Source organism: Oncorhynchus clarkii, chromosome 25 (genome assembly GCF_045791955.1).
Source record: "Oncorhynchus clarkii lewisi isolate Uvic-CL-2024 chromosome 25, UVic_Ocla_1.0, whole genome shotgun sequence".
Lineage (NCBI taxonomy): Eukaryota > Metazoa > Chordata > Actinopteri > Salmoniformes > Salmonidae > Oncorhynchus > Oncorhynchus clarkii.
Window position 1 is genome coordinate 142435 of NC_092171.1, and position 72089 is coordinate 214523.

At 41.1% G+C, this 72089-nt stretch overlaps 2 pseudogenes; one reads left to right on the forward strand and one right to left on the reverse strand.

The window, feature by feature from the left end:
• Window positions 1-1136: 1136 nt before the first annotated feature.
• On the reverse strand, window positions 1137-18035 carry LOC139383257 (DNA polymerase epsilon subunit 2-like; annotated as a pseudogene).
• A 3127-nt stretch (window positions 18036-21162) lies between these two features.
• On the forward strand, window positions 21163-30965 carry LOC139383258 (kelch domain-containing protein 1-like; annotated as a pseudogene).
• The last annotated feature ends 41124 nt before the right edge of the window (window positions 30966-72089 follow it).

The window sequence follows — 72089 nt, forward strand, 5'->3', positions numbered from 1 at the left end:
ATTACCTCCAACAAGGTTAAGAACCACTGTTTTAGAGGATGCCATGAACATTGAGCTGTTTTAAGGAACTCTCAACCAGGCTGGATTTTCCTCTTCCTCAACCATCCTGTGACATTGATCCTGTTGACTATTATTTTGTGCCTTTATTGGATGACATATTTTCGCATTTTGAAGGGAGATTTCAATTTGTTTTGCTTTTTGATTGACTTTAGGACCATTTTTAGTTGGACTTACATCCTGAACTTTATTTGGGGTCTAATTTCATTGGTTTTGTGAATTTATACACTGACAATATGCATTTTTTTGCATACTTTGTACAATTTGTCTGTTTTGCTTTGGTCACAGTATAGGAGCAGTATTTCTTTGAACTTTTATATGGTAACATAGTTTGTGATCCAAGCTGAATGTTACAGTATGTACAAATAAAATACAAAGGGCTTTTACAAAAGTATTTTTTAAGACAAAAAACATGTTACACAACCATTACAGCCGATCCAAGTCCAGAATTATCATTATGGTCCTCAGAGACTTTGAAGTTTGCTGTGGTGAACAAAATAATATTTAGATCAGAAATAAGAATTAAGACATCAAAACCAAATTGATTCTCAATACTCCAGTGACCGTATTGCCAGTAAAGAGCAATGCTAATAAAAATAATGAGTAACGTTAAGTGTAGATCCTGCATAAACAAAGACAAAATAACATTACTACAGGACCTGTATTCACGAAGCATCTCAGAGTAGGAGTGCTGATCTAGGATCAGTTTGGCCTTTTAGATCTTAATTTTATGGACGATTCTAGAGCATCACCCCTACCCTGAAATGCTTTGTGAATACAGGCCATGGTTACTAGCCAAGTTAGATGCTATAGGCAGTAGTAGTAGTAGAGGTTGACTGTGTCATAACTGAGGAGCTAAATCTCACATGGTTTGGAATGCGGCGATTGCTGGTAGGCAGCCGGACACAATTTCTACACATCTTATTCACCAGGTCTTCTCAAATGACAACAATCTCCTGGCTGCAGTACTGGAAAAAGTTAAAAAAAAAAAAAAAAAAAAAAGTATATTCACATGTTATATGTCAAAGATGACATTTACAAAATGCCACTGCAGAGGCAAAACAAAGACAACAAACCATCTAGTAACCTGTGAAAACAAGATTGGTAAAATGCTATAATGAGCAAATGTAGCCTTATGCAGACAAATGTATTGGACAATGCTAAAGATTAGCTATTATGTGAACAAAAATCATAAGAACTTTGCTAATAAAGTTCAAGAAAACAAATTATGGAAAAGTTAACAAATCAAGCAACTATAATATTTCAGTCACCTGGATGGGTTCGTAGTGAACACAGAGAATGGCACCCTCTGTCTGAACTCCTCAGTGATGTGGTCTGCCAACGTGGCCTGAGGACATAAGCATTTATATAAAGTAGAGTACCTCATGGTTAGTACAGAACAGAAAAAACCCTATAGAAAGTGTCTATTGAGAAACATTGAAATATCAGAGGATTATAGTCAAATCATGAGCAATACAACAGAGGAATAACTTGTCTCAGTTTTTCCACTCTCACCTGGGTAGGATTGTGCTGGGACCAGGGTCTTCAGGACCAGGGACAAACACAAAGCGATTCTGCAGTTGAAAGGGTCGATTCTATCAGGAAAGTAAACCAACAACCGAGAAAAACTATTACCTGTAGAATTTCTGACCAGACCTCAATGAATCTTGAGGATGAAAAAATAATACTTCGGTTGTGTCTACTTCGACGTGTTAATGCTTCGGTCATAACTAATTTGCTAGGTCAGAATGATACCTTCACAAGCAGGGCATTAAACTTTTTTTTTTTTACTTAAAATCATTTTTTACCTTTGAGTGATTTGTGTTTTTCCATAGGGGGCCGGGGAGAAGTTTCTGCAGAAGATGAAGCAGGTGGGAGGCATATCTGCGTATCCTACAATGGACACATGAGAAGGTTGTTTCAGACCATACTATTGAGCAGTAGAACTAGATATTAATCAAATGGCCACCGGACTATTTACATTGACCCCCTCCCCATTGGTTTTGTACACTGCTGCTACTCGCTGTTTATTATTGATGCATACCCACACCCACATGTACAAATTACTTCAACTAACGTGTACCCCCGCACACTGACTCGGTACCGGTACCCCCTGTAAATAGCCTCATTATTGTTATTTTATTGTGTCACTTTTTATAATTTTTAACTTTCGTTTATTTGGTCAATCTTTTCTTAACTCTTCTTGAACTGCACTGTTGGTTAAGGGCTTGTAAGTAAGCGTTTCACGGTAAGGTCTACACCTGTATTCGGCGCATGTGACAAATAAAGTTTGATTTGATATTGAGCAGATGTATGGAGACTGCAAAATCTCTGAGATGGAAATGTAGGACAAACACATGAAAATGACCAACGTCAACATTAACCATACAATTTTAATAAATGCTTCAATCAATCAATACAATTTGATTTATATAGCCCTTCTTACAGAAACAGTTGTCAAAGTGCTTTACAGTAACCTGGTAAAGACCCCCATATGAATTCTTATTCTGTGAGTGAGAAGTTATCGGACAAACCTGAGAACATGAGGTGGATTTTCTCCAGCACCTCCACACTATCCAGCCGAGACCATCACAAACCAGACTTCATTCTCATTGTTTTTTTATTTGAAATATTTATAAAAGGGGATTTATTAGTAATGCCAACTGTACAGTTCAAAACATTTTAAAAGAACTTGCACCCAACTCAGTAGGCCTACTGATTTTCAGACGAGGAGACATTATGTAGGCTATGTCGAATTATTAGTCAAGAAGACGATACTTATACAGTTGAAGTCGAAAGTTTACATACACTTAGGTTGGAGTCATTAAAACTCGTTCTTCAACCACTCCACAAATGTCTTGGCAAGTCGGTTTGGACATCTACTTTGTGCATGACACAAGTAATTTTTCCAACAGTTGTTTACAGACATTATTTCACGGTATCACAATTCCAGTGGGTCAGAAGTTTACATACAGTAAGTTGACTTTGCCTTTAAACAGCTTGGAAAATTCCAGAAAATGATGTCATGGCTTTAGAAGATTCTGATAAATGATGTCAATTAGCCTGAGTCAATTGGAGGTGTACCTGTGGATGTATTTCAAGGCCTACCTTCCAACCGAGTACCTCTTTGCTTGACATCATGGGAAAAATCAAAAGAAATCAGTCTTTTTTTTTTTTTTTGTAGAACTCCACAAGTCTGGTTCATCCTTGGGAGCAATTTCCAAACGCCTGAAGGTACCACGTTCACCTGTACAAACAATAGTACGCAATTATAAACACCATGGGACCACACAGCCACCATACCGCTCAGGAAGGAGACGCGTTCTATCTCCTAGAGATGAATGTACTTTGTTGCGAAAAGTGCAAATCATTCCCAAAACAACAGCAAAGGAGCTTGTTAAGATGCTGGAGGAAACAGGTACAAAAGTATCTATATCCACAGCAAAACAAGTCCTATATGGACACAACCTGAAAGGCCGCTCAGCAAGGAAGAAGCCACTGCTCCAAAACCGCCATAAAAAAGTACCAGACTACGGTTTTCAACTGCACATGGGGACAAAGATTGTACTTTTTGGAGAAATGTACTCTGGTCTGATAAAACAAAAAATTGAACTGTTTGGCCATAATGACCATCGTTATGTTAGGAGGAAAAAGGGGGACGCTTGTAAGCGGAAGAAAACCATCCCAACCGTGAAGCACGGAGGTGGCAGCATCATGTTGTGGGGGTGCTTTGCTGCAGGAGGGACTGGTGCACTTCACAAAATAGATGGCATCATGAGGAAGAAAAATTATGTGGATATATTGAAGCAACATCTCAAGACATTAGTCAGGAAGCTAAAGTTTGGTCGCAAATGAGTCTTCCAAACGGACAATGACCCCAAGCATAATTCCAAAGTTGTGGCAAAATGGCTTAAGGACATTTTGAACTGAAAAAGCGTGTGCGAGCAAGGAGGCCTACAAACCTGACTCAGTTACAACCAGCTCTGTCAGGAGGAATGGGCAAAAATTCACCCAACTTATTGTGGGAAGCTTGTGGAAGGCTACCTGAAATGTATGACCCAAGTTAAACCATTTTGAGTCAATGCTACCAAATACTAATTGAGTGTTTGTAAAACTTCTGACACACTGGAAATGTGATGAAAGAAATAAAAGCTGAAATAAATCATTCTCTCTACTATTATTCTGACATTTCACATTCTTAAAATAAAGTGGTGATTCCAACTGGCCTAAGACAGGGAATTTTTACTAGGATTAAATGTCAGGAATTGTGAAAAACAGTTTAAATATATGTACATTTTCAACTTCAACTGTAGGTCCACAATTAGCAACATTCTGCAATCTAATCTACTGACCGTGTGGTGGATGATGGCTCCGTCGGTGGTTGCTAATTGTTAGGATGCTAAGATGAACAGACTATTAACTCACTACATAACACAATGATGTAATAGTAAATAGTACATCTCCTGTCTGATGTCCATTCCTGTGGATGAAGATGATCATTTATTTTACCTTCTGCCAAAACAAATCAAGACTCGGTGTAAAGTCTACTGTGGAACTGGTGAGGACAAGGTTAAGGAAAACATACATGCTTTGAAATACAATAAACTGACTATATTCCAGACTTGAATTGGCCATGTTCCACAATGTAAACAAACACTTTTGTCATTATCCTTTCATCACCACAATAATGAAATGATATTGCCTTTGAGAGGTTCAGCTGTACTGTACCACTGGGGTTTTCCAGATATAATTTCCCCAGAAAAAAATATTTTTAAAAACTTAACATGATGCAAATATTACTACCTATCACCATTTGTATTTGATTTTATTATGGATCCCCATTAGCTGGTGCTCTTCCTGAGGTCCAACAAAATTAAGGCAGTTTATACAATTTCAAACATTACAATACATTCACAGATTTCACAACACACTGTGTTCCCTCAGGCCCCTACTCCACCACATATCTACATGACTAAATCCATGTGTACGTACAGTGAGTATGTTATCATATGTGTGTGTGTGTGTGTCTGTGCCAATGTTTGTGTTGCTTCAATCATATCAATCAAATTTATTTATAAAGCCCTTCTTACATCAGCTGATGTCACAAAGTACTGTACAGAAACTCAGCCTAAAACCCCAAACAGCAAGCAATGCAGGTGTAGAAGCACGGTGGCTAGGAAAAACTCCCTAGAAAGGCCAGAACCTAGGAAGAAACCTAGAGAGGAACCAGGCTATGAGGGGTGGCCAGTTCTCTTCTGGCTGTGCCGGGTGGAGATTATAACAGAACATGGCCAAGATGTTCAAATGTTCATAGATAACCAGCGGGGTCAAATGATAATAATTACAGTGGTTGTCGAGGGTGCAACAGGTCAGCACCTCAGGGATAAATGTCAGTTGGCTTTTCATAGCCGATCATTCAGAGTATCTCTACTGCTCCTACCGTCTCTAGAGAGTTGAAAACAGCAGGTCTGGGATAGGTAGCATGTCCGGTGAACAGGTCAGGGTTCCATAGCTGCAGGCAGAACAGTTGAAACTGGAGCAGCAGCACGGCCAGGTGGACTAGGGACAGCAAGGAGTCATCAGGCCAGATAGTCCTGAGGCATGGTCCTAGGGCTCAGGTCCCCCAAGAGAAAGAGAGAGAAAGAGAAACAAAGAAAGAGAGAGAAAGGGAGAGAGAGAGAGAGAATACTTCAATTCACACAGGACACCGGATAAGACCGGAGAAATACTCCAGATATAACAGACCTAGTCCCCCGACACAAACTACTGCAGCATAAATACTGGAGGCTGAGACAGGAGGGGTCGGGAGACACTGCGGCCCAGTCCGTCACAGTCCCCGCTGTTACATAAAGGTGTTTTTTTTATATCTAATTTTACTGCTTGCGTCAGTTATTTGATGTGTAATAGAGTTCCATGTAGTCATGGCTCTATGTAGTACTGTGTGTCTCCCATAGTCTGTTCTGGACTTGGGGACTGTGAAGAGACCTCGTGGCATGTCTTGTGGGGTATGCATGGGTGTCCGAGCTATGTGCCAGTAGTTTAGACAGACAGCTCGGTGCATTCAACATGTTAATACCTCTCTTAAATAAAAGTAGTGATGAAGTGAATCTCTCCTCCACTTTCAGCCTGGACAGATTGACATGCATATTGTTAATATTAGCTCTCTGTGTACCTCCAAGGGCCAACTGTGCTGCCTTGTTCTGAGCCAATTGCAATTTTCCCACGTCCTTTTTTGTGGCACCTGACCACACGACTGAACAGTAGTCAAGGTGTGACAAGACCTGTAGGACCTGCCTTGTTGAGCATCACATTATTATAGACAGACTTCTCCCTAATCTTAGCTACTACTGCATCAATATGTTTTGACCATGACAGGTTACAATCTAGGGTTACTTCAAGCAGTTTAGTCATCTCAACTTGCTCTATTTCCACATTATTTATTACAAGATTTAGATGAGGTTTAGGGTTTAGTGAGTGTTTTGTTCCAAATACAATGCTTTTAGTTTTAGAAATATTTAGGGCTAACTTATTCCTTGCCACCCACTCTGAAACTAACTGCAGAACTTTGTTGAGTGTTGCAGTCATTTCAGTCGCTGCAGTAGCTGACATGTATAGTGTTGAGTCATCCTCATACATAGAAACTCTGGCTTTACTCAAAGTCAGTGGCATGACGTTAGCAAAAAGTTTAAAAAGCAAGGGGCCTAAACAGCTATCCTGGGGAATTCCTGATTCTAACTGGATTATATTTGAGATGCTTCCATTGAAGAACACACTCTGTTCTGTTAGACAAGTAACTCTTTATCCACAATATATCAGGGGTATAAAGCCATAACACATACGTTTTACCATCAGCAGACTATGATGATGTCAAAAGCTGCACTGAAGTCTATCAAGACAGCCCCCACAATCATTTTATCATCAATTTCTCTCAGCAAATCATCAGTCATTTGTGTAAGTGCTGTGTTTGTTGAGTGTCCTTCCTTATAAGCATGCTGAAATTCTGTTGTCAAATTATTTACTGTAAAATAACATTGTATCTGGTCAAACACAATTTTTCCAGAAGTTTACTAAGGGTTGGTAAAAGGCTGATTGGTCGGCTATTTGAGGCAGTAAAGGGGGCTTAAATATTATTGAGTAGCGGAGTGCCTTTAGCTTCCCTCCAGGCCTGAGGGGGCATGCTCTCTAGTAGGCTTAAACTGAAGATGTGGCAAATAGGAGTGGCAATATCGTCTGCCATTATCCTCAGTAATTTTCCATCCAGATTGTCAGACCCTGGTGGCTTGTCATTGTTGATAGACAATAACAAAAAATGTTTCACCTCTTCCACACTGACTTAACAGAATTCAAAAGTACAATTCATGTCTTTCATAATTTGGTGCGATATACTTGGATGTGTTGTGTCAGTGTTCGTTCGTGTGTTGTGTCAGTGTTCGTTGCTTATCTTGCCAATGACAAAGTCATTAACCTGTTGCGTCGACCAAACCCGGATCCGGGATTCTATTTACAGACCTAAGCTCATTACCATAACGCAACGTTAACTATTCATGAAAATCGCAAATGAAATGAAATAAATATGCCATCTCTCAAGCTTAGCCTTTTGTAAACAACACTGTCAACTCAGATTTTCAAAATATGCTTCTCAACCATAGGAAAACAATCATTTGTGTAAAAGTGGCTAGCTAGCGTAGCATTTAGCGTTAGTATTAGCGTTAGCATCCAGCACGCAAGATTTCAACAAAAACATAAAAGCCTTCAAATAAAATCATTTACCTTTGAAGAACTTCGGATGTTTTCAATGAGGAGACTCTCAGTTAGATAGCAGATGCTCAGTTTTTCCAAAAAAGATTCTTTGTGTATTAGAAATAGCTCCGTTTTGTACATCACATTTGGCTACCAAAAAAAAAAACGAAAATTCAGTCTTCAAAACGCGAACTTTTTTCCAAATTAACTCCATAATATCGACTGAAAACATGGCAAACGTTGTTTAGAATCAATCCTCAAGGTGTTTTTCACATATCTCTTCAATGATATATCGTTCGTGGAAGCATGGTTTCTCCCCTCAATCAAATGGAAAAGTACAAGCAGCTGGCGTTTGCGCACCGAATTCCACGCAGGACACCAGGCGGACACTTGGAAAATGTAGTCTCTTATGGTCAATCTTCCAATGATATGCCTACAAATACGTCACAATGCTGTAAACACCTTGGGGAAACGACAGAAAGTGTAGGCTCATTCCTTGCGCAATCACAGCCATATAAGGAGACAATGGAAAACAGAGCTTCAGAGATTCTGCTCATTTCCTGCTTGACGCATCATCTTGGTTTTGCCTGTAGAATGAGTTCTGGGGCACTTACAGACAATATCTTTGCAGATTCTGAAACTTCAGAGTGTTTTCTTTCAAAAACTGTCAATAATATGCATAGTCGAGCATCTTTTCGTGACAAAATATCGCGCTTAAAACGGGAACGTTTTTTATCCAAAAATGAAATAGCGCCCCTAGAGATCCAACAGGTTAAAGTAGTTTGCGATATCAGTGGGCTTTGTGATGAATCTGATTCAAAGAATGAAGGAGCCGAGTTGGCTTTTTCCCCAAAATGTGTATTTAAAGTACCGCAAAGCTTTTTACTATCATTCATCTTCGTTTCATGGTGTAGTTTATTTTTCTTTTAATTTATTTTAGTCACATGATTTCTTAATTTGCAGTATGTTTGCCAATCAGTTGGGCTGCAAATCAAATCAAATGTATTTATATAGCCCTTCGTACATCAATTGCCATACCTTTTGCCTCATCCCTCTCAACCATACACTCTTTCTATTCCTCATCTATCCAAGGGGATTTAACAGTTTTTACAGTCATTTTCTTAATGGGTGCATGCTTATTAGTAACTGGAATAAGTAGTTTCATAAATTCGTCAAGTGCAGCGTCTGGTTGCTTCTCATTACACTCATTACACACAGACCAGCAAATATTCTTTACATCATCAACATAGGAATCACTACAAAACTTCTTGATTGACCTCTTATACACTATATTAGGCCCAGCCTTTGGCACTTTGGTTTTCCTAGATATGGCTATTATATTGTGATCACTACATCCTACGGATTTGGATACTGCTTTAAAGCAAATATCTGCAGCGTCAGTAAAAATGTGATCAATGCATGTTGATGATTTAATTCCTGTGCTGTTTGTAACTACCCTGGTAGGTTGACTGACAACCTGACTGACAATATTTTAAATATTGGCTGGCCATCATCAAGCTACCCACTCAGGAAAAAGCTTCAAACTGTAATCAGTGCGATTACAGTTTGAAGCTTTTTCCTGAGTGGGTAGCTTGATGATGGCCAGCCAATATTTAAAATCACCCAGAAAATATACTTCACTGTTGATATCGCATCCATTATCAAGCATTTCACACATATTATCCAGATACTGACTGTTAGCACTTGGTGGTCTGTAGCAGCTTCCCACAAGAATGGGCTTTAGGTGAGGCAGATGAACCTGTAGCCATATTACTTCAACAGTATTTAACCGATCGTCTCTAAGCTTTACAGGAATGTGGTTCTGAATATAGACCGCAACACCGCCTCCGTTGGCATTTGTCTTTTCAGTAGATGTTATAACCATGTATTGCTACCACTGTATCATCAAAGGTATGATCTAAGTGAGTTTCAGAATATGAATGTCATCTGTTACAAGCAAGTTATTGACTTCATAGACCTTGTTTCTTAGGCTACATATGTTAATATGGGCTATTTTTAGCACTTTTCTGGATTGCTTGACTGTTTTTAATGCTTTACTGGGAAGCTTATCCTGTTATGGATGATGCAAATTTTCGCAGCTTTTTGTAAAAAATCGCGCAACATTTCAAAGTCCTGCTACTCATGCCAGGAATATAGTATATGCATATGATAAGTATGTGTGTATAGAAAACACTCTGAAGTCTCTAAAACTGGTTAAATCGGGTCTGTGGCTATAACAGAACGTTTTTAGGAGTAAAAGTCCCTGGTAAAACTGTTTACCAAAAACACCCCAAAAAATTTTGTCCGCCATTCAATGTATTATTTAAGGCGACAGAAAATATATGTAAACGCCTACAGCTTCCACACGATGTCGCCATTGCTGTCAATTTCTGACTCATTTGTCCTTGGTTACAACACGAATAGACCCCTCCTTTCTTGAGGCGCACCACAGTATGTTGTGAAACTGAAAAAATGGACGATGATTTCCAGACTTGCTGCTATCGAATACAGATCGCCCCGTGATCAATTTGATACATCATTAACGTTTATTAATACCTAAAGTTGGTTTAGAAAAGTCGTTTGAAGTGATTTGTAAAAGTTTATAGGCGACTTTTGTAATTTTAAAAAGTGACGTTGCGTCTTGTAAATGGGCTTTTTGCAGCATCAGACTGGCCTTCAGCAAATGACATTTTGGGTATACAATGACGGATTTAATCGGGAAAAAGACCCAATTGTGATGTTTATGGGACATATAGGAGTGCCAACAAAGAAGCTCGTCCAAGGTAATGAATGTTTTATATTTTATTTCTGCGTTTTGGGTAGCGCCGGCTACCGCAAAATCTGTTGTTTACGTGTCGTGCTGGTATTTTGGGGGGGTGCATGCTATCAGATAATAGCTTCTCATGCTTTCGCCGAAAAGCATTTTACAAATCTGACTTGGTGGCTAGATTCACAACGAGTGTAGCTTTAATTCAGTACCTTGCATGTGTATTTTTATGAAAGTTTGAGATTTATTGAGTACTATACTCGAGTACTTAGGTGGCGCTCTGAAATTTCCGCTGAGCTGTCCCTGTGCAGGGACCACCTCCGTAAGTCGTTATCAGAGGTAGACTTACTCATGTTATTTACATTGGAGCTGATAGTGCAGGATGAGCAGCATAAAGTGGTCTTACTACTATTGCACACCGCCTCAGTGCTAACAGTGTAACTCTGGATTATAGGCTCATGATTACGGCTTACAATAGCTATAGGATAAACAGATGTATTCGGTGCAATTAGGGGTATAATTAAATTACTTACATTGTGTTTGTCAATGCCCCTAAGATCATGTACATTTGATGCAGCATTATGGCGACTCATTGTCACAATGGTAGGGATTAACTGAGCTGGTCTTGGATAATTTACCAGTCACTGTTTCAAAGCAGCCTTGAAATGAGTTTCACACCCACGGCCCAACGATGGTACTGGACCTGAAATTATTGGCTGTTTTTTTTTTGTCTTTTAATGCTAAAATCAGTTCTTTAAAATCAATTTTCAAATGTTCCGAGCTAGTCCTCCTAATGTCGTTTGAGCAACACATGGACTACGACAGTGTCAGCTCCCGGCATCTGTGGTAGAACAGTCGGAAGCAGCCTTGTTATGTCCTGTACTCGTGCTCCTGGGTAGCACAGGGTTTTTGCCAAGGGGACCGAGATGTTTCTCACCATAGAGCTGCCTATGATGACAGCTGGTGATGTTGAATGGGCCGGTCTCTCAGCAGCCTCACGGTCTGGTGAACCCGAGGTAGAAGACACCGGAGAGGGAGACAGAGCCGAGGACGAAGACGCAGGTACCTCCGGATCTGATCTTGATTGGGAAGCCACCATGGACGAAGGCAAAGCCGTTTCTGGTCTGTGTCAGTTCCGGGCTCAACATCTCCATGGAGACCCCCGTTGCCAGAGGACGCCTTCTTCGATTTCCACGGCGAGTGACATACCTCCATGGCTGGTTGGTTGGGTCGAGATCAGCTCCGTTCTCCAGGGAAGGGGGAGACCCCTTCAGGGATGGCCCACTCCTTAGCACCGGTCAGTCGGCTGTGGAGAGCCGACACGGCGGTGAAACTTCCACCAGACCAGAGCGGTGTCCAGCTACTGGTGTGGAAGAAAAAAGGTGGCCGTGGGTTCCCCAGTAGCTTATGTAGGTTTGTAACTTGCTTGCTAAGAGTAGCTACTTCACTCTTGTAGTCCTCTGCAAGCAAGCAGTTACTACATTGAAAGTCAACATTTTCCCGGAACAAAACAAAGTAAACGCAGCTCCTGCAACGTTGGAAACGTTCAATGGCGGCCTCCATTTGAGACCGCCGAGCCAGCTAGGCTAGCTGGGATTTCACGTCTCTCCCCCTCTACAGAATCTGGGGCGGCAGGGTAGCCTAGTGGTTAGAGCGTTGGACTAGTAACCGGAAGGTTGCAAGTTCAAACCCCCGAGCTGACATGGTACAAATCTGTTGTTCTGCCCCTTAACCCACTGTTCCTAGGCCGTCATGGAAAATAAGAATTTGTCTTGCCTGGTTAAATAAAGGTTAAAAATAAATAAAAATCTGGCAGGATCCCAGCACTCACGGTGCTCACAATTTAGCCCAATTTAGCCCAAAAGTCACAGGATTCAAAATAAAACTGAAAGTATATAAAAATAGGAATAAGAAATAATTCTTAATAATAAGAAAATAGCATTCGACAGGTTTCAACAACAAACATAGCAACAAACGCTCTGATTGTGTGTAGTATTCAGACCTCTTGACTTTTTCCACACTTTGTTACGTTACAGCCTTATTCTAAAATGGAGTAAATATATTTTTTTCTCTCAATCTACAGACAATACCCCATAATTGGCTCCCGAGTGGCACAGCGGTCAAAGGCACTGCATCTCAGTGAAAGTGGCGTCACTACAGTCCTTGGTTCGATTCCAGTTCCTGGTTCGATGGCACACCTATATTTGGGGAGTTTCTCCCATTCTTCTCTGCAGATCCTCAAGCTCTGTCAGGTTGGATGGGGAGCGTCGCTGCACAGCTATTTTCAGGTCTCTCCAAAAATGTTCAATCGGGTTCAAGTCCGAGCTCTGGCTGGGCCACTCAAGGACATTCAGAGACATGTCCCGAAGCCACTCCTGCGTTGTCTTGGCTATGTGCCTAGGGTCATTGTCCTGTTGGAAGGTGAATCTTCGCCCCAGTCTGAGGTCCTGAGCGCTCTGGAGCATGTTTTTCATCAAGGATCTGTTTGTGTGTCTGCTCCATTAATCTTTCCCTCGATCCTGATTAGTCTCCCAGTCCCTGCCGCTGAAAAAGATCCCCACAGCCTCGAAGGCCAGCATGCAAGAGTCTCCTTTTCACTGTTGACGTTGAGACTGTTATTTTGCGGGTACTATTTAAATGAAGCTGCCAGTTGAGGACTTGAGGTGTCTGCTTCTCAATCTAGACACTAATGTACTTGTCCTTTTGCTCAGTTGTGCACTGGGGCCTCCTCTTTCTATTCTGGTTAGAGCCAGTTTGAGCTGTGAGGGGAGTAGTACACAGCGTTGTACGAGATCTTCAGTTTCTTGCCAATTTTTCGCATGGAATAACCTTCATTTCTCAGAACATGAATAGACTGACGAGTTTCAGAAGAAGATTCTTTGTTTCTGGCCATTTTGAGCCTGTAATCGAACCCTCAAATGCTAATGCTAAAGATACTCAACTAGTCTAAAGGCCCGTTTTATTGCTTCTTTAATCAGGACAACATTTTTCAGCTGTACTAACATAATTGCAAAAGGGTTTTCTAATGATCATTTATCCTTTTAAAATGATAAACTTGGATTAGTTAACACAACGTGCCATTGGAACACAGGAGTGATGGATGCTGATAAATGGGCCTCTGTACAATGGGGAGAACAAGTATTTGATACACTGCTGCAGCGTGCACAAACCTGGTCTACAGGAAACGTATGATCTCTGTAATTGCAAACAAAGGTTTCTGTACCAAATATTAAGTTCTGCTTTTCTGATGTATCAAATACATGCATGCAAAAAAATGCAAATGAATTACTTAAAATCATACAATGTGATTTTCTGGATTTTTGTTTTAGATTCCGTCTCTCACAGTTGAAGTATACCTATGATCAAAATTACAGACCTCTACATGCTTTGTAAGTAGGAAAACCGGCAGTGTATCAAATACTTGTTCTCCCCACTGTAGATATTCCATTCAAAGAAATCTGCTGTTTCCAGCTACAATAGTCATTTACTATTAACAATGTCTACACTGTATTTCTGATCAATTTGATGTTATTTTAATGGATACATTTTTTTGCTTTTCTTTCAAAAACAAGGACATTTCTAAGTGACCCCAAACTTTTGAACGGTAGTGTATATTCATTCATTTGTATTGCAGATATTACTATATTTTCCAATTCAAAGTCCTTAACATGATTTTAGCTGCTCACCTCTTTAGCGTGTGTGACCATCCCCAAGACAATGATCTCTCGTAGCTTAGCCGTACTACCTAAAAGTGCTTCAACAGTCTTAAGCTGAAAACAAGCACAGATCAAGATCAGGGCAATCCATTCACAACACTTGAGGAAAGTCTGGAAAATGTCCTCATAGCTTATGTAAAATCGATTAAACACGTAAAGTGTGTCTTTAAGTTATAACAGAGTTATTACCTGAAATGTGTTCCTGCTTTCTTCTGCAGCGGCCCTGCCTCTATTACAGGTGGGGTGAAGAGCTCATGCCGATGGCCTAAGTGTCAATGTGGATCATGGTACACATTTCACTATCATGTACTTACTTTACATTTATTTGGCAAGTGGATTTGGAACACATTCTCTTACAACAACCTCACAGAGAGCAGCGTGTCAGGGGACTTTTTTGTATATCAAAGACCAGCAATATAGGATTCATTCAAAGGCCAAAAAAATGGAGCGAACTGACCTGCTGTAGGAGTGTGTAGCGTTCCCTGAAGAACTCTGCCTTGTCCCTCGCTGAGCCACAGAGACATGGAGCAGAGTGGGTGGTCATGGTAAGGCTGGGGGAAGAACAAACAACAGCTTCACTGAGGGATGTCTTGATATGGTGGTTTCATTAGAAATAACATTTATTCTAGAGTGTATTTGGTATAATATTTGGACCATAGGACCATGACCCATGCAGACGAAGTCAACCCACACATTTATACTTACGGTACAAACTTCTTCCTCTCCGTACTCTAGATATATCTTGGCACATCAAAAGGGCCAATGATGTTGAAGACGTTATCTCTGAAAATAATTATATTTCACATTGACAAGGAAAATATGGGGGGTGACAAGTGAATGTATGTGAAATTGGTTCTTGTGAGACTGACACCTTGCTCAACTTACATGGTTTCATCACGACTGGCTGGAGTGCTGCACAGTAGTCTCCACCACAGCCAGCTCAATCATACTGGAGGTCACCGTCCAGGAGAAAAGAGGAGTACATCATTGACATAATTCACAACTGATTGTATTGAGAATTGTGTACATTATGTTAGTGGTTGTGATCAAAGACTCATCGATGATGACATCCAGTTCCAGCCCATTGACAGACTAACACCTCCACCATGTACCTGCAGGCTTCATTGGAGGACAACAACACATATATATGCCCAGTCAGACCATTATTACTGTTCCAGCTGGCTGATAGGCGTTATTAGGTAGGTAATGTTAAGACTAGCACATTGAATTTTCCATCAACCTTTATTTGGTGATCCTTCCTCAATTCCAACTTGGAAGGGAACAAGTCTTCTAAACTGCCATGTCCAAATGCAGGGAGTTTGTTTGATGCTCTGTTAAAAATATATATACTTTTTTTGCTCCATGAAGTTTTTTATTTTTATTTTATTTTACCTTTATTTAACCAGGCAAGTCAGTTAAGAACAAATTCTTATTTTCAATGACGGCCTGGGAACAGTGGGTTAACTGCCTGTTCAGGGGCAGAACGACAGATTTGTACCTTGTCAGCTCGGGGGTTTGAACTTGCAACCTTCCGGTTACTAGTCCAACGCTCTAACCACTAGGCTACCCTGCCGCCCCAAGTAATCCAACAATGTGTACGCCGCCATCTTGTCCATTTCAAATCTTCTCTCATTCATTGAGACAGGTGGATGTCCAGCCCAAAGTGCTACATGTCATGACACTCACCCATCTCGATCAATGAGAGAAGATTTAAAATAGGCAAGATGACCGCGTACATACTGTTGGATTACTTCTACATTCCTAAATTCCAACAAACCCCCAACAACTAGACATGGAAGTTTAGAAGACAAAACGTCTTCCATGTCGGGAATTGAGGAAGTATCGCAAAGTAAATGTTTATGTGTGCCACGCTTAACATTACCCATCTAGCCATTAACACCCATCAGACAGCTGTAATCGTAACTAAAACATCTGACTGCCATACATCATTACCCCCATAAACACTGAGTGTACAACACATTAAGGACACCTTCCTAATATTGAGTTGCTATATTTTCCCTCAAAACAGCCTCAATTTGTCAGGGCATGGGTTTTACAAGGTGTCCCACAGGGATGCGGGCCCATGTTGACTGGCTGGATATCCTTTGGGTGGTGGACCATTCTTGATACACACAGGAGGGAAACTATTGAGTGTGGAAAAACCCAGCAGCATTAATTCTTGACACAAACCAGTGCACCTGACACCTACTACCACACCCCATTCAAAGGCAGTTAAATATTTTATCTTGCCCATTCCTCTAAATGGCAAACATACACAATCCATGTCTCAATTGGCTCAAGGCTTAAAAATACGTATTTAACCTGTCTCCTCCCCTTCATCTACACTGATCTAATGGATTTAATCTTTCTGGGACGGGGATTCCGCTAGCGGAACACCTGGCCAACAACCAGTGAAATTGCAGGGCGCCAAATTCAAAACAACAGAAATCTCAGAATTAAAATTCCTCAAACATACAAGTATTATACACCATTTTAAAAGATACAATTCTTGTTAAAACCTCTTACTCCTACCCCCTCCTTTTTCGAAAATTCTGTTAAAAATCACGCAACTTTTCAGCGTCCTGCTACTCATGCCAGGAATATAGTATATGCATATGATTAGTATGTGTGGATAGAAAACACTCTGAAGTTTCTAAAACTGGTTAAATCACGGCTGTGACTATAACAGATCGTGTGTTTCATTGAAAAACGCAAGAAAAACTGCTCTCTGAAAGCTAAAAATAATTTCCATAAGTCACTTCCATGAGTTGTTAAAAGAGGACAGAATTTAATATCGACCTGCATGCAATTCATACAAATTCCACACGATGTCGCCATTGTCGTCATTTTCAATTGAATTAATTGTTGGAAAATCCATCTATCTGGCATCCGTTTCTTCCAGTCTTCACCCGGATGTTGTTAATGTGGACATGGGCAGCCATTGATTTGCAAACGAGGAGCTATTGAATATACATCGCCCTGTAATCATTTTGATAGATTATAAACGTTTACTAATACCTAAAGTTGGATTACAAAAGGATTTCGAAGTGTTTTGTGAAAGTTTATCGTCGACTTTTTTAATTTTAAAAAATTACGCAGCGTTTAAAAACAATGTTTTTTTCTGAATGACACAGCTTCCATACAAAGCTATTTTGGGTATATATGGACCGATTTAAACGAAAAAAAAGACCCAATAGTGATGTTTATGGGGCATATAGGAGTGCCAAGAAAGAAGCTCGTCAAAGGTAATGAATGTTTTATATTTTATTTCTGCGTTTTGTGCTGCGTCGGATAAGCAGAGTCTTTGTTTACGTCGCATTCATGCATTTTCAGGTGATGCATGCTATCAGATAATAGCTTCTCATGCTTTCGCCGAAAAGCATTTAAAAAATCTGACTTGTTGGCTAGGTTCACAACGAGTGTAGCTTTAATTCAATACCCTGCTTGTGAATTTTGATCAAGGTTTGAGTTTAAACGAGTACATTTAGCATTTAGCGTAGCGCATTTGCATTTCCAGGTGCCTACTTGAGACATATGCGTCTCAAGTAGAATCAAGAAGTTAATCCAACCAGTGTCCAATTTCAAAAAGGCTTTACAGCAAAAGCACACCATATGATTGTTAGGACAGCGCCTAGCCACAAAAACCATACAGATATTTTCCAGCCAAGAAGAGGTGTCACAAAAGTCAGAAATGGCGTTAAAATTAATCACTAACCTTTGATGATCTTCATCTGATGGCACTCCCAGGTCTCCATGTTAGACAATAAATGTTTGTTTTGTTCGATAAAGTTAATCTTTATGTCCAAATACCTCATTTTTGTTCGCTCGTTTAGTCCAGTAATTCAAATGCACAAAACGCGAGCACAAAGTCCAGACTCAAAGTCAAAAAAGTTCCATTAAAGTTCGTAGAAACATGTCAAACGATGTTTCGAATCAATTCTTAAGGTGTTATCATAAATATTCAATAATGTTTCAACCAGACAATATTGTTTTCATTAGAAAGGGAACGAACGTCGCGCGCACGGCCACGCGAGATAAACAACTTATGGCTTTCAGCTGAGCCACTTGCTCCGAGTGGTCTTATTCTTTCCCCTTTCACAATAGAAGCCTGAAAAAACTTCTAAAGACTGTTGACATCTACTGGAAACCATAGGAAGTGCAATCTGACCCCACAGACACTGGATATTCGATAGGCATTCACTTAAACTACAAACCTCATAATTCCCACTTCCTGGATGGATTTTTCTCAGGTTTTCGCCTGCCATATGAGTTCTGTTATACTCAGACATTATTTTAACAGTTTTTGAAACTTTAGAGTGTTTGCTATCCAAATCTACTAATTATATGCATATTCTAGCTTCTGGGCCTGAGTAACAGGTAGTTTACTCTGGGCACGCTTTTCATCCAAACTTCCCAATGCTGCCCCATATCCATAAGAGGTTTTAACAAGTGACATCAATAAGGGATCATAACTTTCACCTGGGTTCACCTAGTCAGTCTATTTCATGGGAAAAGCAGGTGTCCTTAATGTTTTGTACACTGTGTGTGTGTGTGTGTGTGTGTGTGTGTGTGTGTGTGTGTGTGTGTGTGTGTGTGTGCGCACACCCATATACAGTACCAGTCAAAAGATTTGACACCTACTCATTCAAGGGTTTTTCTTTAGTTTACTATTTTCTACATTTTAGAATAATAGTGAAGACATCAAAACTATGAAATGACACATATGGAATCATGTAGTAACCAAAACAGTGTTAAACAAATCAAAATATATTTTACATTTGAGATTCATCAAAGTAGCCACCCTTTGCCTTGATGACAGCTTTGCACACACTTGGCATTCTCTCAACCAGCTTCATGAGGTTGTCACCTGGAATGCATTTCAATTAACAGGTGTGCCTTAAGTTACATTTCTTTCCTTCTTAATGCATTTGAGCCAATCAGTTGTGTTGTGACAAGGTAGGGTTGGTATACAGAAGATATTTGGTAAAAGACCAAGTCCATATTATGGCAAGAAGAGCTCAAATAAGCAAAGAGAAACAACAGTCCATCATTACTTTTAGGTAATGGTCAGTAAATTTGGAAAATGTCAAGAACTTTGAAAGTTTCTTCAAGCACAGTCGCAAAAACCATTACGCACTATGATGAAACTGGCTGTCATGAGGACCGCCACAGGAACGTATGACCCAGAGTTACCTCTGCTGCAGAGGATTAGAGTTACCAGCCTCAGAAATTGCAGCCCAAATAAATACTTCAGAGTTCAAGTAACAGACACATCTCAACATCAACTGTTCAGAGGAGACTGTGTGAAATCAGGCCTTCGTGGTCAAATTGCTGCAAAGAAACCACTACTAAAAGGACACCAATAAGAAGAAGAGACTTGCTTGGGCCAAGAAACACAATCAATGGACATTAGACCATTGGAAATCTGTCCTTTGGTGTGATGAGTCCAAATTTCAGATTTTTGGTTCCAACCGCCTTGTCTTGGTGAGACGCAGAGTAGGTGAACGGATGATCTCTGCAAATGTTTAACTTTTAACAAGGCACACCTGTTAATTGAAATGCATTCCAAGTGACTACCTCATGAAGCTGGTTGAGAGAATGCCAAAAGTGTGCAAAGCTGTCAAGGCAAAGGGTGAATACTTTGAATCTCAAATATATTTAGATCTGTTTAACACTGTTTTGGTTACTACATGATTCCATATGTGTTATTTCATAGTTTAGATGACTTCACTCTCATTCCACAATGTAGAAAAAAATTAAGTAGGCATGTCCAAACTTTGGACTGGTACTGTATGTGTAATATAATGGAACTGAGAGTCATGATCAAAGACTAGCTCGGGCCCTGCGCCACTAGGGGGCTTAGCCCCCTTCAGTTTAAAAACTTTGGCCTCCTCAGTTTTATGTCCCTATATAAAAATAGCAAAAAAGTTCAAATTATTGAGTTAGAGGTTGGCGCCCGCAAAAGATCTGTATCTCCGCTCCTCTGTGTCAGCACAATAGACAGGGCATGATGTGGTGTGTGTAAGCAGCCTGGTCTTTTTTATTTATTTAACCTTTATTCATAGACTAGACGTAACATAGTCAATATAGATTAGTATCATATGTTATGTTTGGTTACATAAGACAGAAGGTTACTTAAAAGGTGCTAAATATGCAGAAATCGCTACCGCCATTTTCTGGTTGCTAAAATAAGAATAGCTCGCATAATTTCAGTTTGTAAAAACAAACAGTTATAGTACAATGATTCTCTGCACAATCTAAACCGCTGTGAAAAATATTTTCCATAACCAAAAATATATATTTTCAGCTGTTTGAAGCTGGTGTACAAAACCGAAAGTGAAAGACGCAAAAACAAAACTTAAGAACGGAACTCATAGAAATAGTGCACATAGAACAGATCTACTGCTTCTTAGACATGCTTTCAATGAGAATGGCAGATCTATAACTCAACATTTATTTGTGAATTTGGTCAGGTCGTCCAAAAAGTTACATATTGCAGCGTTAAGGCAAACAAATATTGTACATTTTGCAAATTCGTAACAAATCACACAAATTGTAATTCGTAACATATACAAAAATAGATACATACCATACGAACGTAACATATTATACTAAATGGAGTATCTCGGATTTACTTACAGAATAATACAAAATGCTCTGAGACCAGGTTGCAGCTGGGGGGCTATGGAAAGCCACTGGGTGGTTAGGTGTGACTCCGTTGGGTTTACACTCCGTTGGCTAAGTGAATAATGTGATACACCTCCTCCTGTAATATTTGATTTCAACGTTTTCCGTTGAGGCTGCTTCACTCTTAGGTATAAAACGAGTTAGCGTTATTAGCTTTAGTCTATTTAGCTAGCTTGACCCAACTAATCTGCCACGATGGATATCAGAAATTGGCTTCGCCCAAGTACCCAAACAAAGGAGAAAGAGAGCGATGAGCAGCTGCATCAAACCACCGAGGCCGCCGCCAAGCCCAACAGCGATGATGCTCCCGAGCTGCAGCTAGCTCCATGTACAGAGCATACCCACCCTTCCACAAGTGCTGCCATAATGGCTCCACAGCCGCCTCCACCCCTGACTGTTCCTGATGATCTTGGAACAGAGAAGCCAGCCCAGGTTAGCGTAGAAACCTTTAATAACAACTGGCTAATAGGAAGAGAGTGGCTAGAATACTCGGTTACTGCAGATGCTGCATTTTGTTTTCCCATGTCGAAAGTTCTGTTTTGGGTCCAATGCTAACGCAGACAAGGTCTTCCACCCAAGCTGGGTATTCTAACTGAAAGAATGATATTGATAGTACCAAAGGATTTGCTAGACACGCATCAAGCAAAGAGCATTGCACTGTGGAAATAAAAAATAGTTTGAAGTGCTATTGGGACCATTGGTGTCACTTTCAACACTTGTTAATGATCGGCAGCTGGCAAGAAATCTCATGTATTTGTCGGCGATTGTGATTATCGAGTTCCTTGTTTCTAACCAGCAACCACTGAGGGGGACATTGGACACGATAAGAATCAAGATAGGAGGGGGGCAGCAGACTTTTTCTGTCTATGATGAAATATACTCTCCAAAAAGACGAGGAACCTGCCAAGGTGTTTAGCACCATATCCCATAATACCACACAAGTAACACGATATTCAACATTAAATCGTTCCTACTGGATGTGAATATATATCCACTGGACAGTACAGCAGGACAGAGGAAAAGAGACTGAGTGTAAAAGACTGTTCCTCAGCACGTTGGATGTGGTCATTGGTGAAATGTCAGAACAATTCAGCAAAGGCAACTACCAACTGGTGGCGGCACTGTGTGCCCTTGACCCAGAGAGCCATTACTTTCTAGATGTAAAGCGAAACCTGGATCTAAGCAGTTTTGCAGCCTCAAATGGACCCCACTTGTTATCCTGTAACAATTCTCTGGGCCTCTCTCCACTATAACGACTGTGCTTTCTGCACTGAAACATGGACTGACTTTAGGGCGTCCACAGCTACATGCGAGAATTCATTTTCCACTTTGAAAAATGTGTTCAGTCAGCAGAGTAGAAGCACGCTACACCAGAAGAAAGCTCAACTAATACAACTGTCATTTGAGGGGGATCTTACAAGATTTGGGGAGAATAGAATTATCAATTTCTCCGGAAATTCCACAGAGCATCAAGGAAGCTGGAACTCTTTAAAAGGTAAGATTGAAACAATCGAGCTGGTTGGTTTTATAAAAATCTTGCTTTATTGTGTAGAGTGCTGTCCATTGTGCTGATAGAGCGCCGCAATATTGTGGACTTGTCACTTCTTGGTCAAATGCATTTTTTTTTTGAACTTTTGTGTTTGTGGTATAGCGTGATATAAGCAGGATTCAATTTTATTCCAACGCAAGTACCCAAATGACTCCCCATTTATTTGGCAAAACAGCTGAGCATGGCTGCATCTCACTGTATTAGGCTGTAGGCCAGGGGTGTCAAAGTCAAATGGACGGAGGGCCAAATAAAAAAATCAGCTACAAGACGAGGGCCGGACTGTTCGAATGTTCATTGAAAAATTTTTAAATGACGCATATAGTCTAGTGAACCTAATTGAACCTACTGAAAACCTAACAAATATATTACAATATGATCAGATAAATAAAGCAATATTTTCTTATGGCTCTGTCAGTAATCTTTAATTTTCAACAGACACAAAAGACAAATTTCCTTTATATAAATATCCCCATAACATGAACATTAAATGAAAGAAACCGGTATTCAAGGCACCATCAGTAGACTATATTTTCTATTTTAGCAAAAGTGGGCTAAATTTACTTCAAAGAAAAAACAATAATAGCAATTTTCTATCATCCACTCAACTGAAATATTTTTAAAATATAATTGGATTGAAATACAAAAAAATAAAGTGCAAAAATCTATTAATCAAAAACAACACTTTGTTTAAGGAGAAGTAACATGCAGTGAAAACAAATATTAAATTGTAACTTTTAAACTTGAACTGAGTAAAAACTCTAAATATGTGATTGCACAGTAATGTTCACTTGTTTGAGGTTGAGGGTGATACTTGGTGGTGTCCCATCTTTTCCACAAGTTCATCAATGTTCGGGGTAAGGCTCTGAGCTGAAGAAATCCTCAGAATTGAGTGGAGGTGTTCAGCAGTAAGTCGACTTCTGTGTGATGTTTTGTTCAGGTTCATCAAAGAAAACAGTTGTTCACACAGGTATGTGCTGCCAAACATAGACAACGTTTGAGCAGCCTGGATGCGCAGCTGGGGCATTGTGCCGGGGAGGAAACGGGCGAACTCCGCAGCACCCACTGCCGCATATTTTGCCCTCAGTGCATCATTGCATTGGAGGTCAATCAACTCCATTTGGAGGTTTGGTGGTGAGCTTTCCACGTCAACAGCAAATGGGTTACCGAGCAGTTCCAACCTGCTTTTTTGTGCTTCAAAGTCAGCAAATCGGCGTCGAAAGTCAGCGGCAAGCATACCTATTTTATCAGCCAACTGTGTGCTCGGGAACGCACTGGTAGAGAGCTTCTCTTTCATGGTCTGGCAGCTGGGAAAGTGGCTCAAATTTTCTTTCCGCATCTGCGTCTCCCACAGAGTCAGTTTGGTTTTAAATGCCTTCACTGTACTGTACATATCAGAGATGACACGATCCCGACCCTGCAGCTGCAAGTTTATTGCATTCAGATGACTCGTAATGTCACACAGAAAAGCCATTTCACACAGAAACATTTCGTCTCGGAGTTGTGTTGTGTCTTTCCCTTTGCTGTCCAAGAACAGACAAATCTCCTCACGAAGCTCGAAACATCTTTGAAGCACCTTTCCCTGGCTTAGCCATCGCACCTCTGTGTGATAAGGCAAATCACCATGCTCCGTTTCTAACTCCGTCAGAAATGCCTTGAACTGGCGGTGATTCAAACCTTTGGCTCTGATAAAGTTAACTGTGCGCGTGATGATGCTCATTACATGCTCCATTTTCAAGGCTTTACCGCACAACGCTTCCTGGTGTATGATACAATGATAAGCTGTCAGCTCACCTGTCGCGTTTTCCTCTTGCATCTTTTCCCGTATCTTCGCCACCAGTCCGCTCCTGTGTCCACACATCGCAGGTGCTCCGTCGGTTGTCAAACCCACGAGTTTTTCCCAAGGCAGCTCCATCTCATTTACACATCTTGACACCTCTTCATACAAATCATGCCCCGTAGTTGTGCCATGCATAGGACGTAAAGCCAAAAACTCCTCTGTCACGCTTAGGTTGGAGTCCACTCCGCGGATGAAAATTGACAACTGGGCAATGTCAGAAATGTCGGTGCTCTCATCCACAGCCAAGGAATATGCAATAAAATCTTTTCCCTTTTTCACAAGCTGCTCTTTTAGATTGATGGACAACTGGTCTACTCTCTCGGCAATGGTGTTTCTGCTCAGACTCACATTTAAAAAGAGTTGCCTTTTTTCTGGGCAAACTTCGTCACAAACTTTAATCATGCAGTTTTTGATGAAATCCCCCTCCGTAAATGGCCGGGCTGATTTAGCGATCTCTTCTGCCAAAATAAAACTGGCCTTGACAGCAGCCTGGCCTTGTGATTTGGCTTTTTTGAACAGAGCCTGTCGAGATTTGAGGCCTCGTTTTAATTCCTCTGCCTTTTGTAGCCTTTGTTCCATGTCCATATTCTTGTTTTTGTCCGCGTGTTTCGTTTCATAATGTCGTCTCAGATTATACTCTTTCAGTACCGCCACACTTTCTCCACACAGAAGACACACAGGTTTTCCAGCTACCTTCGTGAACATATACTCCGACTCCCACCTTGTTTGAAACCCCCGGTTCTCAGTATCCACCTTCCGTTTTGCCATTTTTGATGGGTATCTGAAAGTTAATTTTACTGTGATGCTGACGACTGCTGTGCCAATAAATATTGAAATGAAGCAGCCTACTGCTCGGTGCGTCACCTTTGCATTGTGGGAAATGTAGTATTGGTGCGTGTAAAAGATCTGCGGGCTGCCGGCTTGCTGCGGGCCGGTTCTAATAATAAATCAAGATCATCCCAGGGGCCGTAAAAAACCTTCTTGCGGGCCGGATGTGGCCCGCGGGCCTTGACTCTGACATATGTGCTGTAGGCTATGCTTTTGTTATTTGGATTTCCATTGGCCTTTCATTTACTGCGTTTGTTAACTGTTAATGTAAAATACATATAGTTGGTGTCATGCCTTATCCGAGGTGATATTTTGTTTACTAGGCTTACTACTATGTACCGCTGTTTTGTTCTGTTCGAGGTTGTCGGTATTCTAAGCCAAACTGCTATACAGTTTTTGTTTGCATGCATAAATAACTAGCCTACTATTTTCAGCATTTAGTTAGCATTATTGTGGTAAGGCAGCTGTGTGTACGGCTGCATTCACATAGGCTGCTTGTAATAGGGTAATTGGGTAATCTAAACCGCACTGCTGTAGGGGGCTGTCCATTGTTCTGATATGTCGCAACAGACAGGCTACAGATTCCAAAATAACTCAATGATCTCGAAGTCTCAGCATTTTAACGTTGTTTATTATGGTTTATTACATGATTCCATAAGTGTTATTTCATAGTTTAGATGTATTCACTCTCATTCTACAATGTAGAAAATACATTTTTTTTTAAGAAAAGAAAAACCCTTGAATGAGTAGGCGTACTACTTTCGGCATTTAGTTAGCATTATTGTAAATGAAAGGCGAATGGAGATCCAATAAGATCCAATAAGCAGAATTCGATATAAGTCCAATGCAAGAACACAAAATGTAGCCCGCTTGGCGATTTCAACTGACCCTAGCCACTCTATCCTGTCTGGGCTAGCATAGCTTCTTGGTATGACACTGACACAACAGACCAATTTGGCTTCTAACTAGCAATGCTGCCGTTACATTTACTGTAAACAAATGTCAAGAACAACATGATTGACAAACAATAACATAAGGTCGAAGCATAAATCCCCGCATCTTGCAGCCAGCAGATACTTTCGTCTTGACTTTGCGAACCTTCATTGTCAATCCAATCTTCCTTCAACAATCAAACATTTGGACCTAAATCTTAACTCCCGCCGATAGGCTACATGTTTCGTCACTTCCTCCAACGCAAAAATTCTACACAAGTTTATTTTTAGTCTGCAGTCTTTGCAATCCGGAATCTTTGGGACGTCCGCATTGAAGTTGAAACGTAAATTGGTAGGGTAAAGGTTAAAGGGGCAGTCAGCAGTTGCTACATGAATTTACATCCATATTAATGATTTGTATGCATTGATTATTGGAAAATATCATTTATAAATGTGTTTTTAAACAAATAAAATGAAAGCAAACACCTTATAGCCTAAAAACATGATTAAACTATAATGTTTTATATCATGGATGGTCAATCCTTGCACCCGTAGCTCTGTCTATTAATTTGAGACTGATTACATTTCTCCAGCCCCATCCCTAGGCTTTTTACCGAACCATGAGTGGGAACGCCTTTATTGTTTTTAATGCTGATTGCCGCTATTAGGTTAGGGTTTAGGCAGGGACGTCCCGAGGATCCCAGATAGTACAAATCACGATTATGCCGAGATTTACTGTTTGAAGTCAGCTGATGTTGTTAAAACACCCCATATTCACAGACATGTAAGTATATAAATTATTACTCGAATGTTAATTCATGTATTATCCTCCATGTGTTTATTCATCATATCTCAATAATATTCTCATGTTTACAACACATCAGTGTAGAACGAATACAGAATAAAACAACTATTAGGTTGAATTGGGACAACCTGCCTGAAAGGGAAATAAAAACGTGTTTTCTCTGAAAGCTGTTGCACTTGATTAAAAACATCTTGAGACGACAGGACGCGACCAATTGTAATTCTTCAATTACCATCCTCTTCTCTTCGCTGTGTTGACAAAAAATTAGCAACTCGGATCTCTGAGCAGATTTCTTCAACGATACCATATAATGTCCTGACACAGTGATATTTGTTTCAATGTGGCAACGTATCGTATTTTATTTTTCCTTATTAGCATTCATGGATTCTGCAATTGAAAAGCACTGTTCAGAGCTTGTAGCCCGTGAGCGAAGCGGTCATACGGCTCTAACTGAGAGAAATGTCCTGTACGTGTGGGGAGGCTACGTGGTAAGCAGAGACTGTCAAACAGAAAGCCTACCTGGCTGCAACTGTCTTGACAAGCATTGCCAATGGATAGTGTTATCTTTCATTTATGTTTTGCATTTCACCAACATTCTATTTGGATCATGAATAAATATTCAAGGATTATGCCATATGTTGATTGATGCCAAATTACTATTCTATGTTACTTGTTTTCTGCAGTCAATTGCTGATGATGAAGTTTTCCTACCTAATGATGAAATCTGGTTATATGACTTAGAAAGAGGTGTATGGTAAGAATATGAATGGAATTTTAACAAAGTAACACATTTCTAAGATCATGAATGGAGAAGTTGATATCTTATGAGAACTAAGCTTGATTTTGAATCTTCTACTACAGTCTAACCATCAAAAAACAACCACGCAACAATTTACTTAACCAGTTTTTTCCCAGTGGGTTGGTTCAGTGCAAAAGTTGAATAATTTAATTTCAGCAACAACAACAAAAAATCTATGTGATGACATTGAATCAATGTGCAAAAACGCATCGACGTCAGGGAATTTTGTCATTTTTTCACCCAACGTTTAACCTAAATCCAATGACAGGGTTATTTTTTAAATTTTATTTCATGTTGAATTCATATCAACCAAATGTAAATCAAAACTAGATGTTGAGCTGACATCTGTGCCAAGTGGGAAACATTTGAGAGATGTAAACACTACATTTCATAATTATGGAGCTCTGCATTAGAGGTTGTTACATGTTATTTACAATGTTGTTACATAGTTGCTAGAAGTTTATTGGTCAGTGGTTTGTGTTTATATCTGTACTCTATGCTTTTTGTGAATTTTGCACCCTGCAACTTACATTTCCCTGTTTTGTTTGTTTATTCTCCATTCTGAAGGGAAATGTGCAGGATGTCAGGTGAGGTCCCGCCCCCCATGTCAGGCACCTGTGGGTGCTCTCTGAATGGAGACATGTACATATTTGGGGGATGCGATGACAACGGCCAGACCAACCAGGTAAATGTACAGTACATTTGCAAGGATGTGTGAAAATCCTCAATAGCCTTACATTGTTTTGTTTACATTTACATGCTGAAATGGTCTGTTTTCAGCTTTACTGTGTCAATCTTCTGGATGGAATATACACTTGGAGGAAAGCCATAAGAGTGGCTCCCCTCCCTCACCCAGAGATAAGCTCTCTTGCTGGGTTTTCAATGGCAGGCAAGCATTCTTTAAAAAACAAAACAATGCCCATGGCAGTACTGCCCTAATTGGGAACATTTATAAATCGAACCTTGCCATTTTACTATTGGTGGTGATCTAAAAAAATCGTTGGGGGTGCACAGCTACCCTGTAAAACGAAACCCTTGTGATTGGGATATGTTTTGGTTATTCTGTAGGCTCATCTACTTTGGTGGATATGGTCATAAGCAACTTGATGACATCAATAACAACAGAAGCTTCCTTATGGATGAGGTGTCATGGGTAAGTTTATCTTATGGGTGCAATTATAGCCAAACATATAAATACATTTTCTAGTACTATTAACTATTTTAACTTTATTATATGGATTAGTAATACTGTGCTCTGTAGGTGGATGACATCTATTGGGGATGGAACAATGAAGTCCATATGTTTGACCCAACATCGGCCAGTTGGAGTGAACCACATACCAGTGTAAGACGATATAAGAGACGATATATTGAACGTGTTTATTTATTTTTAAAAAGACATGATATCATATACAATAAACTTAAGAATGTGCTATGACATCACATGATTTGAGGAATGGAACATACAAGGCACGAATTATACTTTATTTGTGGATATCTACTGTCTACAGGGTTGTGCACCTGACCCGAGAGCTGCCCGTGCCAGTGTAACACTTTGCCACAAAGGATATGTATGTGGGGGCAGAATAAGGGTGAGAAATTATTAATTTTGACTCCTCTTCATGGTTGCATTGAAACACAGACACAAAAATCCTAAAGTGTATTGCTAATAAGATTTGTGGGATTAAATATTTTATTTTACATACAAGTTTAAATATACATACTTAACTCAAGTTTTTTTTATTTGGTTTTAAATCTTCATTTTTCTTTTCACTTTCAGGAAACCAGGACAAGTGACATTTATTGTCTAGATCTAGAATCATGGACATGGTACGAAATGTATGCATTTACTGTTCACTCTTTCAAATGCTCAACTTAAAATGGTTACTTTCCTGTTCTATACTGTTGTCAGAACACGCTTGATTTTATTTTTTTAACTGTTCTTTCAAAATGGCTTTTCTAGAGTACCAGCATCCAATGTGCCAATGGGAAGGTCGTGGCATACCCTCACTGCAATATCTGACAGCGGTTTGTTTCTATTTGGAGGACTGAGTATAGACTGCAAACCAATGAGTAAGTCATTTACCTGTACAGATTCAAAATCCTACCTCTGTACCTTAATAAGGTCCACGGAAACATGGCATTCGCTTTTCTAAAAAATAAATTATATCTCTCCAGGCGATGGCTGGGTATTTGATGTTGGGACGAAGAAATGGAGAGAGTTTGAGCATCCATACATGAACAAACCAAGGTAGTGCATGTTCAAGTTGTTTGTGTCATGTTTAAATCAAGCTAAATTACTAAACTGGTATTGGATAGCATTACATGTTCCAATCTAAAGTCTGAGGAATGTACCCAAAATGTGCAAATGATAAAACTGTAAGCACATTGTCTGACCCATAGAGATCCTTTGATTTACTTTACATGTAATTCTATGATCTGACCCTTTATTTATTTTCCACCCTCAGGTTGTGGCACACAGCATGCCAAGGGAAAGACTCTGATGTCATTGTGTTTGGGGGTAGTTGCAACTACATCCTTCGAGTAGACACAGTAAGTATAATGGAAACCACCTTAGAATCATTCTGATTCTATGGAAACCACTCAAGGATCTTCTCTAATCATTCACATTGGATGATTTTACCATTTGTGACAGGAAGGAAATTGCTTGGTATTATGTTAATGTAACATTATTAAAATTCATAAGCAGATCATTGATGAATTATGGAACACATATCATTAATTATGGAAGACATGTTTACAATGAGCTGTTATGGTACTGTTTCTTCAGGGTCACTGCAATGATGCACTTGTTTTCCAGACCCAGCCCTACCCACTCTTTCGGTAACTAATCAATTATGATAATTCAATGAGGGAGAATCTGTTCTCAGCTAGAAGACACTGATATTTTGGAAATCATGTTGACTGATAAAACAAAAAAATATTCTATATGCAGAATGGTCCCCATACAAATAGTTCATGGAATTTATTATTTTGCTATTACATAGATGCTATAACACAGTGACAGTTTAGTATGGTAAGCTACAACTACCAAATGCATGCAATGCCCTCTTAGCCTATACTTAAAATGTTTTTTTTAAATGTCTCACAGGATATGTGAGGATTACATAGCCAAGAATGTGAAGAACTGCAAGATGCTTGAAAAACAGCTTCCATTTGTGCCCCCAAAACTACTGCCAGCTGTACAGAAGAGAATATAATTTTTTCGGACAACAAAGAAAATATAGCATTGTCAGATATAAATATTTAGGGAAATGTTCAGTATTATAAACTAGGGGGTTTGAGTCCTGAATGCTCATTGGCTGACAGCCATGGTATATCAGACTGTATACCACATGTATGACAAAACATTTATTTTTACTAATTACGTTGGTAACCAGTTTACAATAGCAATAAAGCACCTCTGAGGTTGGTGGTGTATGGCCAATATACCACAGCTAAAGGCTTATTCAGGCACTCCGCGTTGCATCGTGCTAAGGACAACCCTTAGCCATGGTATATTGGCCATATACCACCAACCGCCGAGGTGCCGTATTGCTTAAGAAGACTACAGTAAACTGATAATGCAGAGTTCAGACTATGTTCCTCATATTACTGTTGAGAAGGCCTTCATAGTATGTGGGGCGATTTGTCTTACAAAACATTATTGATTTATTGTCAAATGTCTTAGTGTATTTTTACAAGGCATTCAGAAATTATTCAGACCCCTTTTTCCACATGTTATGTTACAGCCATCATTACTTTAACACATGGTCAGTCAATCCGGAAAATTTCAAGAACTTAAAAGTTCCTTCAAGTACAGTTTCAAAAACGATCAAGCGCTATGATGAAACTGGCTCTCATGAGGACCCCCACAGGAACGGAAGACCCAGAGTTACCTCTGCTGCAGAGGATGAGTTCATTACCGCCTCAGAAATAGGAGCCCAAATAAATGCTTCAGAGTTCAAGTAACAGACACATCTCAACATCACCTGTTCAGAGGAGACTGCGTGAAATCCGGGCCTTCATGGTCGATTTGCTGCAAAGAAACCACTACTAAAGGACACCAATAAGAAGAAGAGACGTACTTGGGCCAAGAAACACGAGCGATGGAAATCTGTCCTTTGAGTCCAAATGTGGAGATTTTTGGCTCCAACTGCTGTCTCTTTGTGAGAAACAGAGTAGGTGAACGGATGATCTCCGCATGTGTGGTTCCCACCATGAAGCATGGAGGAGGTGTGATGGCGCTTTGCTGGTGACACTGTCAGTGATTTATTTAGAATTCAAGGCAAACTTAACCAGCATGGCTACCACAGCATTCTGCAGCGATACGCCATCCCATCTGGTTTGCATTTAGTGGGGCTATCATTTGTTTTTCAACAGGACAATGACCCAAAACAGCTCCAGGCTGTGTAAGGGCAATTTTACCAAGGAGAGTGATGGAGTGCTACAGTACATCAGATGGCCTGTCCTCCACAATCCCCTGACCTCAAACCAATTGAGATGGTTTGGGATGAGTTGGACCGCAGAGTGAAGGAAAAGCAGCCAACAAATGCTCAGCATATGTGGGAACTCCTTCAAGAATGTTGGAGAAGCATTCCTCATGAAGCTAGGTGATAGAATGTCAAGAGTGTGCAAAGCTATCATCAAGGCAAAGGGTGGCTATGAAGAATCTAAAATCTAAAATATTTTGATTTGTTTATCACTTATTTGGTTACTACATGATTCTGTGTTATTTCACAGTTTATTCTACAATGTAGAAAATAGTAAAAATAAAGAAAACCCTTGAATGAGTAGGTGTGTCCAAACTTTTGACTGGTACTGTAAGTATTCCTACCCTTAGCTATGAGATTTGAAATTGAGCTCAGGTGCATCCTGTTTCCATTCATCATCCTTGAGATGTTTCTACAACTTGATTGGGGTTTACCTGTGGTAAATTCAATTGAATGGACATTTGGAAAGGCGCACACACATCCTGTTTCCATTGATTTGGAAAACGCACACACCTGTCTATTTAAAGGTCCCACTGTTGACAGTGCATGTCAGAGCAATAACCAAACCATGATGTTGAAGGAATTGTTCATAGAGCACCGAGACAGGATTTGTGTCAAAGCACAGATCTGGGGAAGGAACGGTACCAAAAAAAATTATAAAGCATTGAAGGTCCCCAAAAACACAGTGGCATCCATCATTCTTAACAATGGAAGAAGTTTGGAACCACCAAGACTCTTCCTAGTGCAGGCCACCCAGCCAAACTGTGCAATCGGGGGAGGAGGGTTGAGCTTGAGGCGTCACTACAGACACTGTTGCCCAGGTTTAGCCGGTATAGGCCGTCATTGTAAATAAGAATGTTCTTAACTGACTTGCCAAGTTAAATAAAAGGGCCTTGGTCAGGGTGGAAGAACCCGATGGTCACTCCAGAGTTCCTTCCAGAAGGACAACCATCTCTGCAGCACCACCAATCAGGCCTTTATGGTAGAGTGGCTAGACGGAAGCCACTCAGTAAATACACATGACCGCCCGCTTAGAGTTTGCCAGAAGGCACCTAAAGGATGATGAAACCAAGATTGAACTCTTTGGCCTGAATGCCCAAGCATCATGTCTGGAGGAAACCTGTCATCTCTACGGTAAAGCATAGTGGTGGCAGCAACGAGAGGAGAGCTTGAGAGGATCTGCAGAGAAGAATGGGAGAAGTTCCCCAAATACAGGTGTGTCAAGCTTGTAGCGTCCTACCCAAGAAGCCTCAAGGCTGTAATCGCTACCAAAGGTGCTTTAACAATGTACTGAGTAAAGGGTCTGAATACTTATATAAATGTGATATTTTCCCATTTAAAAAAAAATAGTAATACATTTGCAAACATTTCTAAACCTGTTTTTGCTTTGTAATTATGGGCAAGTGTGTGTGTAGATTGATTGGAAAAAAACTATTTAATACATTTTAGAATGTCGAAAAAGTCAAGGGGTCTGAATAATTTCCGAATGAACTGTATATGATGACTATGAATGGATGTGTATTCTGCCTGCAACAAAAGCAAAGGCATTTTAATAAAGAAGACTGTTGTAATGTTTAATATCATTCCTAATTTTTACAACTTCGACTTTGCTTTGGCCACCACCCCCAACATGGTTATAATAACATATAAACCTTTTGATGAGTCATAACATTTTTAATTCACTGATGTCAGAGAGGCTGAAGTTCTTATTATTACTTTTTTTGCTTTTTAGACAAATGTCACGCAATTGGATGAGCCCCTTTCCTGGGCCCAGCACCTGCCTTGTTGCCATGTTTTCGTCAGAGCGAATGCTCTCTTAGCGTGGTGTTTTGGGAAATGCATTTTACATCTTCCACCGTTGTAGGAAAATGCATCGCTAAAACCTAAATTCCTCAACCTAAATTCCATCGCTATCTGGAAACCGGGCCCTGTGAGTTGATTGGTTAAAAAAAACAATTAGTGGAAAAAAAAGATGACAGGCTGTGTAAACGCAACCAGTAACACTCTCATGTCTTCAGTATCTATTTCAGAGTTCTTATAATTGTTATTCATTATATTATCTTTTACAAAAGGAATATTCTTCTTTCTATAAAAGGGGAAAGGTTACATCTTGTGTGTTTAGCTTTAATTACCTTGTGCTGTTACACCATTTGAGCATAGCTTCTACAATTGCAAAGTGCTGTACTCTGACCTTGCCAAGAGGGTCAAGTCTGCTTGGAATATCAAAGAGCATTAGTCACACCAAAATAAATACTACAATTTGAAAGAATTGTATTACTGTTATCATAATTTTCTTGAACATTGTTTGTATTACTACAAGGTGTAACCAGATGATAATGGAATTCTAAATCTCCAAACATAATCTAATAGAGACAAGGATAGATAAGGATGGCAACTTTAATTTATTTAAATCTTGTGACAATATAGTAAAAATGTAATTACATTTTTGGAATCTGCAAACTAATGTTTTATATACACAAAATAACCTTTTTAAACCAGACAAACATACATTATATACTACTTCTTGTCATTTTTGGTCTCCCAATCTGTAAAACTGATATGTGCGAAACATACCTGAGCATATGTTCGATCAGTGATCACATGACAAGTTCTAAGGTACGTGTCGGGTACAATGTCCAAAGTCTCCATACTGTCCTTGACATTACACTACACTGGCTGGTCACCATTTAATTCAGAATTCCATCAAAAGCACTGCCACGGAACAGTTAAGGGACCTTATCATCTCAGGCCTTGCTGAAGGCATTGGTCTAGGAACTCAGAGTAACACAATAGGGAGCAAAAGTGGTGATGCACTGGCACATCTGTGCCTCCCATGTCATCTACCAATACCACAGTGTGAGAGACGAGATGCAGATTCATGCTGACTGCTGTTTTGATGTAGTTCACACTTGACAAAGGTGGGCAGGGATGAGATGAGGCCCATATGGGATTCTGTGTGGTGTAAACACAAAACAAGAGAAACAGTTTAGGCTAAAATATTATATAACACCTTGCATGATACTACAGGTGATCCAATACTTCAAAACGTGGTAAAAGCATTTTATGGGTGAAATGTTGAAATTAATAATTGAACTAACCTGATGTTGGCCACAGCCCTGGATGCCATCTCCTGCAGTGTGAGGGGAAATGTGAGCTGGATGGTGTGGCCCAGGGGGTTGGGATGGGCTAACAGATTACCAAACAGGTCCAGGTTCAAGAGTTAACTTTCGGAAGTCCCCTGGCAGCACGGCCAGCTTTGTGGGCTGCTGACAGAAAGCGCAGCTTGGAGATATGGCCGATGTGAAAGGGCAGCCACACCAGTTTGTTGTCGTCCAGCTTGAACTTGATCTGCTCTCGCAGCTGGCAGAACTGAAGCGGCAGGGCCTGTTCTGACTCAGGTCTAGGTGTTGAAGGGTTCGCTGCAGGCTATACAGGCAGAGGGCATCACTAAAGGTCGTTAAAGTGGTCGATTTGGAGCAGTGGTTCCCAAACTTTTTATAGTCCTGTATCCCTCCCTCCCTTCAAACATTCAACCTCCAGCTGCAAATCCCCTCTAGCATCAGGTTCAGCACACTCTCAAAGGTTGTTTTTTGCTATCATTGTAAGCCTGCCACACACACACACGCACATTTATTAAACATAAGAATGAGTGTGAGTTGTCACAACCCGGCTCGTGGGAAGTGACAACAAACTCTAATAGGACCAGGGCACAAATAATAATCAATAATTTTGCTCTTTATTTAACCATCTTACATATTACATATTCATCAAAAATTCTGAATAACTCCCCACAGTTTAATGAGAAGGGTGTGCTTGAAAGGATGCACATAACTCTGCAATGTTGGGTTGTATTGGAGAGAGTCTCAGTCTTAAATCATTTTCCACACACATTCACTGCCTGTATTTAGTTTTCATGGTAGTGAGGGCCGAGAATCCACTGTCACATAGGTACGTGGCTGCAAAGGGCATCAGTTCATTAACAGCACGATTTGCCAAGGCAGGATACTCTGCGCGCAGCCCAATCCAGAAATCTGACAGTGGCTTCTGATTTAAATTAAATTTTCACAGAACCGCTTGTTGCAATTTCGATGAGGCTCTCCTGTTCTGATATCGGTAAGTGGACTGGAGGCAGGGCATGAAAGTGCTAACGAGTCCAGTTTGTGTTATCCATTTCAGGAAAGTACCTGCGAAATTGCACACCTAACTCACTCAGGTGCTTCGCTATATCACATTTGGTACTAATTAGGATGAGAATGTTGAGTATCAACATGCAAGAGTACCTAGTTCTGCAAATAGGTGCTGGAGGTCTGATACTCATGGATGTGTGTCCATTCAGCAACATGCGGATGAGTTAGGGGGTGGAGCTGACATCCTGGAGTGATAGGTACCTTCCTTCATTTGAGATTACCAATGATCAGCGACCACCTTACCTAGTAATTACACATGCCCCTATTGTTATGTTTTAATAGGTCACTCTCTCAGAACTTGTCTCAAATGCACCAGGACGCGTTTGTCAAAGTAGGACAGAGGAAGCGTGATCAGACAACAGATCTATCTGCCTGTGACGGTACTAAGGTTGTGGAATGTCTAATGCCTGTTGAATTGACTCTTAGTAATGGCACTATGACTATTTTTTATGCCAGTACCTTTGGTAATATCATCAATAATTGTATGATAGTCCTATCATACCATTGGGACTTACTTTATTTCCTAATGGGACTTACTTTATTTTATGCCTATTCCTGGTTACCAAAGTTGTGGCAAGGGTCGTGTTATTTGATATAAGTAGTACCACATGTAAGACATTCTGTGAACTCTCCCTTTTCACACCGTCACTGTCACGTTCTGACCTTAGTTCCTTTGATTTGTCTTTGTTTTAGTATGGTCAGGGTGTGAGTTGGGTGGGTTGTCTATGTTCCGTTTTCTATGTTGTGTTTGCGTTTGGTCTGGTATGGTTCTCAATCAGAGGCAGGTGTCGTTAGTTGTCTCTGATTGAGAATCATACCTAGGTAGCCTTTTCCCACTTGTGTTTTGTGGGTGTTTATTTTCTGTCTTTGTGTATGTCACCAGACAGGACTGTTTCGTTTCGTATCATTCTCGTTATTTTTGTCTGAGTTGAATAAACAAAGCGGATCCCTTTCCACGAAGGTCTGGGCCCAACAGAGATACCTGATGACGTCCTTCAACACGTAAATACATGCATTACTACTTACCCAAAAGGGTGGCAGTTCGGGGCAAGAGCTACTGTGAGCGTAGTTCCCAAACAGATCAAAGTGTTGCTTCTCTTTCTCTCTCTTTAACTCCCATCTTGTGTCATATTGTGTTAGTCCGCTAGGGACTTGTTGTCATCGTATTAAGTTTTGAATCAATAACCTATACCGTGTGTGTGTAGCCTATGTTATCATTTAGTTTGTTAGTAATAATACATGTATTTGTGTGGTACGGCATGATTAGTAAGATTTGGGTTTGTGCAGATTCACGAAGTCTGCACAAAATCTGCACGAAGTCTCAAAATGAGACGGATATGAGGAAATTATTAGTTAGTGGCTGGTATCAAAATATATATTTTTGAGTTAATTCGGGAGACGATAACTCGGTAAACAACTTCTCCTGTGGTGCCCCAAATTCCTAATGAGTTAATTATTACGTGATTAAATTAATTGAGTAACAATTTTACAGATTCGATAACTAACAGTCATTAGATTAATGATAGTCATGTCACAACATCTGGAATGCATTTAAATTAACCTCTTTGATCTCTAGGGACGCTATTTCATTTTTGGATAAAAAACGTTCCCGTTTTAAGCGCGATATTTTGTCACGAAAAGATGCTCGACTATGCATATTCTTGACAGTTTTTGAAAGAAAACACTCTGAAGTTTCAGAATCTGCAAAGATATTGTCTGTAAGTGCCCCAGAACTCATTCTACAGGCGAAACCAAGATGATGCGTCAACCAGGAAATGAGCAGAATTTCTGAAGCTCTGTTTTCCATTGTCTCCTTATATGGCTGTGATTGCGCAAGGAATGAGCCTACACTTTCTGTCGTTCCCCCAAGGCGTTAGCAGCATTGTGACGTATTTGTAGGCATATCATTGGAAGATTGACCATAAGAGACTACATTTTCCAAGTGTCCGCCTGGTGTCCCTGCGTCGAAATTGGAGCGTAAAGCCAGGTGCAATTATTTTTCCATTTGAGAGCAAGGAGAAACCAGGCTTCCACGAAGGATATATCATTGAAGAGATATGTGGAAAAACACCTTGAGGATTGATTCTAAACCACGTTTGCCATGTTTCAGTCGATATTATGGAGTTAATTTGGAAAAAAGTTCGCGTTTTGAGGGCTGAATTTTCTTTTTTTTTTTTTGGTAGCCAAATGTGATGTACAGAACGGAGCTATTTCTAATACACAAAGAATCTTTTTGGTAAAAACTGAGCATCTGCTATCTAACTGAGAGTCTCCTCATTGAAAACATCCGAAGTTCTTCAAAGGTAAGTTATTTTATTTGAAGGCTTTACTTGTTTTTGTGATAGTTGCCTGCTAAATGCTAACGCTAATGCTAACGCGAAATGCTACGCTAGCTAGCTACTGTTACACAAATTATTGTTTTCCTATGGTTGAAAAGCATATTTTGAAAATCTGAGATGACAGTGTTGTTAACAAAAGGCTAAGCTTGAGAGATAGCATATTTATTTCATTTCATTTGCGATTTTCATGAATAGTTAACGTTGCGTTATGGTAATGAGCTTAGGTCTATAAATAGAATCCCGGATCCGGGTTTGGTCGTCGCAACAGGTTAAGAGTTAAAAGTTAATTTGTGGAAATTATTTAGTTCTTAATGCGTTTGAGCTAATCAGTTGTGTTGTGACTAGGTAGGGTTAGTATACAGAAGATAGCCCTATTTGGTTAAAGTCCATATTATGGCAAGAACCGCTCAAATAAGCAAAGAGAAACAACAGTACTTTAAGACATGAAGGTCAGTCAATGTTTATTCAATTGCAGTCGCAAAAACTGCTCTGATGAAACTGGCTCTCATAAGGACTGCCACAGGAATGGAAGACCTAGAGTTAACTCTGCTGCAAAGGATAACTTCATTAAAGTTACCAGCCTCAGAAATTGAAGCCCAAATAAATGCTTCACAGAGTTCAACTAACAGACACATCTCAACATCAACTGTTCAGAGGAGACTGTGCGAATGACCTTCATGGTCGAATTGCTGCAAAGAAACCACTACTAAAGGACACCAATAAGAAGAGACTTGGGGGGGGGGGTTGCTTTGCTGGTGACACTGTCTGTGATTTATTTAGAATTCAAGGCACACTTAACCAGCATGGCTATCACAGCAGTCTGCATCGATACGCCATCCCATCTGATTTGGGCTGATGATGACCTAGCCTACACAATCCCACGACTTCAACCAAATTGAGATGGTTATGGATGAGTCGGACCACAGAGTGAAAGAAAAGCAGCCAACAAGTGCTCAGCATATGTGGGAAAAGCATTCCAGGTGAAGCTGGTTGAGAGAATGCCAAAAGTGTGCAAAGCTGTCATCAAGGCAAAGGGTGGCTATTTGAAGAATCTCAAATATAAACTGTATTTTGATTTGTTTATCACTTTTGTGGTTACTAGTTTTGATGTGATATTTCATAGATTTGATGTCTTCACTATTATTCTACACTGTAGAAAATAGTAAAAAATAAAGAAAAACCTTGAATGAGTAGGTGTTCTAAAACTTTTGACCGGTAGTGTACGTGTCACGTCCTGACCTTAGTTCCTTTTGTAGTATGTTTCTATTTTAGGTTGGTCAGGGCGTGAGTTGGGGTGGCATTCTGTGTTTTGTTCTTGTGTTTATATTTCTATGTGTTTGGACTGGTATGGTTCCCAATCAGAGGCAGCTGTCAATTGTTGTCTCTGATTGAGAATCATACTTAGGTAGCCTGTTTTCCCACTCTTGTTTGTGGGTGGTTATTTTCCATTTCAGTGTTTTTCACCATTCGGGACTGTTTCGGTTTCTCTTTATTCGCTTGTTCGTTTGTTTCCTGTGTTCAGTGTAATAAATATGACGAACACTTACCACGTTGCATATTGGTCTGATATTTCCTACTCCTCCTCAGAAGAGGAAGACGACAACCGTTACAGTACGTTCCCATAACTTCCATGGAACCCAATGTTTTATCTGGGCTGTATCAAGTGAATTGAAAGACTCACAGGTTAAGGCCAGGCACCAAACCCTAATAGGGTATTTTTCTTCCTTTAATCGTATCACAATCAACTTTTACCAGTTGAATGTGGACACAAAGATACAATTTTTCTGAAATATTGTATTACAATATGCAAATTAGGCGATCTCATTAAATAGACACATATTTGCATATAACGCAAATAAGGTTTCTGGACACTGGATGAAGCTAAGCAGGTTTGGTCCTGGTCAGTCCCTGGATGGGAGAACAGATGCTGCTGGAAGTGGTGTTGGAAGGTCAGTAGGAGGCACCCTTTCCTGTGGTCTGCAAAAAATATCCCAGGGCAGTGATTGGGGACATTTCCCAAATCATCATTTTTGGATGGGACGTTAAATGCATGGCCACTTAAAGAGCCCATGGCAAATATCGTAAGAATAGGGGTGTTAACCCCGGTGTCCTGGCTAAATTCTCAATCTGGCACTCATACCATAATGGTCACCTAATCATCCCCAGTTTACAATTGGCTCATTCCTCTCCCTTGTAACTATTCCCCAGGTCGTTGCTGTAAATGAGAATGTGTTCTCAGTCAACTTACCTGGTAAAATAAAATAACAAATATGTAGTTGGTACCCCCTCTACTGCTATAACGGCCTCCTCTCTTCTTGAAAAGCCTTCCACTATCTGTTCGAACATTGATGCGAGGACTTGCTTCCATTCAGTCACGAGCATTAGCAAGGTCTGGCACTGTTGTTCGGCAATTAGGCCTAGCTCGCAGTCGGTGTTCCAATTCATCCCAATGAGGTTGAGGTCAGGGCTCTTTGCAGGCCTGTCAAGTTCTTCCACACTGATCTCGACAAACCATTGCTGGATGGACCTCGCTTTGTGCATTGGGGAATTGTCATGCTGAAACAGGAAAGGGCCTTTCCCAAACTGTAAATAGCTGTGCTGCGACGCTCCCCATTCAACCTGACAGAGCTTGAGAGGATCTGCAGAGAAGAATGGGAGAAACTCCCCAAATACAATTGTGCCACGCTTGTAGTGTCATACCCAATACTTTGCTTCAACAAAGTACAATTTAATCCATTTTAGAATAAGGCTGTAATGTAGCAAAATGTGGAAAACATGAAGGGGTCTGACTAATTTCCGAATGCACTGTATGTTACAACTTGGCAGCTTTAACAGAAAGCATGAGGATTTTAGCTCAGGATTTTAGCTTACAGATACATTATTAGACTATATTAGTGATGTAATAATGACTTGGATGACTCACAACTTCTTCCAGCTAAATCAAGAAAAGACCAAGGCACTTATTTTTGGAGTGAATCTGTCCGCACATTTTAATTCACAGGCAATAAAGATTAAACACCAGGTAAAACACCTAGGTGTGATTTTAGATTCTGAACTCAATTTCAAATCACACATTAGGAATGTGACCAAAATAGCTATTTACCACTTGAGGAACATTGCCAAGGTGGGGCCGTTTCTATCTCAGGCTAATACAGAGAGACACCACACTCATCAACCTATGTGTGTCAGGGAACCACAGCGAGATGATCCAATTCCTGCTCATTAAGTCTCCTCAGGTTGCCGTGGAATTGGGATTCTCTTTGCTCCAGCGACACAATCCCTGTATTGACTGGTCTGCTGGTGCCATCACAGACTGGAGCCCATTCTGCCACGCTCATTGCCTGAAGTCAGCACAGCCTGCTCCTGGACGTCTTCCTGGGGGCTTGGAAGTTGCCCCGGACCTCTCCTCCATTCCCGCGGAGTACCAGGACCTCTGGGAGGTGTTCAGGAAGGCCCGGGTGACTTCGCTTCCGCCGCACTGACCCAGTGACTGTGGGATTGACCTTCTCCCAGGCATTACTCTGCCCCGGTGACGACTGTATTCTCTGTCGGGTCCGGAGACCAAGGCTATGGAGACCTTCATTGAGGCCACCCTACACAGAATTAATCTGTACTTCTGCCTCCCCCGCTACTTGTGCCTCCTCCGCCGGCACAGGGTTCTTCTTTGTGGAGAGGACAAAACCCTGCGCCCGTACATCGAATACCGGGGCCTCAAAGACATCACGGTGAAGAACCGCTAACCGCTACCACTCATCTCCTCTGCCTTTGAGCCACTCCAGGTGGCCACCGTGTTCTCCAAGCTGGACCTACAACCTGGTGCGGATACGGGATGGGGACGAGTTGAAAACTGCCTTCAACATGGCCAGCGGTCACTACGAGTATGTGGTCATGCCATTTGGCCTTACCAACACCCCTGCTGTGTTGTAGGCTCTGGTTAATGATGTTCTCCGTGACATGTTGAACCAGTTCATCTTCACCTACTTCAACGACATCCTCGTCTTGTCCCGCTCCACCCAAGAATAACTGCTCCACGTCCGACAAGTTCTCCGCTTCCCGGAGAACCAGCTTTTTGTGAAAGCAGAGAAGCGCAAATTCCATCGTTCCACCATCCCTTTCCTGGGTGACATCATCACCCAGTGTACAGATGGATCCTACATCCAGTGTGCAGCTGCAACGTTCCCTGGGATTTTCCCAAATTTTATCGCCACAATTTTAATCGCCATCCAGGGTTACAGCACCCTGTTGTCCCTCCTGTCTGCACTCACCTCTCCCAAGGTTCCGTTCACGTGGTCTCCAGCTGCTGACCGGGATCTCAAACACTGTTTCACCACAGCTCCCATCTTGGTTCATCCTGACCCGTCCTACTAGTTCGTGGTGGAGACCAATGCTGCATCTGGGTCTTCCCTGAAACGTGATATGCTGTTGCAGAAACCAGAGATACATAAGCGATTCTCGCAATAGTTACATAACAGTGACCGTTGCTTTGAATTATTAAAAATGTTCAATTTGATATGGTAAAATGATACTGTATTTTCTAGATTAAATTATTTAAAATGTATAAAATCACTAATAAGCATAATATATAATATATATATCCACACACTATATATACAAAGTATGTGGAAAACCCTTCAAATTAGTGGATTCGGCTAATTCTGTCACACCCGTTGCTGATAGGTGTAAGATATAAGATCGAGCACACAGCCATGCAAGCTCAATGGACAAATATTGGCAGTAGAATGGCCTTACTGACGAGCTCAGTGACATTCAATGTGGCACCGTCATAGGATGCCACCTTTCCAACAAGTCAGTTCGTCAAATTTCTGCCCTTCTAGAGCTGCCCCGGTCAACTGTAAGTGCTGTTATTGTGAAGTGGAAACGTCTAGCTCAGCCACGAAGTGGTTGGCCACAGAAGCTCACAGAACAGGTCCACCAAATGCTGAAGCGCGTAGCGGGTATAAATCGTCTGTCCTTGGATGCAATACTCACTACAGAGTTCCAAACTGCCTCTGGAAGTGGAGGGTTAAACCAAGGCCTCATACCTTTTAAAGGGTTAATAAATTGTGTTGTGATAAACTGTAAGGTCTCCTCTTCAGGAGACCTGTGTGTGTGTGTGTGTGTGTGTGTGTGTGTGTGTGTGTGTGTGTGTGTGTGTGTGTTAAACCTGTTTTGAGTGTTGTGCCCATCAGACACTATCAGAAGGCGAAAAACTACAGTACGTTCATACTCCACCTCTCTGGGCTCCACCATGGTTATCTGGTTTTCTGAGAACACAAGGCTATCGCAGGCCTGATGGAAACAGCCGTCTGTCAGAAGATGCTTTGACTCTTTCACCTTGTTATGACTATACTTGTGATGAAAGGTCAAGTTTCGGTCAAACCCACTTCTGAGCTATTAATTGCTGATAGGGAGAGGTTAGATTTATTAAAATGTTGTTGCCAGAGAAACTCACACAAGGAGGACTGGGAGAGGCTATATGAGTTACAGGATATCTTAGACATTTTGCAGAACCTGGGGAGAGCTATCATATACTGTACTCTGTACCAACTTCTGCCTACAGTTGTATTGCTAAAGGATAATTTGAATACTAAACAAAGAGTCTGTTTCCTTTCCATTACTAATAATTATATAGACCTGATCATTTGTTGAAGAAATTGACCAACAGAAGAATTGTTCGTCGGCAGCTTCATGAAATTGGTTTCCATTGCCGACAAGCCTAAGATCACCATGCGCATGGCAAGTGTCGGGCGGTATGGTGTACAGCTTGCCACCATTGGACTCTAGAGCAGTGGAAACGCGTTCTCTGGAGTGATGAATCACGCTTCCCCATCTGGCAGTCCGACAGACAAATCTGGGTTTGGCAGATGCCAGGTGAACGCTACCTGCCCCAATACATAGTGCCAACTGTAAAGTTTGGTGGAGGACGAATAATGGCATGGGGCTGTTTTTAATGGTTTGGGATAGGCCCCTTAGCTCCAGAGAAGGGAAATCTTAAAGCTACAGCATACAATGTCATTCTAGATTATTCTGTGCTTCTATCTCTGTGGCAACAGTTGGGGGAAGGCCCATTTCTGTTTCAGCATGACAATGCTCCCGTGCACAAAGCGAGGTCCATACAGAAAAGGTTTGCAGAGATCAGTGTGGAAAAACTTGACTGGCCTGCACAGAGCCCTAACCTCAACACCATCAAACACCTTTGGGATGAATTGGAACGCCGACTGCAGGCCAGGCTAAATCGCCTAACATCAGTGCCCGACTTCATTAATTATCTTGTGGCTGAATGGAAGCAAGTCCCTGCAGCAATGTTCCAACCTCTAGTGGAAACCCTTCCCAGAAGAGATGATGGTGTTATAGCAGAAAAGGGGGGACCAACTCCATGTTAATGGCCTTGATTTTGGAATGAGATGTTCGATGAGTAGGTATCCACATACTTTTGTTATGTAGTGTATGAGTATATAGCTATACTAAACAAACTGAGTGAACTATCTTAATTTATCCACCATCTTTGCTTACACCTGTTCAGGTGAGGGCATTATCCTGACAGGGATAGTTCACCCAAACTACAAGCTGACATATTGGTCATCTTAATGAACAGTCTATGGACAAATGCTCAAATGTTAGCTTTTAGCATTTGTGGCACAAATCTAATGCAAGTCAATATCCCCTATATTAGTATTTTTCACACTTCATGTCCAAATCATGTTAAAGAAACTTAATTGAGCTACACAATCAATTTTAAACACACTTTTCATAAGAAGCCTTTGTGATGATGCGTGCAGCATTCTGTTTGAAACAAGCAAAATATACCTTTATCCTCTTTCAGTAAACTTAGCTTGTCTTTAGGTCTGCTTCAGACTGTTTACCTTATATTGGCCTAGAACCTGTGATTTGATTAGATAATACGTATCTGTTATTTTGATTAGATAATATGTACAATAATACAGTTGAAGTCGGAAGTCTACATGCACTTAGGTTGGAGTCATTAAAACTAGTTTTTCAACCACTCCGCAAATGTATTGTTAACAAACTATAGTTTTGGCAAGTCAGTTAGGACATCTACTTTGTGCATTTTCCAACAATTGTTTACAGACAGATTATTTCACTTCTAATTCACTGTATCACAATTCCAGTGGGACAGAAGTTAACATACACAAGTTGACTGTGCCTTTAAACAAAATTATGTCATGGCTGTAGAAGCTTCTGATAGGCTAATTGACACCATTTGAGTCAATTGGAGGTGTACATGTGGATGTATTTGAAGGCCTACCTTCAAACTCAGGGCCTCTTTGCTTGACATCATGGGAAAATCAAAATAAATCAGCCAAGACCTCAGAAAAAAATTGTAGACCTCCACAGGTCTGGTTCATCCTTGGGAGCAATTTCCAAACGCCTGAAGGTAACACGTTCATCTGTACAAACAATAGTACGCAAGTATGAACACCATGGGATCACGCAGCCATCATACCGCTCAGGGAAGAGACGTGTTCTGTCTCCTAAAGATGAACGTACTTTGGTGCGAAAAGTGCAAATCAATCACAGAACAACAGCAAAGGACCTTGTGAAGATGCGGGAGGAAACAGGTACAAAAGTATCTATATCCACAGTAAAGCGAATCCTATATCGACATAACCTAAAAGGCCGCTCAGCAAAGAAGAAGCCACTGCTCCAAAACTGCCATAAAAAAGCCAGACTATGGTTTGCAACTGCACATGGGGACAAAGATTGTACTTTTTGGAGAAATGTCCTCTCATCTGATGAAACAAAAATAGACCTGTTTGGCCATAATGACCATGGTTATGTTTGGAGGAAAAAGGGGGAGGCTTGCGAGCCGAAGAACACCATCCCAACCGTGAAGCACGGGGGTGGCAGCATCATGTTGTGGGGGTGTTTGCTGCAGGAGGGACTGGTCCACTTCACAAAATAGATTAACAGATATGACAGCTTGTTACACATAAGAAAAGGAAAAGGGCTGGGTTTGAGTGAAAGAGCGGGAAGACTGAGGAACAAAGGACGAAGCTGTGCTATTGTAAATACAGTATCTTATGAATTCTAAATTACTGCCCATTTGGAAAAGGCAAATGCTATAAATAATTACTCTGAGCTACGCTTCAGTACGTTGGTGGTAGATGGAAGGCCGTGTTGCCCAACCGAGTCGTTTGAAGAATGTCTCTGCTGGTAAATTGGATACGTTGTAGTAACGTCGTTGTGTGACGGGATACTTTGTCTGTTCCTTCCTAACCTGCGTTTGCAGCTGCTGTTGCTAACTCAACGGCTAGGAGGTATCACTTCTGTAGTGAATAAGAGTTCAAAGTTCATACCATTTGCAACCAAAACTCACGCTGATGCTGGCTTCGTTCTGTAGTTATTATCTGAACATCGGACCGTCGTCCTCACATCCTCGAACAGGAGGTTATATTGTCGTCAAGGCTTTATATAGGAAGGGAGAGGAGGGCGTGATTGAAAAGTTTTATAGCCCATGTCCCTTCACAGGGGCGGGCCACTGATTGAGCAGAGCCCTACCTTATGAAAACCCAAATCTCACATTTTAGAAGCTAAAATCACATTTCATCACATCACGAATAATTTCATATTGAAACATTTGAATTGAACAACAATTCCATGTGAATCCGATAACTCTGATGTGTAGACTTTCCACTGTAGAGTTTGCCATCTTATCATTGATGAGAATGTCTCAGATGACAACCGAACTGACATCATATTCATTAAGTACCACCGCATGTGTTCAATTGGTCGGGTTACCAGAATATAGTTCATTTCCCCCACCTTCTGATGTTCCCAGAATCTCTATGTTAACCAAGGGGTTTGCAAATGTTACATCAGTAGGGTAGAGAGAGGAAAAAGGGGGAAAGAGGTATTTATGACTGTCATAAACCTACCCCCAGGCCAACGTCATTACACAACACAACACTAAACAATACATTAATTGCACTATAACAGTGACAAACTGTGGCCACAAATTGTTATGGCCTACATAAAGCTGTCCCAACAGCAGAGCTTTCTTTTCATGGAGTGCATCGCTACACCAGGCTATCAGTGGAGCCTTGTCTGGCAGCGAAACAGTTAATTCAGTCTTGTTTTACTACCTTTTAAAAAAACATAGCTGATATGCCTGACATGCTTTAACAAATGTGGTTTCTACTGACAATTGAGATTTACAAACTATGGCATGAGGAAACGACTACTGCAGAAGAGGCTATCAGTAATTTTGATTAAGACATTAATGAGCGAGCTAGGACGGACGTAGTCAATATAGCTATTTGTTCAGTACTTTTGAAATACAGTGACAGAATTCAGAACATAGGCCATTCTTACAGTATTCTCCCTGTACAACATGTCAGAACCGTAGGATATATAAAGGGAGCATATAAGAAGACAACGAAAGCTCTTACAATATTCGATGATTGCAGTATACATCTCCCTGGCATATTACATAATTTATGCAACAGCATACAATACATTTTTAGACTTACCTTATTGTGCTGTGCACACTTTAAACGGAAGATGGTGGAATTTTGTCATCATAGTCTTGCATTCACTGGATTTATGGTGCTTTCAAGACAATTGAGAACTTTGAAAAAAAGGTTGAATCATGACGTCAGTGATCTTCATGTCAGAGCTCTAGAAAGAGGCCATGTTCCCGACTTGGAATTCTGACTTGCATGTAATTTTCTAACTTCCCAGTGGTCTTGAACTCACTGAGTCTGAGATTTACCAGTTCAGAGTTTCCAGGTGTTTTTAACGAGGCAGAAGTCATGCTGGATTAACAGCATGGTCAATGTATTCAACCTTTTCTGGCCCATGGTGTTGAATGTTTATCCTTTTAAGTTTGGAAAATAGACCCTTAAACCCAGACTTGGACCACACACCCACTCCACTGAATAGCAGGCCAGTGATTGCTTCGCAACGCTTGCAGTTAGCCATTGATCCCTTCCAAACCACTCATTGTTGAATTTGCGATTTCCAACTTGCTGTGTAAGGTTTATGTGCAATGGCTGATGAGCATCGATACATTTTATCTGTAATTTTTCTTCATAAGGAGTCTTACGGCTTGGGGGTAGAAGCTGTTGAGCCTCTCTGGGATATGTGGGACGCTAGCGTCCCACCTGGCCAAAAGCCAGGGAAAATGCAGTGCGCCAAATTCAAATAACTTTAATTAAATCACACATGCAAGATAGCAAATTAAAGCTACATATGTCAGATTTAAAAAAGGCATTTCGGCGAAAGCAAACAATGCTATTGTCTGAGGATAGCACCTTCGTAAACAAAGAGAGAAAACATATTTCAACCCTGCAGGCGGGACACAAAACGCTCAAGGTCCTAAACAATATCTTAACCGCTATCGATAAGAAACAATACTGTGCAGCCGTATTCATTGATCTGGCCAAGGCTTTCGACTCTGTCAATCACCACATCCTCATCGGCAGACTCGACAGCCTTGGTTTCTCAAATGATTGCCTCGCCTGGTTCACCAACTACTTCTCTGATAGAGTTTAGTGTGTCAAATCGGAGGGTCTGCTGTCCGGACCTCTGGCAGTCTCTATGGGGGTGCCACAGGGTTCAGTTCTTGGACTGACTCTCTTCTCTGTATACATCAATGATGTCGCTCTTGCTGCTGGTGAGTCTCTGATCCACCTCTACGCAGACGACACCATTCTGTATACTTCTGGCCCTTCTTTGGACACTGTGTTAACAACCCTCCAGGCAAGCTTCAATGCCATACAACTCTCCTTCCGTGGCCTCCAATTGCTCTTAAATACAAGTAAAACTAAATGCATGCTCTTCAACCAATCGCTGCCTGCACCTGCCCGCCTGTCCAACATCACTACTCTGGACGGCTCTGACTTAGAATACGTGGACAACTACAAATACCTAGGTGTCTGGTTAGACTGTAAACTCTCCTTCCAGACCCACATCAAATATCTCCAATCCAAAGATAAATCTAGAATTGGCTTCCTATTTCGCAACAAAGCATCCTTCACTCATCCTTCACATACCCTTGTAAAACTGACCATCTTACCAATCCTCGACTTTGGCGATGTCATTTACAAAATAGCCTCCAATACCCTACTCAACAAATTGGATGCAGTCTATCACAGTGCAATCCGTTTTGTCACCAAAGCCCCATATACTACCCACCATTGCGACCTGTACGCTCTCGTTGGCTGGCCCTCGCTTCATACTCGTCGCCAAACCCACTGGCTCCATGTCATCTACAAGACCCTGCTAGGTAAAGTCCCCCCTTATCTCAGCTCGCTGGTCACCATAGCATCTCCCACCTGTAGCACGCGCTCCAGGTATATCTCTCTGGTCACCCCCAAAACCAATTCTTCCTTTGGCCGCCTCTCCTTCCAGTTCTCTGCTGCCAATGACTGGAATGAACTACAAAAATCTCTGAAACTGGAAACACTTATCTCCCTCACTAGCTTTAAGCACCAACTGTCAGAGCAGCTCACAGATTACTGCACCTGTACATAGCCCACCTATAATTTAGCCCAAACAACTACCTCTTTCCCTACTGTATTTATTTCATTTATTTAGCTCCTTTGCACCCCATTATTTTTATTTCTACTTTGCACATTCTTCCACTGCAAATCTACCATTCCAGTGTTTTACTTGCTATATTGTATTTACTTTGCCACCATGGCCTTTTCTTGCCTTTACACCTCCCTTATCTCACCTCATTTGCTCACATCGTATATAGACTTGTTTATACTGTATTATTGACTGTATGTTTGTTTTACTCCATGTGTAACTCTGTGTTGTTGTATGTGTCGAACTGCTTTGCTTTATCTTGGCCAGGTCGCAATTGTAAATGAGAACTTGTTCTCAACTTGCCTACCTGGTTAAATAAAGGTGAAATAAAAAAATAAAAATAAAAAATGTCCCATAAACATCACAAATGGTCCTTTTGTTCGATTAATTCCGTCGACATATATCCAAAATATCCATTTATTTGGCACGTTTGATCCAGAAAAACACCGTTTCCAACTTGCTCAACGTGACTACAAAATATCTCAAAAGTTACCTGTAAACTTTGCCAAAACATTTCAAACTACTTTTGTAATACACCTTTAGGTATTTTTTTTATGTAAATAATCAATAAAATTGAAGACGGGATGATTTGTGTTCAATACAGGAAGAAAACAAACTGAAGCATGCTTTCTGGTCACTTGCCTCTATCTAACAGCACACTTCAAGTGACCCTCGTTCAAGATGGCCGTACTTCTTCCTTACACAAATGAATAACCTCAACCAATTTCTAAAGACTGTTGACATCCAGAGGAAGCGATAGGAACTGCAAGAAGGACCTTTAGAAATCTGGATTCCCAATGAAAACCCATTGAAAAGAGAATGACCTCAAAAAAAAAAAAATCTGAATGGTTTGTCCTCCGGGTTTCGCCTGCTAAATAAGTTATGTTATACTCACAGACATGATTCAAACAGTTTTAGAAACTTCTTTCCAAATCTACTAATAATATGCATATCTTATCTTCTGGAGTAGCAGGTAGTTGAATGTGGGCATGCATTTCATCCGGACGTGAAAATACTGCCCCCTGTCACCAAGAAGTTAGAAGCCTCTTGGACTTGGCTCTCCGCTACCACTTGCCGTGGTCTATGACTAGGGTGGCTGGAGGCTTTGACAATTTTTAGGGCCTTCCTCTGACATTGCCTGGTATAGAGGTCCTGGATGGCAGGAAGCTTGGCCCCAGTGATGTACTGGGCCGTATGCATTACCCTCTGTAGTGCCTTGCGGTCGGAGGCCGAGCAGTTGCCATACAATGCAGTGATGCAAACCGTCAGGATGCTCTCGATGGTGCAGCTGTAGAACCTTTTGAGGATCTGAGGACCCATGCCAAATCTGTTTAGTCTCCTGAGGGGGAATAGGTTTTGTTGTGCCCTCTTCACAACAGTTTTGGTGTGTTTGGACCATGTTAGTTTGTTGATGATGTGGACGCCAAGTAACTTCAAGCTCACAACCTGCTCTACTACAGCCCTGTCGATAAGAATGCGGGCGTGCTCGATCCTCCTTTCCTGTAGACCACAATCATCTCCTTTGTCTTGATCACATTGAGGGAGAGGTTGTTGTCCTTGCACCACACGGTCAGGTCTCTGACCTCCTCTCTATATGCTGTCTCGTCGTTGTCGGTGATCAGGCCTAACGCTGTTGTGTCATCGGCAAACTTAATGATGGTGTTGGAGTCGTGCCTGGACGTGCAGTCATGAGTGAACAGGGCGTCCCTGTAGATTTTGCTGTGACGTAATGTCCCCTGTGACAGCAAACTGAACCAATCACGGCGCAACTAGAGAACATTACCAACCCCTATGCTCTGTATTTTCCACTGGCTGCCCAACCACCACAGAAAACACTGAGCTAGGCTGAAACACCTGCATTTTGGAGCTGCCTTACTCAAGAAGCAAAAAAGAGAGCATGTTGGTATGCGGCTTTATTAACTCAATTATACATATTTTTTTACATTGTTTGCAAACAGATAGTGACACATATTAATAATATTGATGACGAGTACATACCGTATCTGGCATATTGGTGTCTGTCTTGTGTTGTCTCACCAGCTCACACAGGCACTACTCCAAACTGGACCTAGACAATTGCGCTTTGCAAATCTCAAAATAAAAAGCACAAAAAAGGAAGCTTGCAAGTAGTAGAAGCGAAGTAGCGGAACGTCCATCTCTTCTGTGTTTATACCAGAAGGGATACCGGAAAAGATGTGTTGTAGAAACAGGGGCGGGACTTCTGTTGCAAAACTCACTCAATACTGCCCCTCAGTCTTTGCAAGGAATGATCGGGTCTCAATTTCCAGGTAGGAAAAAACTGCGTTGAACAACGGAGCGTATTACAAGGAGCAGCCCCTTTTGTGATGAAAAACGACATTGCAACACAACAACTACTCTCCGACGACCCTGTTTACGTATTGTCTGTAGACCCCTTTAGTGTGAGTGGCCATATAATTATATGGCAATGACCTTACTTGTCATCATTTCATTTTAGTGAATCACATGAATGCTAGTAGTGGCTCTGTGCTTGTGATGTGCTAGTGTAAGGGGTGGGTTAGGAGGGAAGGTGTTATGGGAGATGATTGGTTGGTAGATTTAGCCGGTTAAGCCAATGCCTATGCCCCAGGAATTTCTCCTGATATTTCTGTATTTGTTAACAGGCCAAGTTTGACGTGTTGGTTCACCAGACTCTTTGCGCATTTGGGTAGAAGTGTCTGGGAACGAGATTACTGTATTTACCCTTTTATTTGATAGACAAAGGACCTCTTAGGCAAGAAATGACTTTGTAATGATTACATTGAGTTCTCTACTTAAATCATACCTACACTCAATGACATCCTCCATATTTAATTTACATACTGTCTGTCACCTGTCTTGAGACCCATTTTAGGTCACTTTCGAGCTCCTTCATAGCCTGAGTGTCATGAAAGTGGTGTCACCTTAGCACATTTTATCTAGACGTGTGCAAATGTCAAAAGTGACTTACAAAAACTGAATTGATCCTTAACTCCACATATCCCCAGGCTTTATTCAGAAAGGCATGAAAAAAACAAACACATCAACAAACACCGTATCGATCAGCAGGGCAATGATTGGCCCATGTTCTACTGAAAATCCACTTGTACTACTGCCAATCCATATTATTTACAACCCTCTATGGCTACATTTACACAGGCAGCCCAAGTGCTCTGGGAATAATTGCAGATAGAAAAGCTGAAGGCAAAGTGATGGGAAGCAGGCATGACCCAGAATTGCTTCAAGGAGAGAAAATATATTCAGTTTAATGATCAGGCCCCCTCCATTGACATTTGGAAAATCCAATATTTCAACTTGGAGCAGGCAATCTCTGAGTCTCTTTCTCTTTCTCATGGCAATGCGTTTTCAGTGCGATCCGCGGCGGAGTCCAATGAACATTTATAACTCCCCACATATATGGCATCAAGTCCACCATCACCAGTGTACCAGAGACCGGTAATAACACTGTGATGTGTGAGAAACAGAAACATCCCGCTGAGCTGCAAGAATGATTTCACCAGGATGCAAAACCACAGGACGATATAATTAAACTACTTAATCACGTAACTGTAATTAACTAGGAAGTCGGGGCACCAAGGAAAATATTCCGATTATTAAGTTATAATTTTCCTAATATAACATTTCAGATATTTTCATATCTGATCAATAGTCTCCTGAATTAATGAATTATTTATTTGACCTCACGTTAGTCTCATTCCAAACGTTGTAAATTGTTGGTTATCTGCAGGAACCCAGTCTTCACTATGAGTCATCCATACATCAATTGTCTTAAATCATTTATTTATTAACTAACTAAACAATCACAGAATTTCACACACAAACAAACAAAGTAAATATGGTTACAAGAAATGATAGGGGAATGTGCCCTAGTGGCTAAACCGGCATGTACAAAAACTGGTGTACAAAAGGGAAGTGGGGGTCGACTGAGAAGACAGCACACAGTTGATAATTATAACAATTGAAATGCTAATCCTTTGCACATGAACGCTCACTCATTTGGCAACAATTGCAATCAATACATATATTTACGCTCAGTGTGTCGTCGGGATCTCTGCTGAAAAGTTTGTTTCTGTTGAAGACTTTTCATCCTCTCTCTCTCTCTCTCTGTGTCGTAGTTAGAATGGATAGTTCAGAGTGACATTCATTCATTTCGTTAAAGATGTTTCGGCGGTTGTCGTTCTTTGCGTTCAATGATACCGAATTCCTAGCTGCAGACTAGTAATTAATATCAAAGACTTGTTCTTATTCTGTCGGTATCGATAGTCTAAGAGTTTAACCACGTGGGATGGTTAAAGGATTCAGCAATCGTCTCAAACCTTGGCCCTCTTGTTATCGAGGTAAGCTGGTCTGCAACCTTCGTCCTGTCGTAATTGAGAGAAAATTTCTGTTGAAAAATTCTCAAAGTGGGGGTTTCATTCGGGACAGCAGAAAAAGGCTGTCTCATGACGCCAGGTCCGAACTGGGCTCATGGGCAGTCCTCTGATTTAGTTAACCTGTTGCGTCGACCAAACCCGGATCCGGGATTCTATTTACAGACCTAAGCTCATTACCATAACGCAACGTTAACTATTCATGAAAATCGCAAATGAAATGAAATAAATATGCCATCTCTCAAGCTTAGCCTTTTGTAAACAACACTGTCATCTCAGATTTTCAAAATATGCTTCTCAACCATAGGAAAACAATCATTTGTGTAAAAGTGGCTAGCTAGCGTAGCATTTAGCGTTAGCATTAGCGTTAGCATCCAGCACGCAAGATTTCAACAAAAACATAAAAGCCTTCAAATAAAATAATTTACCTTTGAAGAACTTCGGATGTTTTCAATGAGGAGACTCTCAGTTAGATAGCAGATGCTCAGTTTTTCCAAAAAAGATTCTTTGTGTATTAGAAATAGCTCCGTTTTGTACATCACATTTGGCTACCAAAAAAAAAACGAAAATTCAGTCCTCAAAACGCGAACTTTTTTCCAAATTAACTCCATAATATCGACTGAAAACATGGCAAACGTTGTTTAGAATCAATCCTCAAGGTGTTTTTCACATATCTCTTCAATGATATATCGTTCGTGGAAGCATGGTTTCACCCCTCAATCAAATGGAAAAGTACAAGCAGCTGGCGTTTGCGCACCGAATTCCACGCAGGACACCAGGCGGACACTTGGAAAATGTAGTCTCTTATGGTCAATCTTCCAATGATATGCCTACAAATACGTCACAATGCTGCAAACACCTTGGGGAAACGACAGAAAGTGTAGGCTCATTCCTTGCGCAATCACAGCCATATAAGGAGACAATGGAAAACAGAGCTTCAGAGATTCTGCTCATTTCCTGCTTGACGCATCATCTTGGTTTCGCCTGTAGAATGAGTTCTGGGGCACTTACAGACAATATCTTTGCAGATTCTGAAACTTCAGAGTGTTTTCTTTCCAAAACGGTCAATAATATGCATAGTCGAGCATATTTTCGTGACAAAATATTGCACTTAAAACAGGAACGTTTTTTATCCAAAAATGAAATAGGGCCCCTAGAGATCCAAGAGGTTAAACTCAAAAGGCAATTGAAGTTTCCTTCATTAAACAGTCCAAAATCACATTACACAATTTTACAAACAGTATCATCTTCACTCATTCATCTTATACAAAAATTCGATGTAAACCTCATATCTGAGGCTATTATATAAATCGCGTTATGGTGATGTGGCCGTATTGTCTCCCATGAGTGTCACAAAATGGTACCAAATGGACCAGTTCGGAGCTGGATTCTTCACTGATCTTTTATACCTTCTCCAGAACATAAATGTTGTTCGGACCTCAAAGTTCTGTGAAGTGGAAGAAATTCCTTTGTTCTCTATGAAAATTCACTCTGTCTCTATACTGTAGCCATGAGGAGATCATCTCCTCCAGGAATTTACGACCTCTCTCTGACCACAGCAGCCTCTGTGTAGGAGACAGGGAGAGGGGGATGGGGCTTGGTGTACCCAAAGAGGCCAACGTCATGACATTCCCGACCCTCCAAATGGTGCTGAGGCACACCACTTTCTATTCCAATTAAATGTCTGCTGTAATTTTGTAAATGTAAAATTTTCAAATCACATTACTACAAAAGTAAAAGTACATTGAGAACTTCACAGTTTCTATTTTCGATCGACGGGACCATTTAGGAGAAGCATTAGCTACTTTGATAGTGTTTAAATAAATCAACCAACCACCGGTATAAAAAACCTGAACTGTAAATAAGAGAGCACAGAACAACCTGGCTCAACCTTCGCTCCAGCAGATTACAGTGCCTTGCGAAAGTATTCGGCCCCCTTGAACTTTGCGACCTTTTGCCACATTTCAGGCTTTAAACATAAAGATATAAAACTGTATTTTTTTGTGAAGAATCAACAACAAGTGGGACACAATCATGAAGTGGAACGACATTTATTGGATATTTCAAACTTTTTTAACAAACAAAAACTGAAAAATTGGGCGTGCAAAATTATTCAGCCCCTTTACTTTCAGTGCAGCAAACTCTCTCCAGAAGTTCAGTGAGGATCTCTGAATGATCCAATGTTGACCTAAATGACTAATGATGATAAATACAATCCACCTGTGTGTAATCAAGTCTCCGTATAAATGCACCTGCACTGTGATAGTCTCAGAGGTCCGTTAAAAGCGCAGAGAGCATCATGAAGAACAAGGAACACACCAGGCAGGTCCGAGATACTGTTGTGAAGAAGTTTAAAGCCGGATTTGGATACAAAATATTTCCCAAGCTTTAAACATCCCAAGGAGCACTGTGCAAGTGATAATATTGAAATGGAAGGAGTATCAGACCACTGCAAATCTACCAAGACCTGGCCGTCCCTCTAAACTTTCAGCTCATACAAGGAGAAGACTGATCAGAGATGCAGCCAAGAGGCCCATGATCACTCTGGATGAACTGCAGAGATCTACAGCTGAGGTGGGAGACTCTGTCCATAGGACAACAATCAGTCGTATATTGCACAAATCTGGCCTTTATGGAAGAGTGGCAAGAAGAAAGCCATTTCTTAAAGATATCCATAAAAAGTGTCGTTTAAAGTTTGCCACAAGCCACCTGGGAGACACACCAAACATGTGGAAGAAGGTGCTCTGGTCAGATGAAACCAAAATTGAACTTTTTGGCAGCAATGCAAAACGTTATGTTTGGCGTAAAAGCAACACAGCTCACACCATCCCCACTGTCAAACATGGTGGTGGCAGCATCATGGTTTGGGCCTGCTTTTCTTCAGCAGGGACAGGGAAGATGGTTAAAATTGATGGGAAGATGGATGAAGCCAAATACAGGACCATTCTGGAAGAAAACCTGATGGAGTCTGCAAAAGACCTGAGACTGGGACGGAGATTTGTCTTCCAACAAGACAATGATCCAAAAGATAAAGCAAAATCTACAATGGAATGGTTCAAAAATAAACATATCCAGGTGTTAGAATGGCCAAGTCAAAGTCCAGACCTGAATCCAATCGAGAATCTGTGGAAAGAACTGAAAACTGCTGTTCACAAATGCTCTCCATCCAACCTCACTGAGCTCGAGCTGTTTTGCAAGGAGGAATGGGAAAAAATGTCAGTCTCTCGATGTGTAAAACTGATAGAGACATACCCCAAGCGACTTACAGCTGTAATCGCAGCAAAAGGTGGCGCTACAAAGTATTAACTTAAGGGGGCTGAATAATTTTGCACGCCCAATTTTTCAGTTTTTGATTTGTTAAAAAAGTTTGAAATATCCAATAAATGTTGTTCCACTTCATGATTGTGTCCTACTTGTTGTTGATTCTTCACAAAAAAATACAGTTTTATATCTTCATGTTTGAAGCCTGAAATGTGGCAAAAGGTCGCAAAGTTCAAGGGGGCCGAATACTTTCGCAAGGCACTGTACCTCGTTGACCTTAATGGAAATAAACATGGAGACTATTCACAATCACTGCAACAACAAAAAATTATGGGAAATCACCTCAAGTGAAAATGGGACATCTTTGTAGTTTGTTTCTCATTCAGCCCTCTCTTCTTTAATTAAACTTCAACAAATTCCAACTCAAGAAGCTGCTTGTATGACTGGCAGGGTAATTACCCATGGAAGAAATTCCCAATTTGTTTTGTTGCCAGTGTTTAAATGCTTTTTGGATTTATTTGTAAGCCTGAAATTTGGATTTATTTGTAAGCCTGAAAAGTAGCTTGGCATCTAAATCGTTAACAGCGGGTAACTCCATGTTTAATCATGAAGTTCGTTTTGCCAGGGTACATAAACCCATTCACCACCACCTGCACAATTACTGTATGAGCTCCAACCTGAGGGAAAACACAACAAACAAATAATGCACGATGGAGAGATGCTTCTCTCAGTACATGACCTTGTAGGGTGCTTTCAGGAGGTCTATCAAAACGTTTTATTACTTTGGCCCCAAGGCCAACAACAACGTACTGTAGCTTTGTATAAAAATATATCAACATTAAAGCCAAACATAATTATGAAATATCCAGTGTTTGGGCTTTTTAAACACACCTTAGTAATTGTTGGGTTGAAGATTTTAGAGTATGTTCAGGTATTATTTTTTGACTATATCAAAACACTTTAAGCAAAATATGTCCCATCCAAAAAAGATCTAATGACCTAATGCAGAGGTTAAAACCTACAAAACATGTAAAAAATGTATTAATGCCACTTTTTTATTGTCTGGCAATAGGAAGCCACCTAGTGCATTTGGAGAGTATTCAGACCCCTTGACATTTGCCCCTCATCAATCAACACACACTCCCCCATATTGAAAAATCAAAAACTGTTTTTCATTTATCTCAAGTTCTGTCAGGTTGGATGGGGAGCATCGCTGCACAGCTGTTTTCAGGTCACTCCAGAGATATTCAATCGGGTTCATGTCCGGGCTCTGGACATTCAGAGACTTGTCCCAAAGCCACCACTGCGTTGTCTTGGCTGTGTGCTTAGGGTTGTTGTCCCGTTGGAATGTGAACATTCGCCCCAGTCGGAGGTCCTGAGCACTCTGGAACAGGTTTTCATCAAGGATCTCTCAGGATTTTGCTCCGTTCATCTTTCCCTTGATCCTGACTAGTCTGCCAGTCCCTGCCGCTGAAAGACATCCCCACAGCATGAGGCTGCCACCAACATGCTTCACCATAGGGATGGTTCCAGGTTTCCTCCAGACATGATGCTTGGCATTCAGGCCAAAGAGTTCAATCTTGGTTTCCTCAGACCAGAGAATCTTGTTTCTCATGGTCTGAGAGTCCATTAGGTCCCTTTTGGCTAACTCCAAAAAGGCTGTCATGTGCCTGATTGGTGGAGTTCTGCAGAGATGGTTGTCCTTCTGGAAGGTTCTCCCATCTCATCAGACAAACTCTGGAGCTCTGTCAGAGTGACCATCGGGTTTTCAGTCACCTCTCTGACCAAGGCCCTTCTCCCCCGATTGTTCAGTTTGGCCGGGCGGCCAGCTCTAGGAAGAGTCTAAGTGGTTCCAAACTTCTTCCATTTAAGAATGATGGAAGCCAATTTGTTCTTGGGGACCTTCAATGTTTTTGGTACCCTCCCCCAGATCTGTGCCTTGACACGATCCTGTGTCGGAGCTCTACGGACAATTTCTTCGACCTCATGGCTTGGTTTTTGCTTTGACATGCACTGTCAACTGTGGGGCCTTTACAAATCATGTAAAATTAATTGAATTTAGCACAGGTGAACTCCAATCAAGTTGTAGAAACATCTCAAGGATGATCAATGGAATCAGGATGCACTGGAGCTCAATTTCGAGTCTCATAGCAAAGGATCTAAATACGTATGTAAATATGGTATTTCTGTTTTTTATGTGTAGTAACTTTGCTAAAATTTTGAAAATCCTTTTTTTCACTTTGTCAGGGCCAGGACTGAGTTTAGGAAAACCTGCTTCATAATTTGATCTAATTAATGCCACTTAGCAGGCACTTTTATCCAAAGCGACTTACAGTACTGTGAGTGCATACATTATTTAGGCTATATTTATCTAGCTAGCTATAGCACAATATTTGATGAGGGTTTGAGTATGGTCATACTGTCGTCGAAAATATCCAGTTAGTACCGTGGACAACCTGGGACCAGAAATCAGGCATTTCTAACACATGATTAATGAGATATGTGTCGCTCTGCATGAGGCAAATCGTGGTCACACCAGATACTGACTGGTTTTCTGAGCTACGCCCCTACCTTTTTTGAAAGGTATCTGTGACCAACTGTATTCCCAGTCATGTGAAATCCAAAGATTAGGGCATAATGAATTTCAATTGACTGATTTCCTTATATGAACTATAACTCCGTAAAATATTTGAAATTGTTCCATGTATCATTTATATTTTTGTTCGGTGTAGTATTTGGAATCTGTAAAATATTTGGAGTGTTTGCTTGAACCTACCTGCACTGTCAGATGGGTGGGGTTGTGACGTATATGCAGTCAGGAAGGAGGTGCAGGAAGAGCGTTTAATAATAAGATGAGGCAGATGACTAAAACAGGAGTAGCGTACTGAATGTGAAAACAAACCAATACTGCCTGATGACTAAGGCTACTAAAGGGCTAAATAAAGGGAAGGTAATCAAGGTTATGATGAAGTTCAGGTGTGCGTAATGAAGGGGAGCAGGTGTGCGTAATGATGGTTGTGAGCACAGGTGGTTAGTAGACCGGCGACGTTGAGCGCTGGCGAGGGGGTTTACACTTTTGGGATGATTCCATTGGTTTCATTGTGCCAGGCAGGCAAGATCAATCAAGCAAACCTAAAGTAGGCCTATGTGAAAGATGTAAATATTATCTGAACCCAGATCTGACTACTGCAAAACAGTAAAAATAACTAGCTATCTGTGTGGTTCCAACATGGCTTTTCTGTGTTGTAACGTTCCTTATCACCATCATAAGGCTAAATGTAAACATGGGCAGATTAGTGGCTCGGTCGGGTTAATGTTGTGTTAATTATGTGTTTTCATTCCATGAGTGAGTACAAAAGACAAATGAGATGTATCAAATTGTGTCTGTCAGCAAGGCAAGCGAGTACAGAAGGGGAGACATCCACAATTCAGCCAATTACGTTGAAAGACTTGGTTAAAAACTGTGTATAAAACTGTATATATACACAGTGTGTATAAGAACTACAGTAAATCACACGTGAGTTTGCATACAGTAATCATCTTGATTAGTACACACATCTTTTTCAATCAAAATAAAGATTTCAGCCACTGTAAAAATATATTTCTCGCAACGTAAACATATAGGCTAAAATAGGACCTCAAATATCAAAATGGAAAAGCCTGACGGAAACCATTCCCCACACCTCACATCACGTCTGATAACTGTCACACAGGTTTTATTGCCCCCATGTAAGGTTGATTATAACTTGCTTGACTTTGCCTTTACGGAGGTTGACGGTAATAGAGTTATGGAATCCAAACAGTCCATTTGTTTGCTGCAATGTAATTCGTTTTTGCCCATATATTATTAACGTTGACATTGAGGGTAATAGCCAGTTGTATCCATTTCAGGGGGACTGACTCTGCTGTGAACTAAATGGGGAGCGGTGTCACAATTAATGAGAACTAATGGCGCTTGATTACAAATCCCCCACCCAAAACCAATCTCATTACTCATAAACAATGTTATTTTTCTCCATCTCCTCTGGTGGAACCTGATTGCAGACTTCACAAGATGTTCCTCAAATTTAAGGTTTTTAAAGGGAATTTCACCCTGGCTCTTGTCGTGGGATAATCAGAATTTGTTGGTAACATTTGTAAGCTGTTTAATATTCATCAAATGTGTGTAAGTTACTTCTCATCAGAATGGTATTTTTGTGTAATTCTGTGGTGAGGTTGCAGTTATCTGTTCTATGTCAAAACTAAGTTGCATGGGCCGCTGAGAGGGGAGAGGTCAAAGTGTCATCATGTGTAAACATATCTTTCACTCCCTACCTTTCCCATGGTGGGGAAAGGAAGGTTGCAGTGTCTGGAATCATTCTATGCTCCCTCTTATGTTGTTTCTATCTTAAACTATAGCCTCACCCTCCTCTCCGTGAGTTTGTCCAGGAGTTTGTATTTAGAGTGGGTTGTATATAAATGACAATTTGATATATGCCTGTTGATATGGAGGATTTGGTTTATGGTTTCACGGGTTTGGGAAAGGAGACAAAGCTGAACGATGAGTTATGTCTATGCTGTCTGACTATGTGTGTCTTTGCTATTAAAGGAACTCAGTTGCATTGTAAGGGGACTCTCAGAGGATTCACTGGGAGACACTGAATGATCTGAGAGTCACAGGATTGTGATAAGAGCTCATATAATAAAATATGGACTTTTATAACTAACTCTGACGTGTGTGTGTGGTTTGCTCCCATGATTTGGTAAATAGAGGAAATTTCCACGACACTCTGCCATGGCATATAGTCATTACTATATTAACAACATTACGTTTTTATCATAAACATCGCAATTATCCAAACCACAAGCTAGAACAAACACATTTTAATTTCACTGGTAGAATCGAGAAGTTTTGACTCATCTGCTCATAGTGAACCACAAAGTCCGGCATTCATGGTGAATGCTGATACCGCCCCCTAGGTAGAGGGGGTCCACAAACTTGAATATTGGCGTTGTTTACTTTGAACGACCAACACACCAAACATCTCTAAACTTCTCTAGGCAATATTTTTTTGAAAACTGTTTTTCACTGTTTGTCATGATGCCCATGTGGTGTTATGTGCCTGGCTGTGCTAATTACAAACAAGCGCCAAAATCATGAATTTGGATTACTGGGCTGAACGCGCAAACAAAAAGGAGTTATTTGGACATAAAGATGAACTTTATCGAACAACTCAAACATTTATTGTGGAACTGGGATTCCTGGGAGTGCATTCTGATGAAGATCATCAAAGGTAAGTTAATATTTATAATGTTATTTCTGACTTCTGTTGACTCCAACATGGCGAATATCTGTTTGGCTTGATTTGTTGTCTGAGCGCCGTACTCAGATTATTGCATGCTTTTTCCGTAAAGTAAAAAAAAAATCTGACACAGCGGTTGCATTAACTTCTTATGCCTGCAGGGGCAGTATTGAGTAGCTTGGATGAAAAGGTGCCCATTGTAAATGGCCAGCTCCTCAGTCTCAGTTGCTAATATATGCATATTCTTATTAGTATTGGATAGAAAACACTCTAAAGTTTCCAAAACTGTCAAAATATTGTCTGTGAACTGATATTGCAGGCAAAACCCTGAGGAATATCAAACCAGGAAGTGGCTTCTATTTTGAAAACTCCATGTTTCATAGCCTCCCTTTGCTCCATTTAAAGGGATATCAACCAGATTCCTTTTCCTATCGCTTCCTCAAGGTGTCAACAGTCTTCAGACATAGTTTCAGGCTTTTATTTTGAAAAATTAGCCAGAACGATAACATTGCGTCAAGTGTTCGCATGAGTTTTTCTAGCGCAACAGAGTTTGGGCAGACATTGCCGTTCCCTCTCCTACTGAACAAGACCGTTGCCGTTGATATATTATCGATTATATATTTTAAAAACAAGGATTGATTCTAAAAAAACGTTTGACATGTTTCTGTGTACACTACGGAAACTATTTGGAATTTGTCTGCGTTGTCCTGACCGCTCTTTCCTGTGGATTTCTAAACATAACGCGTCAAACAAACGGAGGTATTTTGGATATAAAAATAATCTTTATGGAACAAAAGGAACATTTATTGTGTAACTGGGAGTCTCGTGAGTGAAAACATCCAAAGATCATCAAAGGTAAACGATTAATTTGATTGCTTTTCTGATTTTCGTGACCGAGCTACTTGATGCTAAGTGTACTTAATGTTTTGTTGAGCAATCGATAAACTTACACAAACTGTAAAGCATAATTTCAAATAATTTCAATAATTTCAAAATCTGACACGACAGGTGTTAACAAAAGGCTAAGCTGTGTTTTCCTATATTGTACTTGTGATTTCATGAATATAAATATTTTTACAAAAATTTATTGAATGTAGCGCTATGCTATTCAGCGGTTGTTGATGACAATTATCCTGTTAACGGGATTGCAGCCATAACAAGTTAAGGAGAAGGATATCTTTAATTCTGTGAATAAAAGTTGTATATTTTATCAATGTTTATTATGAGTATTTATGTAAATTGATGTGGCTCTCTGCAAAATCACAAGATGTTTTGGAAGCAAAACATTACTGAACGTAACGCGCCAATGTAAACTGAGATTTTTGGATATAAATATGCACTTCATCGAACAAAACATACATGTATTTTGTACCATGATGTCCTATGAGTGTCATCTGATGGAGTCCATCTGTTTTTGTGACTCCTCTCTTTGGCTGGAAAAATGGCAGTGTGTTTTTGTGACTTGGCTCTGACCTAACATAATCTAATGTTGTGCTTTCGCTGTAAATCCTTTTGAAATCGGACACGATGGGTAGATTAACAAGAAGTTTATCTTTCATTTGATGTATTGCACTTGTTAATGTATGAAAGTTACATATTTCTAAAAAACATTTTTGAATTTCGCGCTCTGCCTTTTCAGAGGAATGTTGTCGAAAGGTGCCGCTAGCGGAACCCCTAGCCGTAAGAAGTGTTAAGGGAGAAATATAAGTTTATTGCCCGTATCACCAGTGTCCTGCAGTAAAGAACAATGTTTGTACAGATGGGTAGGAGGAGACTCAGCCTAGGAGAAAGAGTTAAATATCAGTGCTTGTGTGAAATGTATTTTGTCTGAATACAGCTTTGTCAACCCTTTGGGAAGAATTAAACTTGGTTAAGCTTCTCTAGTGTCTGTGAGTTATTTAATCTGAAAAATTTGAATCTAACAGATAATATAAGTGGAGGGTAAGTTCCTTTAACTTCTTATGGTATAGGGGACGCTTGCGTCCCACTCTGCCAAGAGCCAGGGAAAATGCAGCGCGGCAAATTCAAATAAATGATATAAAAATCTAACTTTCATTAAATCACACATGTAAGATACTCAATTAAAGCTACACTCGTTGTGAATCCAGCCAACATGTCAGATTTTAAAAAGGCTTTTCGGCGAAAGAATAAGAAGCTATTATCTGATGATATCACAACAGTAAACAAAGAGAGTAGCATATTTCAATCCTGCAGGCGCTACACAAAACACAGAAATAAAATATAAAACATGCCTTACCCTTTGACAAGCTTCTTTTGTTGGCACTCCAATATGTCCCATAAACATCACAATTGGTCCTTTTGTTCTATTAATTCCGTCCACATATATCTAAAATGTCAATTTATTTGGCGTGTTTGATCTAGAAAAAAAACAGCTTCCAAAATGCGCAACGTCACTACAAAATATTTCAAAAGTTGCCTATAAACTTTGCCAAAATATTTGAAACTACTTTTGTAATACAACTTTGGGTAGTTTTAAACGTTAATAATTGATCAAATTGAAGACGGGTCTATCTGTGTTCAATACAGGAACACAACAAACCAAGCTACTTTTCAAGTCTTGCTCAACTTTCAACAGTGTTACGCAGTTCCTAGATGGCGTACTTCTTCATTGCACAAATGAATAACCTCAACCAAATTCCAAAGACTGGTGACATCCAGTGGAAGTGGTAGGAACTGAAAACAAGTTCCTAAGAAATATAATTTGCCAATGTGAAAAAAATCTGAACGGTTAGTCCTCTGGGTTTTGCCTGCTACATAAGTTCTGTTATACTCACAGACATGATTCAAACAGTTTTAGAAACTTCAGAGTGTTTTCCATCCAAATATATTAATAATGTGCATATCTTATATTCCTGGCATGAATAGCAGGAAGTTTAAATTGGGCACGCTATTTATCCAAAAGTGAAAATGCTGCCCCCTATACCTTAGAAGTTAAGGATAGGTGGAGGTTTTTCTCTGCGAGAGCCAGGAGTGACAATACAGGGAGTAGGTTCCGTATTAGGATAGGTCCCTAGTGGGGGTATTTCCCTGAGAGATCTGTAAAAGGGACAAAAGTCCCAGTTGCAGTGAGTTTTTGTAAGACGAGAGTTCTAGAAGCTAGTGAGTTAAAAAACAAAAAGGAAAAATAAGATATTCGAACACTACTTGAGTTACGTGTAGTAGCAGTATCAATACAGAGAGATGTTGGTTTATGCCCTATGGGGAAGGGCAGCCATGAGAGATTATGTGGCTTAACAATAATAGCAATACTTGAGGAAATAATGGAATAAGACATTAAGTCATCCTTATTATCCAGTAATACATTTGCAGACGCTATTCTAAAGGTTCGAATTCAAGGTATTAAGTGCCGTGACCAATTCATTATTAACCGGGGAAGTGGGTAGCGCTATCTTGAAAAATAGTGTGTATTATAGACGGGAGTGAAGAAGTGGGAGTGAAGAAATCTAAAATACCCTGAACACCGTTAGGGAATAATAACTATTCATAAGGCAGCAAATGGCACTGTTTCTACATGTAATATGGAGATAGAGGATTTTAATAAAGTCCTGGAGGCGCTGAAAGAAGCGCACCAGCATTCTACCAATTCGGCTCGAATATGGGAACATTTTTGCAAACTGGATAAAATTGGACAACATTTTCATGCTGACGGACAATTCAAATCAAATAATGAATTCAGGGAGGCAATTATGACTTGGCACAAAGACATAAAACCAGAATCAAAAGCTCAATATACCAGTGTTTTGATGTCAGCATTCTATCAACAAAAAATGCACCACGATAAACCCGGAATGAGTATCAGTACGCTGTCACAGAAAAACCGTGAACGGGAGTGTATTGATAGAATTTGCACTTCTGCTTCGATGGCAGGTTTGAACCCTGTGATTAAAACAGTAATTGCGGGGGTAGTGGATTTAATTCAAGAGGATGTTTTGAGAGTGGAATATAACTCTGCTCACTTCGCACTACCTAGAGTTTCAATGGCCAAGGTAAACCAAAGAAATGTAGTGAAAAAACATCAAAGCATAGGGAGACAGAGTCCTGTTTTAGGTGTGGAGCTTTTGGTCATTGGAAAAGGGAGAGTAAAGTGGGTAAGGAGCCTGCTGTATTCGGAGGAAATGCTGCCAGGCAAGCGTTTGCATCGTTTTCAAAAGAGCAACAACAAATCCTCCGGAAAGTAGCAGGACAGGAACTTTCACCTAGCGGCATATAGCCTTGGTTAGATCAATAAGTGGTTCATAGAGATTACAGTTTTTATGTGAAGGAAGATGTATGAGATCACGTCTTACCTACCTTTTTAGTGGAGGCCAGGGATAAAATATTGCTGATTCCTTACGATGAAAAATTGACTAAATTTGCCACAGGAAAACTTATTTTGGGTTGAAGAATTTAGCAAAATGTCAGGGGAATGGATTCTAAAGGTAACAAATGTAAATTATATAGCCAAACACTCCTTTCAAACTCAGAAAGCCTTGTTTTTGTTTTGCTCTCACAAGACATTTAATGTCGTCTTATTTTTAAATAGATTTCTAGAATGGGCGAAAGGGTGGAGGGGTCACGAGGAATTAGTATAGAGGTTACCAAACCTAAAATTAATTTTTTTATGTGGTGCGGTGGTTATGGAGAATCATATCGAAAAGAGACCAGTGAATCGTTAGACTTGGTGGCAAAATAATGTTGCCGTGTCTAAGGGTAGTACATGCTAAATAAAGGATGGGGTGGATTAAAATAAACATTTAATGATTGGAGTAAGGACAGTGGATTTACAATTATCAGGTTTGGTTATAATTAATACTTTTGGATTGCTGATTAAAATGCTAACAAAATGCACACTCTCTTTTCCAAAAGAGGGGGTTTCATTATTTCTTGTTGGAAGGTCCCCGGAGACTGTAGACCTGTTCATGTGTGTTCTTGACCTACGGTTCACCAGCACGCACACACAATTTACCGGTTACGAATAGGCGTGAGTGGTGTTGATAACTGTGGGATTTGTTTTGGATGGGGTCTTTTTAATTCAGTTTTAAAGGATGGAAATGTTTTGAAAGGTATTTAAATGGTTTCTGAAGGACAGGGAAAGAAAAGGGAGAGGAAACATTTTAATGGTGTCGAATGCCCTGTATCCTGACTTTCTGGTGATGCCTGATCAATCTCGTAGAAATGATCAGAACAGGGCGATTTAATTATAAAATTAATGAGAAGCACCAGTCTGTCACGACTCCCCTTCCCGTTCGGGTGGCGCTCGGCGGCCTACTAGCTGCCACTGATTATTTTCTCCCCCTCCTTATGTGTTTATTGAGTACACCTGTTTTGAGTTGGTTGTAATTAGTGAGGCTTTATTAGTCAGCCGGCCCGTCTGGTTCTTTGTGCGGGTGCATAGCCCGGGGCGGTACATACCAGCTCCTCGCATCGGCCGGGCTAGAGTGGGCATCGAGCCAGGTGCCATGAAGCTCTACGCATCTGGTCTCTAGTGCGGCTCCTTGGGCCGGCGTACATTGCACCAGCCTTACACATGGTGTCCCCGGTTCGCCAGCACAGCCCAGTGCGGGCTATTCCACCTCACCGCACTGGCAGGGCGACCGGGAGCATTCAACCAGGTAAGGTTGGGCAGGCTCGGTGCTCAAGAGCTCCAGTGCGCCTGCACGGTCCGGTCTATCCAGTACCACCTCCACGCACCAGCCCTCCGGTGGCAGCCCCCCGCAACAGGCTGTCTCTCCATCTCATCCCTACAGAGCTCCTCCATCCAGCGCTGCCAGAGCTTCCACCCCTCAATCCAGAGGCGCCAGAGCCCCTCAGTCCAGAGGCGCCAGAGCCCCTCAGTCCAGCGCTGCCGGTTCCTCCCGCCTGTCCGGCGCTGCCGGAGCCTCCCGCCTGCCCGGCGCTGCCGGAGTCATCCTTCACGCCGGCGCTGCCGGAAGCTCCCGTCCATTCGGGAACCATTTCTAGGGTCCCCAGTCCGAGGTCGGCGCCGAGGGTCGCCATGTTTAGGATGCCACGGAGGCGGACAATGAGGTGGAGGAAGACTGTGTGTGGGGTCCACGTCCTTGCGCCAGAGCCGCCACCGCAGACAGACGCCCACCCAGACTCTCGCCTATAGGTTCAGGTTTTGCGGCCGGAGTCCGCACCCTGACCTTTATTTCCTTTGTTTTGTCGTTATTTAGTATGGTCAGGGCGTGAGTTGGGGTGGGCAGTCTATGTTTGTTTTTCTATGATTTTGGGATTTCTATGTTTCGGCCTAGTATGGTTCTCAATCAGAGGCAGGTGTCATTAGTTGTCTCTGATTGAGAATCCAGTGCGCCTGCACGGTCCGGTCTATCCAGTACCACCTACACGCACCAGCCCTCCGGTGGCAGCCCCCCGCACCAGGCTGTCTCTCTCATCCCTACAGAGCTCCTCCATCCAGCGCTGCCAGAGCTTCCACCCCTCAATCCAGAGGCGCCAGAGCCCCTCAGTCCAGAGGCGCCGGAGCCCCTCAGTCCAGAGGCGCCAGAGCCCCTCAGTCCATTGAGAATCATACTTAGGTAACCTGGGTTTCACTGTTTGTTTGTGGGTGATTGTCTGTTAGTTGCTTGTGTCAGCACAGTTCTTATGATAGCTTCACGTCGTTATTTGCTTATTGTTTCTGTACAGTTTCCTTCGTGTTTTTTGTCATCTATTAAATGATGCATTCACACCACGCTGCGCTTTGGTCCGCTTCTTACGACGATCGTGACACAGTCTCTATTCAAATTGTACCATTACTTTGATATATTATTTTTACCGTAGGGATTAATAATATTTCTAAATTGATTAGTAATTCGAATTGGTTAATTTTTGATTTAACATGTTTTTGTTTGAAAGGGGAAAATTACCAGTTCCCTGGGGTCCTGGTCTTTGGGTAAATATGCATATAGAAGGAAAAATATATGTTAATAAGGGATGACAGTTACTTCAAATGGATTGAGATATATGTATTGCTTATTTCATTTTGTGTTTTTGTTTCGATACACATTCCACCAGATTGGGATACTGGAGTGTGGGATTCTGCGAGGGGTTGGGTGTTAGCACCCTTCATGATCTGATAACTCTTCAGAGAGGTCGCCAGTAGAATAAGGGAGTATAGACACATTTTGAAGAATATATTGAAGAATATGGTTTTAGCAGTAACTGTCATACCCTGATCTGTTTCACCTGTCCTCGTCATTGTCTCGTCATTGTCTCGTCATTGTCTCCAAGTGTCGCTTGTTTTTCCCAGTGTATTTACCCCTGTGTTTCCTGTCTCTCTGTGCCAGTTCGTCTTGTATGTCCAAGCCTACCAGAGTTTTTTTTCCTGTTTTCCTACTTTGCCTTTCTCCTTTTCTAGTCCTCCTGGTTTTGACCCTTGACTGTTCTGGACTCTGTACTCGCCTGTCTGACCATTCTGCCTGTCCTGAGCTCGAGCCTGCCTGCCACTGTGTCCTCCTGGACTCTGATCTGGTTATGACCTTTTGCCTGTCCACGACCATTCTCTTGCCTATTCCCTTTGGAATTATTACACATCTTAAACTCCAACCATCTGCCTCCTGTGTCTGCATTTGGGTCTCGCCTAGTGTCATGATAGTACGAACTGGCCGACCCAGTAAACTTGAACCAGCTCCGCCACGCTGTCTCCCCACAGGGAGCCACCATTGGGAAACATCAGGAGTTGCTACAGGGCCTTTTGGAAGGGCTCAGTTCCTTGACGGAATGCCAAGACCATGGGTTAAAGACTGTTATGGTGCAAATCAGGGAGTTAGCTCAGACTGTCTGCTAACTCTGAAAAACCCCAATCACCCAGTATTTTTTCCCTATCTGTGGTGAGTTTGTACAGCCTCTCCCGACTCCCTGTGAACCCTGCTTACCTCCTCCAGAGCGATATTCGGGGAATCCTGGTACCTGCCGGGGTTTTCTTTCTCAGTGCGCACTTATTTTTGAGCTACAGCCATCTTTGTTGTCTTCAGACCGATTGAAGATAGCGTATATAATTACGCTTATGACGGGAAGGGCGCTCTCCTGGGCTACGGAAATTTGGGAACAACAATCTGCCATTTGCAGTCATTTGGAGGAATTCATGGCAGAGGTGAGACGTTTTTGAGTTTCCGGTATCCAGGAGAAAGGCGGCCAGCAAACTGCCGTAGTGTGGCAGACTACGCGGTGGACTTTTGCACGTTGGCCCCCGAGAGTGCCTAGAATCCGGAGTCTCTTTCCGATACTTTTCTGCACGGATTATCTGAGGAGGTTAAGGATGAGCTAGCTGCTCGGGAACTGCCGGTGGACCTCAACTCCCTTATCACTTTAATCATTAAAATTTATGGACGCCTAACGGAAAGCAAGAGTGAGAGGAGGTCTTGTCTCGGGCACACTTGTGCACGTTCACCTTCTATGGAATCCAGAGGTTTCCGAAGGCAGCTCTTCCGAGAGGAGTCGAAGTCACCCGAGCTCTCTTGTGAATCTATACTCCTGAGCCTATGCAGTTGGGAAGAACTAGGCTATCAGTTTGGGAGCGACTCATCCATGCCCCCGCTGTTTTCCAGGCTTTGGTCAATGATGTGCTTCGGGACATGCTAAACCGGTTTGTGTTCATGTACCTTGACAACATCCTGTTTTTTTTCCCCGATCTGCACAAGAACATGTTGTTCATGTCAGACAGGTCCTTCAACGCCTCCTGGAGAACCAACTGTTCGTGAAAGCCGAGAAGTGTGTTCCACCACTCTACTATTACATTTCTGGGATATGTTATTGCTGAGGGCAATGTTCAGATGGATCCTCGAAAGGTGAAAGCAGTGGTGGATTGGCCTCTTGCAACGATTGCTTGGTTTTGCAAACTTCTACCACCGTTTCATTCGGGACTACAGCA